Below are 72,089 nucleotides of genomic sequence, written 5' to 3'. Positions count from 1 at the left end.
AGATTATGGAAATCATGGCTTTGCAGCCCAGATTGGAAGTGACACAAAAGTAGCTGTAGGAGCAGGTAATGTTGAGGAAGCAGGGAAGCTACAGAAGTATTTAGACAGATTAGGAGAAAGGGGCAAAGAAGTGGCAGATTGAATACAGTGCTGGGAAGTCTTTGTTCAACCATTATGGTAGAAGGAATAGATGCATAGAATATTTTCTAACCAGGGAAAAAATTCAAAAATCTGAGGTGCAAAGGGACTGGGAGTCCTTGTTGAGGATTCCCTGAAGGTTAACTTGCAGACTGAGTCGGTGAACTAGAATATAAAAGTAAGGATATTATGCTGAAGATGTATAAGACACTGGGGAGGCCTCACTTGGAGTACTGTGAGCAGTTTTGGGCCCCTAATCTAACAAAGGATGTGCGGATATTGGAGAGGTTTCAGAGGAAGTTCACAAGAATGATTCCAGAAGTGAAAGGGTTATCATATGGGGAGTGTTTGATAGCTTTGGACCTTTACTGACTGGAATTCAGAAAAATGAGGGGGGATCACATTGAAATCTAACAAATACTGAAAGGCCTAGATTGAGAGGATATGGAGAGGATATTTCCTGTAGTGGGGAAGTGTAGGACCAGAGGGCATGGCCTCAGGATAGAGGGACGTCCATTTAGAATGGAGATGAAGAGGAATTTCCTCAGCTAGAAGGTGGTGAATCTATGGAACTCATTGCCACCAGCGGCTGTGGAGGTAAGGTCATTGAGTGTATTTAAGGTGGAGGTTGACAGGTTCTTGATTAGTCAGGGCGTGAAAAATTACAGGAAAGTGGGATTGAGATGAAAAATGGAGCAGCCATATTAAAATGGTGCAGCAGACTATGTGGATCAAATGGCCTAATTCTACTCCTGTGGCTTATGGACTTATGATTCTGCTGTTGTTGGAGACTGTAATCTCCATTTTGATGTTATATTTCTGGGTTGATTGAGTGATCTGGCAGTTTGCCCTCTCCAAGGGAGTTCAGTGATGTTTCAAGTGAAGTGTGTAGCCTGGAGGATAGGAAGCCTGGAGATGGGGTTCAAGTCCATGATCGACTCCATTTCTTATCAAACTGGTCAATTAAAGCACCGGGGAAGATTGGAATCAACAAGGATGAGAGTGGAAGGTGAGTGGGTATTCAGTGTTGTCTGCCTGCATTCGATCGGTCTCTCTCACTGCTGCCAGGGGAAGGTGTCTGCATTCGATCGGTCTCTCTCACTGCTTCCAGGGGAAGGTGTCTGCATTCGATCGGTCTCTCTCACTGCTGCCAGGGGAAGGTGTCTGCGTTCGATCGGTCTCTCTCACTGCTGCCAGGGGAAGGTGCCTGCGTTCGATCGGTCTCTCTCACTGCTGCCAGGGGAAGGTGTCTGCGTTCGATCGGTCTCTCTCACTGCTGCCAGGGGAAGGTGCCTGCGTTCGATCGGTCTCTCTCACTGCTGCCAGGGGAAGGTGTCTGCATTCGATCGGTCTCTCTCACTGCTGCCAGGGGAAGGTGCCTGCGTTCGATCGGTCTCTCTCACTGCTGCCAGGGGAAGGTGTCTGCGTTCGATCGGTCTCTCTCACTGCTGCCAGGGGAAGGTGCCTGCGTTCGATCGGTCTCTCTCACTGCTGCCAGGGGAAGGTGTCTGCATTCGATCGGTCTCTCTCACTGCTGCCAGGGGAAGGTGTCTGCGTTCGATCGGTCTCTCTCTCTCTCACTGCTGCCAGGGGAAGGTGCCTGCGTTCGATCGGTCTCTCACTGCAGCCAGGGGAAGGTGCCTGCGTTCGATCGGTCTCTCTCTCTGCTGCCAGGGGAAGGTGTCTGCGTTCGATCGGTCTCTCTCACTGCTGCCAGGGGAAGGTGTCTGCATTCGATCGGTCTCTCTCACTGCTGCCAGGGGAAGGTGTCTGCGTTCGATCGGTCTCTCTCTCTCTCACTGCTGCCAGGGGAAGGTGCCTGCGTTCGATCGGTCTCTCACTGCAGCCAGGGGAAGGTGCCTGCGTTCGATCGGTCTCTCTCTCTGCTGCCAGGGGAAGGTGTCTGCGTTCGATCGGTCTCTCTCACTGCTGCCAGGGGAAGGTGCCTGCGTTCGATCGGTCTCTCTCACTGCTGCCAGGGGAAGGTGTCTGCATTCGATCGGTCTCTCTCACTGCTGCCAGGGGAAGGTGCCTGCATTCGATCGGTCTCTCTCGCTGCTGCCAGGGGAAGGTGTCTGCATTCGATCGGTCTCTCTCGCTGCTGCCAGGGGAAGGTGCCTGCATTCGATCGGTCTCTCTCACTGCTGCCAGGGGAAGGTGCCTGCATTCGATCGGTCTCTCTCACTGCTGCCAGGGGAAGGTGCCTGCATTCGATCGGTCTCTCTCACTGCTGCCAGGGGAAGGTGTCTGCGTTCGATCGGTCTCTCTCACTGCTGCCAGGGGAAGGTGCCTGCGTTCGATCGGTCTCTCTCACTGCTGCCAGGGGAAGGTGCCTGCATTCGATCGGTCTCTCTCACTGCTGCCAGGGGAAGGTGCCTGCATTCGATCGGTCTCTCTCACTGCTGCCAGGGGAAGGTGCCTGCATTCGATCGGCCTCTCTCACTGCTGCCAGGGGAAGGTGCCTGCATTCGATCGGTCTCTCTCACTGCTGCCAGGGGAAGGTGCCTGCATTCGATCAGTCTCTCTCACTGCTGCCAGGGGAAGGTGCCTGCATTCGATCGGTCTCTCTCTCTCTCACTGCTCCTGGCGGAACAACACAGATTGAACTGAACTGAGCTGAAACTGTTTTCCTGGACTGTTTTGATGACTTTGTGGTTTGATGTTTTATATTCTGTGTTTTTCTTTCCTTTTCCTTTTATTTCAACTTGGGTTTTGATGTTTTAGTTTGAACAAGTTCCATGGTTTTCTTTGTTTCATGCCTGTCTCTGGGAGGATGAATCTCAGAGTTGTACACTACACACATACTTTTATATTAATTGTACATTGAACCTTTGAATCTCATGGTCTTATTTCTTTCTTTTCTTTTCAAATCTTTTTATTGTATATATAGGAAAAATAACATGAGTACATCGAAGTAACAACACAATGCCTCAAAAAAAAACCTTCATCTTAAAGATTGAAAAGCAAATTTTGTGATAACAAAAAAAAAACCTACTGAGCAGAAAAGTGAGAAAAAAAAAGAGAACCCATTAGGTGTACAACCCCGGAGCCATGCGTCATACAAAAAGCTTCTAAAAATAAACATCAAACCGCCAGCAAGAGAAGAAAATATACTAAAAAAATTTACAATTAGATCGTGGAAAAATTGTATCAATTAACTCAAATGATAATAATGAGCAACTGAGCCCCATCTTTTCTCAAAATCAAATAAAGGTTCAAAGGTGTGACTTCTAATTTTCTCCAAACTAAGACATAGCATCACTTGAGAGAACCATTGTGACAAAGTGGGAGCTGATGTATCCTTCCACTTAAACATAATGGCCCTCCTAGCTATCAATGTAACAAATGCAATAACATGTTGGTCAGACACAGAAATACCATGAATATTTTGAGGAATTATTACAAAAAGCACAGTTAATTTATTAGGTTGTAAATTAATTTTAAGTGCTTTAGAAATTGTTGAGAAAACCAACTTCCAGAACTGTTCCAATATAGAACAAGACCAAAACATATGTGTCAGTGTAGCTATCTCAGTTTTACATCTATCACAATGACTATCAACATTAGGAAAGATTTTAGAAAGTCTCTCCATTGTCAAATGATAACAATGTACAATTTTAAATTGAATTAATGAATGGCTAGCATAAATTGAAGAAGAATTAACCAACTTCAATATCCGCATCCAATCCTCCGTCATAAAAGTCAAATTAAGTTCCTTTTCCCAATCCTGTTTAATCTTAGATAAAGGACGCTTATCCCATTGTAATAGTAAATTATAAATTCTTCCAATAGAACCCTTAATCAAAGGATTCATACTCATTATAGTATCTAACAGGTCAGCCTCCAATATGTGAGGGAAATTACTTAAATATTTTTGTAAAAGATATCTAACTTGAAGGTATTGCAGAAAGTGTGAGTATGAAAGAGAAAATTAATTGTTCAAAGGACATCAATCTATCTTCTTTAAATAAATCCAAAAAAAAATTAATACCTTTACTTTTCCAAAGTAAAAAAATTGGATCACTCAAAGAAGGCTTAAAAAAGTTATTTCCGTAAATTAAACTACAAAGTTTAAATTTTTTAAGATTAAAAAAATTGCAGAACTGGAGACAAATTCGTAAAGAATACTTAATCACAGGATATAGGTTTAAATTAACAACTTTACCTAATTGCATAGGTAAAGGTGTTCCCAATAACGAGGTTAAATAAAACTGTTTTACAACTTTTAGTTCCAGGTCTACCCAAATTGGCCGATCACTCTTATCAACCCAGTATAATCAAAAAGACATATATCGCAGATTACAGCCCAATAATATATTCTAAAATTAGGCAAACCAAGACCTCCATCCTTTGTCAATTTTTGTAAATGACATTTACTAATTCTTGGTCTTCTATTATTCCAAATAAAAGATAAAATAATAGAATCAAGCCGATCAAAAAACTTCCTAGTCAAAAAAACAAGAATATTCTGAAATAAATATAAAAATTTTGGTAAAATCATCATTTTAACTATATGAATACCACCAACAAGTGAAAATGTAAGTGGACTCCATCTACTAAATAAATACTTCATAGAGTCTACTAAGGGAACAAAATTAGCTTTATAAAGATCCTTTTTTTTTTAGTAATTATAATACCTAAATATCTAAAAGAGTCTGAAACTTTAAAAGGAGTATTATCATATATAGAGACAGAATCATTTAAAGGAAACAATTCACTTTTACTAAAATTAATTTTATATCCTGTAAAACCTCCGAATTCATTAAATAATTTTAGCAGGGCAGGAATGGATTTGTCAGGGTTAGATATATAAACCAATAAATCATCAGCATAAAGAGAGACCTTATGCATGGTCTCATTCACAAAGATCCCATGGATATTTTTAGCCTCACGAAGAGCAATAGCAAGGGGTTCTAATAATAAATTAAACAACAAAGGACTTAATGGACAGCCTTGCCTTGTCCCCCGTGAAAGCTGAAAAAAAGGAGACCTACGATTGTTAGTGACAACAGTAGCAATAGGGCCTTTATATATCATTTTAATCCAATTATTAAAATTAGCACCAAAGCCAAATTTCCCTAAAGCATTGAATAAATATTTCCATTCGACTCGGTCGAATGCTTTTTCAGCATCCAAAGATACAACATATTGTGGAGTTTTAAAAGAGGATGAATATATAATGTTAAATAGTCTCCGAACATTTGAAAAAGAATAGCAACCCTTTATAAAGCCTGTTTGATCTTTACAAATAATTTTACTCAAAATATTCTCCAAACAATTGGCCATTATCTTTGACAAAATCTTAGCGTCGACATTCAGTAATGAAATAGGTCTATATGAAGCACAGTCAGTAGGATCTTTATCTTTTTTAAGAATTAAAGAAATAGAGGCCTCATAAAAAGTAGGGGGTAAGTCACCTTTCACAAAAGAATCCTGAAACATTTCCAACATATATGGAGAGAGCAACTTTCCAAATTTTTTATGAAATTCTACAGGATAGCCATCAAGTCCTGGGGACTTACCAGATTGTATTGAAAAAATAGCTTTATGAATTTATGATCTCCAGCTTTCTGATCTTATTTCTAAAGAAGAACTTGATCTCCAGTAAGATAGGACATTTGTCAAGCGGGCAGTCTGAGGTTATTGAAAATAAGTCACAGTGGATTACTAAGCTGTTACAATGGGATGTATGCTGGGGTGACAGGGTATGGAGCGACACACGATAATAGTGAGGATGATTGGGGAAATAATTCTCCTCCCTCTGGAACTTTTCAGAAGAAAATGGAGCCTATATCAACCACTGCCCCAGTGGTGCCCATGGTAATGCAGAGACATCAGGAGATACAAGAGCCAGAGGGACCAGATGTGACAAAATCCCTTTTGACGTTGCCCAGTTGAGTGTGTTACATGCTCAAGGAGATCTGTTTTTTGCGTGAGAATGCTGTAATGGTCTTTTGGAGGTCACCTGATGTGATTTTCCCGCCGATGTCAGGTCACGTGATGATGTTTTCCCCGTGACTATATAAGGGTCGACCCAGGTGATGCAGTGGGATTTTGAGTTTGTAGATTTCCAGGTAGAATGTGTTGTGCCTCCGTTTCTGTTGCGTTTGTTTTTGTGACGCAGTTTCATTTTTAAAAAGGTTGTACGTTCTGTTGAAAGATTACATATTACTTGGACTGGAAATTTGTGGCTGGAAGTGCCAATTTACTCAATTCCGACAGTTTTGGAGGGAGAGTGAAGAATTCATCGAAGCGAAGGATCGAGAGAAGTCGGCATCGTTTGGCAGTTTAATAAAGGATCGACCTTATTGCGTCTTCGTTGAAGAGAACCTGCATCGAGATAACTCTTGCAATAGTGCAATGAGTTCATCTACAAAAAGCTCTCTCTAAAAGAAATTTAAGGTCAGTTGATTTAAACTGTTTATTTTCGGCATCGGGAATCCTGTGGACAGAACCGGCAGTAAAGGTGCGTTGGTGAAGAAATCCTTCTCCAGAGAAGTCTCTCCCGATTGAATGTGTAAAACTGTTGGACTTTTGAAGTTATCGCTTTAAGAACTATATCTGACTGTATCGCTTTAAGAACTGGTTTCACATTTAACGCTTTAAGAACCAGACCGAGTGGAGTTGATGAACGGCTGCGTACCTGTTTAATCAGTCTTCTGGTTCTATGAAACAATTTATTGCTAGTCGTGAGGTTGTTTTGTCTCCTCCATTTAAAGAAGCTGATGTGGACGTATATTTCCAACATTCCGAAATAGTTGCTCTGAGTTCAAAGTGGCCGAAGGACCAATGGCCAGTGATGTTACAAAGTGTAATTGAAGGCAAGGCACAACAAGTTTATACAGCTTTAAATGCTGAACAAGCACTGGATTATGATATTGTTAAAGAGAATATATTAAAAGCATACGAGATGTTTCCGGAAGCTTATAGAGAAAGATTTAGAAGTTTAAAGAAATTGGTGGAAAAAACTTATGTGGAATTTGCTTATGAGAAATCTGTGTGTTTTGAGAGATGGGTTTCCTCTAAAAATGTGAATGGGGAGTATAATAAATTAAAAGAGCTGATTTTGCAGGAGGAATTTAAAAGAAGCATTCCTGTTCAAGTAAGAACATACTTAAATGAACGGGACACTGCTACATTGCCGGAGATGGCTAAATTGGCTGATGAGTATGTTTTAATTCACAAGAATAAATTTTCTCCAGGTAAATTTTTTACAAGGAAAACTAGCACAGAGGGTCAAGGTAAATCAGACATTAAATTTGAAGTTAGTGAGAAAGGTAAGGATGAAGGGAGACATGTGAAAGAAAGACATTTTGATGTTATTTGTAATTATTGTAAGAAACCTGGACCTGTAGTGGCTAACTGCTTCCGATTGAAACGGAAAGAGAAAGAAGTGGCCCCAGATGCTTGTGTGCAGCATTTTGGAAAACCTGTAAAACCATAGGGTTTAGAAAATATTAATGATGATGTGTCAGAGTCTGACCAAGTTAAGAAGGAATATGACGCTTTTATAACAGAAGGATTTGTATCCTTGAAAGAAGGATCCAATGCAGTACCGATAAGGATACTTAGAGATACTGAAGCTTCACAATCACTAATATTAGATAGTGTGTTAAGGTTTAGTGATGAGTCTGACATTGGTGAGGTAAATTATATAAGAGGATTGGGCAGTGCGCTTAGGCCAGTATATTTACATAGAGTAAATTTAAGGTCAGGGTTAGTTACAGGGGTTGTTAAAGTAGGACTACAATCCAGTTTACCTGTGAATGATGTTTCTCTTTTGTTAGGGAATGATTTAGCAGGTGGACAAGTTTTTCCTGAAGTGCATTTGACAATAAGTTCAAATTCTGAGGAACCACAGAGGGATTCTAACACAGATTCTTCCTGTGTTGTAACAAGAGCTATGGCTAAAATGACTGACGCAAAGGATGAGGTTGTTACCCATGACAGTTCAAATTAAGATTCGAATTTTGAGGATGTATCAGAAACTTTCTTACCTACCTTATTTGATCAGGATTTTGGTGGTAAGTCTGATCAGGAAGATTTGTCTTTATCTCAGAAGGAGATAGCAGAGCAGGGTGGGGATCCTGAGATAGTTAAATTAAAAGAACAAGCTCTTCCAGATAGTGAAATTGGAAAAGTACCAGTTGGATATTATTTTGAAAAGGAGGTATTAATGAGAAAGTGGAGATCGCCTGCAATTCCCGCTAGTGAGGAATGGGAAGTTAATCATCAGGTTGTTGTTCCTAAAATTTACCGAAATGAGATTCTGACTATGGCTCATAGTAATCCTTTGGGTGGTCATTTAGGGGTAAAGAAAACTATGAACAAAGTTTCTAAACATTTTTATTGGCCTGGTTTTAGACAAGATGTGGCAACATTTTGTAGAACGTGTCATACATGTCAGATTATTGGTAAACCTAATCAGGTCACTCCAGTGGCTCCACTGCAACCAATTCCTGTATTTGGTGAGCCGTATTATGAGAGAGAGGTTGCTACTGTGACTATTAAGGAAAAGGGTTAAGAAAATTAAACTCCTATTTAAAAATCCAGTTTAATATTACGGGAGTACAATATTTTGATCACTCATATCAAGGGTAAAGATAATGCGATCACCAACTGTTTGTCTAGATGTTAAATGTACAATGAAAATTTGTTTTTTTTGAAGTAATATTTTATTTGTAACACTCCTACTGTACATTAGTTTGTAAAGGGCTGAAAGATAAGATTGTATATATTGCAACACATCAAAGTTCCTGGTGAACGCAGCAGGCCAGGCAGAGGTACAGTCGACATTTCAGGCCGAGACCCTTCGTCAGGACTAACTAAAGGAAGAGTTAGTAAGAGATTTGAAAGTGGGAGGGTTGAAAGTTTGTTGTTTGTTGTTGTTTGTTGATTGTATATATTGTGTATTTTGTAAATTTTATACCTTTGTTTTTTTTTGTATAAATTGTTTAATTTTTGTTCTTCAAGAGACCAAAATTTTTTTTTTTGGAGGGAGGTGTTACATGCTCAAGGAGATCTGTTTTTTTTGGGAGAATGATGTAATGGTCTTTTGGAGGTCACCTGATGTGATTTTCCCACCAATGTCAGGTCACATGATGACGTTTTCCCTGTGACTATATAAGGGTTGACTCAGGTGATGCAGTGGGATTTTGAGTTTGTAGATTTCCAGGTAGAACGTGTTGTGCCTCCATTTCTGTTGCGTTTGTTTTTGTGACGCAGTTTCATTTTTAAAATGGTTGTACGTTCTGTTGAAAGATTACATATTACTTGGACTGGAAATTTGTGGCTGGAAGTGCCAATTTACTGAATTCCGACAGTTTTGGAGGGAGAGTGAAGAATTCATCGAAGCGAAGGATCGAGAGAAGTCGGCATCGTTTGGCAGTTTAATAAAGGATCGACCTTATTGAGTCTTCGTTGAAGAGAACCTGCATTGAGATAACTCTTGCAATAGTGCAATGAGTTCATGCACAAAAGGCTCGCTCTCTGAAAGGAATTTAAAGTCAGTTGATTTAAACTGTTTATTTTCGGCATCGGGAATCCTGTGGACAGAACCGGCAGTAAAGGTGCGTCGGTGAAGAAATCGTTCTCCAGAGAAGTCTCTCCCGATTGAATGTGTAAAACTGTTGGACTTTTTGAAGTTATCGCTTTAAGAACTGTTTTCGCATTTACGCTTTAAGAACCAGAGCCGAGTGAAGTTGATGAACGGCTGCGTACCTGTTTAACCTCCGGTCAAAGTTTTCCTTTTTTTTTCCCTTGTCGTTTATATGTGTTTAATAAATGTTGGTTGTTTTTATAAAACCTGTCTCGATTAATATTCATTGTTGCCGGTTATGTAACAAGTGCTATGACTGAATATACTAAAGTACGGGCTGGGAGATGATCCTCAAACTTTTTCAGCTCACTCAGCAGCACAAGATAATTCACAGTTTAGATGGAGCAAAGGAGTGGAAGTTAACCCTTCGGTGTCTAACTAGTGTTTCACTCAGCCCTGCCAGAGGAACAGGCACAAGGCCACAAGGGACACTGTGTGATTTACTGGATGCTCTATTAAAAGCTGCAGGAACTAATCAAAGTTCAGTGGAGGTTCTACATAAGTGCAGACCGTGAAAAGGAGAGCACCCCACTGCATTTGTGATAAGGTTATGGTCGGTTTTCTCAAGTGTTTACATTCCCATTTTGGACAGGTGAGATTTGACTCAACAACAGAGTATTAACTGGCTGAAGACTCTGGTATCACACAGTACTGAGGAGAGCAGAAGAGTGATCTCTCAGTGCATCATGAAGACCATCACTGAACTGACAATGCTCAGACAACTTCTTCAATTCAGCCAGGTATGCTGAAATGGACTCATCTTCCTTTAGATTCCTCCTATGACACCTAAAGAGTTCTGCAATCAGCGATCGTTTCAGTTTTAAATGTTTCTTCATTACCTTCACAATATAAGGGTGTCAAAGGAGTGTGTAGCCTTGAGATTTATGATCTGAAAACTAGCAATAGACAAGTAATATGGATTATATCAGAAGTAAACGGTAAATTAATTAAAATGGAATTGGACATTGATTCAGCTGTTTCAGTCATTCCACAAAATGAGTATGACAGGCATTTCAAACATACTAAAGTGAAGACTGCAGATACCCAATGAAGAACTTGTACTGGAGAAAAGATAACTCCTATGGGAATGGCATTTGTAACAATGAAATACAGCAACCAACAAGCCACATTGAGTTTGTATGTGGTAAAAACAGGAGGACCAGCATTGTGGGATTGTTTTTGGCCAAGAGAACTACAACTTGATTGGAGATCTAGCCACCATTTCCAGCCACATCTCCTGCAATGAAGCCAACAGAAAGTGAATAAAGAAAGGTGCTGGATGACAGCACAACTGTCTCCGTGCTGAACATGATGAACCATTGCCCAGCGGAGGATAAACTGGTGTTGGTGTCAACCTCTGTGCCTCTGGCTGGAAAGCATATTGGATCAAGGAAGGACCATGGTGCTCAGAGGAATTGTGAAATAGACGAATGCAGTGATCAGATTACAACAGTTTTTGTAGGCAACATGTCTGAGAAAACTTCTGATATGTGAATCAGAATCAGTTCCATTAACATGGTCATATGTCATGAAATATGTGCCAGCAGTACATTGCAATACATGGAAATAAAGGTGTGAATTATGTAAGTGTATATATCTTTTTTCTAAAGTTAAATTAACTAATTAGTGCAAAAGTAGCGAGTTAGTGTTCATGGATTCAATTTCCATTCAGAAATCTGATGGCAGAGGGGAAGAAGCTGTTCCTGAGTCACTGACTGTGGGTCTTCAGCCTCCTGTACCTTCTCCCCGATGGTAGCAATGAGAAGAGGGCATGTCCTGGGTGATGGGGGTCCTTATTGATGGGTGCTGCCTTTCTCAGGCATCGCTCCGAGAAGGTGTCCTGGATGCTGGGGAGGCGAGTGCCCATGATGGAGCAGAGTTAGCAAGTTTCTGCAGTTTACATTGATCCTGTGTAGTGCACCCCGACCACCTTCCCCCCCACCCCCGCCCCCAGAATGATCTCCATGGTACATCTGTAGAAATTTGCGAGTGTCTTTTGTGACATATCAAATCTCCTGAACCTCTTTTAGTATAGCTACTGTCATGCCTTCTTCGTAGCTGTATCAATATGTTGAGCCCAGGATAGATCCTCAGAGATGCTGACACCCAGGAATTTGAAATTGCTCACTCATTCCACTTCTGATCCCTCTATGAGGACTGGTGTGTGTTCCCACGTCTTACCCTTTCTGAAGTCTGCAATCAGTTCTTTGGTTCAGGCAGTCACTTGTGAAATGTGGTTTGGTTTTCAGCAGGAGGAGTTTTCAAGGAGCTGCAGGAAAGTTGCAATCATACAGCATTTGTGAGAATAAAGAACCAGAATCTACTCTGCGTGCATTGAGGATATCGCATGAACTTCAAGTGGGAGACAGAAAGCTGCTTGTAAAAGTAGATACAAAGATCAAAGCCCAGCTGGATGAACGGAAGTCTAAAAGGAAAGGAGTCAATGAAGATAAGAATTTAGAGTATTTGTCAGATGATGCTGTCAGTGCTGTAACCAAGAAGAGAGACCAGACATAAAGGGAGTAATAGAAGGATTAGTAAGAGAATACTGAAGTGAACTAAATGCACCTTCCCAAGATCAGGATGAACAAACTAAAAGAAGAAGAAGGAAGAGGAAATATAGAAACCTATAAAATAGGTGCAGGAGTAGGCTATTCGGCCCTTCGAGCCTGCACCGCCATTCAGTATGATCATGGCTGATCATCCAACTCAGAACACTGCACCAGCCTTCCCTCCATACCCCCTGATCCCTTTAGCCACAAGGGCCATATCTAACTCCCTCTTAAATATAGCCATTGAACTGGCCTCAACTGTTTCCTGTGGCAGAGAATTCCACAGATTCATTACTCTCTGTGTGAAGAAGTTTTTCCTCATCTCAGTCCTAAAAGGCTTCCCCTTTATCCTCAAACTGTGACCCCTCGTTCTGGACTTCCCCAACATCGGGAGCAATCTTCCTGCATCTAGCCTGTCCAATCCTTTTAGGATTTTATAGGTTTCAATCAGATCCCCCCTCAATCTTCTAAATTCCAACGAGTATAAGCCCAGTTCATCCAGTCTTTCTTCATATGAAAGTCCTGCCAACCCAGGAATCAATCTGGTGAACCTTCTTTGTACTCCCTCTATGGCAAGGATGTCTTTCCTCAGATTAGGGGACCAAAACTGCACACAATACTCCAGGTGTGGTCTCACCAAGGCCTTGTACAACTGTAGTAGTACCTCCCTGCTCCTGTACTAGAATCCTCTTGCTATAAATACCAGCATACCATTCGCCTTTTTCACCGCCTGCTGTACCTGCATGCCCACTTTCAATGACTGGTGTATAATAACACCCAAGTCTCGTTGCACCTCCCCTTTTCCTAATCGGCCACCATTCAGATAATAATCTGTTCTCCTGTTTTTGCCACCAAAGTGGATAACTTCACATTTATCCACATTAAATTGCATCTGCCATGAATTTGCCCACTCACCTAACCTATCCAAGTCACTCTGCATCCTCTTAGCATCCTCCTCACAGCTAACACTGCCACCCAGCTTCGTGTCATCCGCAAACTTGGAGATGATGCATTTAATTCCCTCATCCAAGTCATTAATATATATTGTAAACAACTGGGGTCCCAGCACTGCGCCTTGAGGTACCCCACTAGTCACTGCCTGCCATTCTGAAAAGGTCCCGTTTATTCCCACTCTTTGCTTCCTGTCTGCCAACCAATTCTCTATCCACATCAATACCTTACCCCCAATACCGTGTGCTTTAAGTTTGCACACTAATCTCCTGTGTGGGACCTTGTCAAAAGCCTTTTGAAAATCCAAATATACCACATCCACTGGTTCTCCCCTATCCACTCTACTAGTTACATCCTCAAAAAATTCTGAGATTCGTCAGACATGATTTTCCTTTCACAAATCCATGCTGACTTTGTCCGATGATTTCACCGCTTTCCAAATGTGCTGTTATCACATCTTTGATAACTGACTCTAGCAGTTTCCCCACCCTGGTTTCTCTCTTCCTCCTTTTTTAAAAAGTGGGGTTATATTAGCCAACCTCCAATCCTCAGGAACTAGTCCAGAGTTTTGAAAAATTATCACTAATGCATCCACTATTTCTTGGGCTACTTCCTTAAGCACTCTGGGATGCAGACCATCTGGCCCAGGGGATTTATCTGCCTTTAATCCCTTCAATTTACCTAACAACATTTCCCTACTAACATGTATTTCCCTCAGTTCCTCCATCTCACTAGACCCTCTGTCCCCTACTATTTCTGGAAGATTATTTATGTCCTCCTTAGTGAAGACAGAACCAAAGTAATTATTCAATTGGTCTGCCATGTCCTTGCTCCCCATAATCAATTCACCTGTTTCTATCTGTAGGGGACCTACATTTGCCTTAACCAATCTTTTTCTTTTTGCATATCTATAAAAGCTTTTACAGTCAGTTTTTATGTTCCCTGCCAGTTTTCTTTCATAATCTTTTTTCCCCTTCTTAATTAAGCCCTTTGTCCTCCTCTACTGAACTCTGAATTTCTCCCAGTCCTCAGGTGAGCCACTTTTTCTGGCTAATTTGTATACTACTTCTTTGGAATTGATACTATCCCTAATTTCCCTTGTCAGCCATGGGTGCACTACCTTCCTTGATTTATTCTTTTGCCAAACTGGGATGAACAATTGTTGTAGTTCATCCATGCGATCTTTAAATGCTTGCCATTGCATATCCACCATCAATCCTTTAAGTGTCATTTGCCAGTCTATCTTAGCTAATTCACGTCTCATACCTTCAAAGTTACCCTTCTTTAAGTTTAAGGAAATGTTTCTACCACTGTCAGAACCATTTCTTCAAGTCTCAGAATCAACTCCCACAACAACAATGTAGAAGACCCCAGAACCTGAGATTTTTTCAGAGCCACAAGATTCATCAACCAAGCAGAGTGATCCTCCTTGTCAGGAAAGACATTACCCCAGAAGAGTAAGAAACCCTCCACTGTGATTAAAACTTTAGGCCTGAATGGGGCAATTTAAAATTTATGACACTGTGGATGTATGTGTGTGGTCGTTGTTTGTTTGTTTATTTATTGTGATACAGCACAGAATGGGCCATTTCGGACCTTCAAGCCGCACCACCTGAATCCCCGATTTAACCCTTGCCTAATCACGGAGCAACTTACAAGAACCAATTAACCTACCAATTGGCACATATTATATAGTATGCTGTGTATACAGTTGAGACATATTCTCTTTTGAGTTGGAGTTTAGTAATAGTTGAGTAATCTTGTTTATATATATATAGGTTGACAAAGTGTTCTTGTCCATTTACATAATTCATTGAGTTGTATGTATAAATATATGAATTTCGTAGGTCACCACGTTACCACGTGATATATGCACACCTCACTTAAACTAAAACACGAAGTTAGACCCACATTTCCAGATTCCCGTGTCTCCCTTTGAATTAGTTGAACGTTTTGAAATTACAAACCATAACAGTTTGAATGTCTCATTGCAGTTCAGCAGGTTGATAACCGTCTCATGTTTGTTTCAAAAATACCTCGTCACAAGTGCTATGTTTTATAACTTCAAAATCTTAAACTAATTCAAAGGAAGATACAGGAGTCTGAAATGTGCATCTGACTTCATGCTGACTTTAAGCAATGCATGCACGTATCACATGGCAGTGTGATGATTTATGTAATTCATGTATTTTTGCATATAACCCATAATGGATTATTTAAACAAACAAGAATGTTTAATCAATCAATATGTATATATACGAGATTACTCAAAAATATTGAATTGAATTGAGTATAACTGAAATATTAAATACATAGCGAAGACATGTGCAGCTGAGGAAATGTGAGTGAAGGCAGAAGATATGACAGAACACTCACCTGACAGACGTGTTCTTTTAGATTAAACAACAGGACACAGGAGCAGAATGAGTTCATTTGGCCCATCGAATCTGCTCTGCCATTCCATCGGCCAATTCACGATCCCTCACAACCCCATTCTCCTACCTTCTTCACATAACCATTTTCACCCAACTAATCAAGAATCTGTCAAGTTCCATTTTGAATGTACCCAATGACTTGGTCTTCACACCATCTGTAGCAAAGAATTACACAGATTCACCACCTTTTGGCTCAACAAATTCCTCCTCATCTCTGTTCTGTTATGAGGCTGTGTGCTCTGGTCGTAGACTCGTTCACAGCAAGAAACATCCTTTCCACATCCATCTATCTAGGCCTTTGAATATTCCATTGGTAGAAATGAGACCCTTCTTCATTCATCTAAACTCCAGTGGGTACAGGCCCAGAGCCATTAAATACTCCTCATTCATTAACACTTTTATATTTGACCTACTAAAATGAACCACCTCACACTTATCTGGGTTGCAACTCCATCTGCCACTTCTCAGCCCAGTTTTGTATCCTATCAATTTCCCGTTGTAACCTCTGACAGCCCTCCACACTATCCTCAACACCCCCAACCTTTGTGTCATCAGCAAATTTACTAACATCCCTCCACTTCTTCATCCAGGTCATTTATAATAAACAGGAAAAGAAGGGGTGCCAGAACAGATCCCTGAGGCACACCACTGGTCACCGACTTCCATGTAGAATTTGACCTGTCTACAACCACTCTTTGCCTTCTGTGAGCAAGCCAGTTCTGGATCCACAAAGCAATGTCCCCTTGGATCACATGCCTCCTTACTTTCTCAATAAGCCTTGCAAGGGGTACCTTATCAAATGCCTTGCTGAAATGCATATACACTACACCTACTGCTCTACCTTCTTCAATGTGTTTAGTCACATCCTCAAAAAATTCTATCAGGCTCGTAAGGCATGACTTGCCTTTGACAAAGCCATGCTGACTATTCCTAATCATATTATGCCTCTCCAAATGTTCATAAATCCTGCCTGTCAGGGTCTTCTCCATCAATTTACCAACCTCTGAAGTAAAACTCACTGGTCTATAATTTCCTGGGCTATCTCTACTCCCTTTATTGAATAAGGGAACAACATCTTCACCCCTCCAATCTTCTGGAAAATCTCCAGTTCCCATTGATGATGAAGCATCATTGCTGGAGGCTCAGCAATCTTCTCCCTCACCTTCCACAGTAGCCTGGGGTACATCTTGTCCGATCCCAGTGACTTATCCAACTTGATGCTTTCTGAAAGCTCCAGCACATCCTCTTTCTTAACGTCTATATGCTCAAGCTTTTCAGTCTGCTGTAAGTCATCCCTACAATTGCCAAGGTCCTTTTCCGTAGTGAATACTGAAGCAAAATATTCACTGAGTACCTCTGCTATCTCCTCCGATTCCATATACAGTTTTCCACTGTCACACTTGATTGGTCCTATTCTCTTGCATTTTATACTCTTGCTCTTCACATACTTGTAGAATGCCTTGGGGTTTTCCTTAATCCTGCTCGCCAAGGCCTTCTCATGGCCCCTTCTAGCTCTCCTAATTTCATTCTTGAGCTCTTTCCTGCTAGCCTTATGATTATCTGGATTTTTATCATTACCTAGTTTTCGAACCTTTTGTAAGCTTTTCTTCTTGACTAGATTTTCAACAGTCTTTGTACATCATGATTCCTGTACCCTACCTTCCTTTCCCTCTCCCATTGGAACGTACCTATGCAGAATGCTACGCAAATATCCCCTGACCATTTGCCACATTTCTGCCATACATTTCCCTGAGAACATCTGTTCCCAATTTCTGCTTCCAAGTTCTGAACTGATAGCCTCATATTTCCCCTTAATCCAATTAAATTCTTCCCTAACTGGTCTGTTCCTATCCCTCTCCAATGCTATGGTAAAGAAGATAGAATTGTGATCACTGTCTCCAAAATGCTCTCCCTCTGAGAGACCTGACCCCTGACCAGGTTCATTTCCCAATACCAAAACAAATACAGCCTCTCCTCTTGTAGGCTTATCTACATATTGTGTCAAGAAACCTTCCTGAACACACCTAACAAACTCCACCCCATCTAAACCCCTTGCTCTAGGGAGATGCCAATCAATATTTGGGAAATTAAAATCTCCCACCACGACAACCCTGTTAATATTACACCTTTCCAGAATCCATCTCCCTATCTGCTCCTCGATGTCCCTGTTACCATTGCGTGGTCTATAAAAAACACCCAGTAGAGTTATTGCCCCATCCTGCTCCTAACTTCCACCCACAAAGATTCAGTAGACAATCCCTCCATGTCTTCCTCCTTTTCTGCAACCATATCACTGTCTCTGATCAGCAGTCCCAGGCCCCCACTTCTTTTGCCTCCCTCTCTGTCCTTTCTGAAACATCTAAAACCTGGCACTCTAAGTAACCATTCCTGACCCTGAGCCATCCAAGTTTCTGTAATGGACACAACATAATAGCTCCAAGTACTGATCCATGATATAAGCTCATCAAGTTCATGATGTTTCTTGCATTAAAATAGACGCATCTCAAACCATAGGTCTGAGTGCGTCCTTTCTCTGTCACCAGCCTATCCTCCCTCTCACACTGTCCACAAGCTTGCTTGATGTGTGAGCCAACAATCCCTTCTTCCATCACTTCAGTTTGGTTCCCTCACACCCGCCAGCAATTCTAGTTTAAACACTCCCTAAAAGCCTTAGCAGACCTCCCTGCCAGGGTATTGGTCCCCCTTGGATTCAAGTGCAACCCATCCTTTTTGTACAGGCCATGCCTGCCCCAAAAGAGTTCCCAATGATGCTGAAATTAGTATCCCTGCCCCCCTGCTCCAATCCCACAGCCACGCATTTGTCCTCCACCTCATTCTATTCCTATACTCACTGTTATGTGGCACAGGCAATAATCCTGAGATTACTACCTTTGAGGTCCTGCTTCTCAACCTCCTTCCTAACTCTCATTCGTCTGTTTTCAGGACCTCGTCCCTTTTCCTATTTATGTCATTGGTACCAATATGTACCATGACCTCTGGCTGTTCATCTTCTCAGTTCAGGATATCACAAGATCACAAGACAAAGGAGCAGAAGTAGGCCATTCGGCCCATCGAGTCTGCTCCGCAGCTCCCCCATGAGCTAAACTATACACCCATCTAGTTCCAGTTTCTGGCTTTTTCCCCACATCCCTTGATACCCTGACTAATTAGATACCTGTCAATCTCCTCCTTAAACACCCTCAATGATCAGGCCTCCACAGCTGTATGTGGCAACGAATTCCACAAATCCACGACCCTCTGGCTAAAAAAATTTCTCCTCATCTCTGTTTTAACTGGGTACCCTCTAATTCTAAGACTATGGCCTCTTGTCCTGGACTCACCCACCAAGGGAAACAACCTTTCCATATCTACTCTGTCCAACCCTTTCAACATTCAAAATGTTTCTATGAGATCCCCTCTCATTCTTCTATACTCTAATGAATACAATCCAAGAGCCGACAAACACTCCTCATATGTTAGCCCCTGCATTCCAGGAATCATCCTCGTAAATCTTCTCTGAACTCTCTCCAACATCAGTACATCCTTTCTAAGATAGGGGGCCCAAAACTGCACACAGTATTCCAAATGAGGTCTCACTAATGCCTCATAGAGCCTCATCAACACCACCTTACTCTTATACACTATTCCTCTTGAAATGAGTGCCAACATAGCATTCGCTTTCCTTACTGCCGATCCAACCTGGTGGTTAACCTTTAGGGTATCCTGCACGAGAACCCCCAAGTCCCTTTGCACTTCCGATTTTTGAATTTTCTCCCTACCTAAATAATAATCTGCCCGATTATTTCTTCTTCCGAAATGTACAACCGTACATTTGTCAACGTTGTATCTCATTTGCCTTTTCTTTGCCCACTCTCCTAAAATGACTAAGTCTCTCCGCAACCTTTCCGTTTCTTCAACATTTCCTGCTCCTCCACCTATCTTGGTGTCATCCGCAAACTTAGCCACAAAACCATTTAATTCATAATCCAAATCATCGATATACATCGTAAAAAGAAGCGGCCCCAACACCGACCCCTGGGGAACACCACTAGTAACCGGCAACCAATCAGAATAGGATCCCTTTATTCCCACCCTTTGCTTTCTGCCCATCAGCCAATGCTCCACCCATTTCAATATCTTTCATATAATTCCATGGGCTCTCATCTTATTAAGCAGCCTCATATGTGACACCTTATCGAAGGCCTTTTGAAAATCCAAATACTCAACATCCACAGCCTCTCCCTTGTCAACCTTATTCGTGATTACCTCAAAAAGTTCCAATAGGTTGGTGAGACAGGATCTTCCCTTCATGAAACCATGCTGCCTTTGTCATGCACCTCGAGGTATTTCATAACCTCGTCCTTGAGGATTGACTCCAATATCTTTACAACTACCGATGTCAGACCAATACGTCTGTAATTTTCTTTTTGCTGCCTCCTTCCTTTCTTAAATAACGGAACTACATTTGCGACCGTCCAGTCCTCCGGAACCATGTCAGAGTCTATTGATTCCTGGAAGATCATTTCCAATGCTTCCACAATCTCCAAAGCAACCTCCTTCAGAACCCTTGGGTGCACCTCATCCGGACCAGGAGACTTATCTATTCTTAGTCCACTTAGCTTCCCAAGCACTTTCTCTCTAGTTATCTTGACTGTACCTAATTCTATTCCCTGATACCTCTGGCTATCAGGTATATTGCTCATGTCTTCCACTGTGAAGACTGATGCAAAATACTCATTCAGTTCCTCCGCCATCTCTTTGTATATTATAATTTCTCCATCATAATTTCTCCAGCATTATTTTCAATCGGTCCCGTATCTACCCTTGTCACTCTTTTATTCTTCATATATTTAAAAAAAAACTCTTAGTATCCTTTTTTTATGTTAATTGCCAACTTCCTTTCATAATTCATCTTTTCTTTCCTAATGACTTTATTAGTTTCCTTCTGTAAGTTTTTAAAAGTCTTCCAGTCCTCATTTTTCTCACTAATTTTTGCTTCCTTGTACTCCGTTTCTTTTGCTTTTATTTTTGCCTTAACCTCTCTCGTTAGCCACATTTGTGCCATTTTTCCATTCATGATTTTCTTTTTTCTTGGAATATATTTTTCCTGCATTTTCCTTATTTCTTGTGGGAATTTCATCCAATTCTGCTCTGCTGTCCCTCCATTTAGCTTACTTTTCCAATCGACTTGGGCCAGTTCCTCTCTCATGCCACTGTAATTTCCCCTGTTCCACTGAAATATTGATACACCTGATACCAGCTTCTCCTTTTCAAATTTGAAACTGAACTCAATCATATTATGATCACTACTTCCAAGGGGTTCCTTTACCTCCAGCTCCCTAATCGCCTCAGGTTCATTACACAGCACCCAATCCAAAACAGCCAGTCCCCTGGTGGGATTATGGACAAGCTGCTCCAAAAAGCCATCCTGTAGGCATTCTACAAACTCTCTCTCCTGAGATCCGTTACCTTCCCGACTTTCCCAATCCACTTTCATATTAAAATCCCCCATAATTATCTTGACATTTTCCTTCTGACACACTTTTTCTATTTCCAGCTGCAATTTGTAGTCCACATCCTGGCTGCTGTTTGGAGGCCTGTATATAACTGCTATTAGTGTCATTTTACCCTTGCCATTTCTTAATTCTACCCATAAGGATTCTACCTCTTCTGATCCTATGTCCCTTCTTTCTATTGATTTGATATCGTTACTTACCATCAGGGGCCACGCCACCCCCTTTACCTACCTTCCTATCTTTCCTGTACACTGTGTATCCTTGGATATTCAGCTCCCAATCACATCCATCATTTAGCCATGACTCGGTGATGGTCACAATGTCATATCTTTTAACCTGTAGCTGTGCAACAACGTCATCCACTTTATTTCTAATGCTGCGTGCATTTAAGTACAGTACATTTAGATCAGTATCTGTTGTCGAGTTTGCTATATTTCTATTTTACAGCAAATTATCCTGTATATTCACCGGCCTGTCCTTCTTGCGATCTTTGCTGCACAGTATTTTTGACTTATTTCTATTTTCCTCTTCCTCGATCCTGACACCTTGGTTTCCTTCCCCTTGCCAACTTAGTTTAAACCCTCCCTAACAGGAGAGGGTTAAACAATCCTGCCAGGATATTAGTACCTTTTGGGTTCAGGTGTAATCTATCTTTTTTGTATAAGTCATACCTTCTCCAAAATAGATCCCAATGATTCAAGAATTTGAAGCCCTGCCCCCTGCATCAGTTACTTAGCCACACATTCATCTGCTTAATTCTGCTATTCTTACCATCATTAGTGTGCAGCTCAGGCAGCAATCCTGATATTATGACTCTGGAGGTCCGGCTTTTCAATTTTCTTCCTAGCTCCTAGTAATCTTTCTTCAGGACCTCCTCTCTTTTTCTGTCTATGTCATTGGTACCAACATGTACCAAGACTTCCGGCTGCTCGCCCTCTCTCCTCAGAATACTCTGGACTTGATCTGAGACATCCCGTACCTGGGCACCAGGGAGACAACACACCATCTGGGTATCCTTATCCGGCTAGCAGAATCTCTTGTCCATCCCCCTTACGATGGAATCCCCTATAACGACCGCATTTCTTCTTGCTCTATTGATTTCTGCACTGGGCAGAATGCCAGAGTCTCGTTCACTGTGGTCCTCCTCTGTTAGGTCTGCCTCTTCAACAGTATCCAAAACGATATATCGATTTCTGAGGGTGACTGTCACAGGGGTGTTATCCACTACCTCTCTATGGGTAGTATCTATCACCTCCTCACTTTCCCTAATTAGCTGAAGGTCATCAATTTCCATCTCAAACTCCTTAACACGGACCTTCAGGAGCCTCATCTCAGTGCACCTGGTGCAGATGTAATTTTTGGGGAGGCTTGGAGTCTCCCAGGGTCCCCACATCTGGTACTCCAAGGACAACACTAATCCTAGATGCATACCTCTAATGCTACTATTTGTACTAAATACCAAAAAACTGTAACTTACTCCGTTACTATGAGACTCAACGGTCGCAGGAAGCCTCTTCCCATCTCCGCCGAAGCCCGTTGAGCCAAAGCCCTTTCACTCTGCACACTCTCACTCTGCAGCTCACTTCGACGTTGCCCACTGGATATGGTGGTTTTCTTTTTAAACTGTTCGCGCTCAACTGGCTGACGTCACGTGCCTGCGCAGTCTGGCCTCTCTCCTACTCCGAGAAATAAAATGTCTTCTCGATATCGTGGATGTGAGCAGAAACATCCCGGACCCTGGCACCTGGGAGGCAAACTACCATCTGCATTTCTTTCCTATGTTCACAGGGCCTGTTTGACCCCCTAACTATAGAGTCCCCAAATTTAGGTGCTTTATGAAATAAGCATCCACAAGAAGTCAATTTATTAAGGTCAGCATCCCATAGCTGTAACTCTGAACTGGAAAAGAATCCAAGCTTTAATGAATGGGAAAGAAGCAGAGAGATGTTTCTTTGGAGATCTGGAGAACAGCAATCTTAAGCATTGGTATTAACATGAAATGCGGTATTGAATGTGCCAGTAGAGTAGTCAAGTTGAGAAAGGCAGGTTTCAATGGAATGAGACCAGTTCTGGTTCTGCACTCTGTGCCTGACCACTGGGAGTGTGTAATGGAGCTTAGTCTGTCAAAGAAGAATAGTCTTGATACACCACCAAGACAGAGTTATGCAGGGAAGTTGAAGCCAGCACTCCCTCACATTCTTGTCATCCCCTTTTCCAGGCACAAGGTTCAGCATGCAGTGGCTGAGCTGACTTCAATCATTGTCAAACATGAAATGCCAGAGAAATGGTCACAACTACTTCAGTTTATAACTCAGTGGACTAAGCAGCGTTCCAGCAGAGAGGAAGGTATGTGAGTGGCTGTGGGAGGTGTGGGTGAGGGGTGGCATCGTAAGAGTACATGTCAATGGTACAGATTTTGTCAGCGTGGTGTACTGCAGGGAAAGCTACGTTTAAAACGCTCCTTGGCAGCCCATAGAATAATGTCCGGCAGCTTGTTCCATATACATACTGTGTGAAGTGGTTTCTTTCTGAGATGAGAAAATGCAGATGGAATAAGGAGCCTGCCCTATCAGGGAGAATGAAGTCAATGAGGGAGATGTAGGTAGATGTACTACGGCTACAGTAACCTAGATAAATAATACATGTCTCCATGTATGCAATAAAGGAACAGCAGTTATAATGGGTGACTTCAATCTACATGTAGATTGGGTGAACCAAATTGGTAAAGGTGCTGAGGAAGAGGATTTCTTGGAATGTATGCGGGATGGTTTTTTGAACCAACGTGTCGAGGAACCAACTAGAGAGCAGGCTATTCTGGCCTGGGTTTTGAGCAATGAGGAAGGGTTAATTAGCAATCTTGTCGTGAGAGGCCCCTTGGGTAAGAGTGACCATAATATGGTGGAATTCTTCGTTAAGCTGGAGAGTGACATAATTAATTCAGAAACAAAGGTTCTGAACTTAAAGAGGGGTAACTTTGAAGGTATGAGACGTGAATTAGCTAAGATAGACTGGCAAATGACACTTAAAGGATTGACGGTGGATATGCAATGGCAAGCATTTAAAGATTGCATGGATGAACTACAACAACTGTTCATCCCAGTTTGGCAAAAGAATAAATCAAGGAAGGTAGTGCACCCGTGGCTGACAAGAAAAATTAGGGATAGTATCAATTCCAAAGAAGAAGCACACAAATTAGCCAGAAAAAGTGGCTCACCTGAGGACTGGGAGAAATTCAGAGTTCAGCAGAGGAGGACAAAGGGCTTAATTAGGAAGGGGAAAAAAGATTATGAGAGAAAACTGACAGGGAACATAAAAACTGACTGGAAAAGCTTTTATAGATATGTAAAAAGGAAAAGACTGGTAAAGACAAATGCAGGTCCCCTACAGACAGAAACAGGTGAATTGATTATGGGGAGCAAGGACATGGCAGACCAATTGAATAATTACTTTGGTTCTGTCTTCACTAAGGAGGACATAAATAATATTCCAGAAATAGTAGGGGACAGAGGGTCCAGTGAGATGGAGGAACTGAGCGAAATACATGTTAGTAGGGAAGTGGTGTTAGGTAAATTGAAGGGATTGAAGGCAGATAAATCCCCAGGGCCAGATGGTCTGCATCCCAGAGTGCTTAAGGAAGTAGCCCAAGAAATAGTGGATGCATTAGTGATAATTTTTCAAAACTCGTTAGATTCTGGACTAGTTCCTGAGGATTGGAGGGTGGCTAATGTAACCCCACTTTTTAAAAAAGGAGGGAGAGAGAAACCGGGGAATTATAGACCGGTTAGCCTAACGTCAGTGGTGGGGAAACTGCTGGAGTCAGTTATCAAAGATGTGATAACAGCACATTTGGAAAGCGGTGAAATCATCGGACAAAGTCAGCATGGATTTGTGAAAGGAAAATCATGTCTGACGAATCTCATAGAATTTTTTGAGGATGTAACTAGTAGAGTGGATAGGGGAGAGCCAGTGGATGTGGTATATTTGGATTTTCAAAAGGCTTTTGACAAGGTCCCACACAGGAGATTAGTGTGCAAACTTAAAGCACACGGTATTGGGGGTAAGGTATTGATGTGGATAGAGAATTGGTTAGCAGACAGGAAGCAAAGAGTGGGAATAAACGGGACCTTTTCAGAATGGCAGGCGGTGACTAGTGGGGTACCGCAAGGCTCAATGCTGGGACCCCAGTTGTTTACAATATATATTAATGACTTGGATGAGGGAATTAAATGCAGCATCTCCAAGTTTGTGGATGACACGAAGCTGGGTGGCAGTGTTAGCTGTGAGGAGGATGCTAAGAGGATGCAGAGTGACTTGGATAGGTTGGGTGAGTGGGCAAATTCATGGCAGATGCAATTTAATGTGGATAAATGTGAAGTTATCCACTTTGGTGGCAAAAATAGGAAAACAGATTATTATCTGAATGGTGGCCGATTAGGAAAAGGGGAGGTGCAACAAGACCTGGGTGTCATTATACACCAGTCATTGAAAGTGGGCATGCAGGTACAGCAGGCGGTGAAAAAGGCGAATCGTATACTGGCATTTATAGCGAGAGGATTCGAGTACAGGAGCAGGGAAGTGCTACTGCAGTTGTACAAGGCCTTGGTGAGACCACACCTGGAGTATTGTGTGTAGTTTTGGTCCCCTAATCTGAGGAAAGACATCCTTGCCATAGAGGGAGTACAAAGAAGGTTCACCAGATTGATTCCTGGGATAGCAGGACTTTCATATGAAGAAAGACTGGATGAACTGGGCTTGTACTCGTTAGAATTTAGAAGATTGAAGGGGGATCTGATTGAAACGTATAAAATCCTAAAGGGATTGGACAGGCTAGTTGCAGGAAGATTGTTCCCGATTTTGGGGAAGTCCAGAACGAGGGGTCACAGTTTGAGGATAAAGGGGAAGCCTTTTAGGACTGAGATTAGGAAAAACTTCTTCACACAGAGAGTGGTGAATCTGTGGAATTCTCCGCCACAGGAAACAGTTGAGGCCAGTTCATTGGCTATATTTAAGAGGGAGTTAGATATGGCCCTTGTGGCTAAAGGGATCGGGGGTATGGAGGGAAGGCTGGGGCAGGGTTCTGAGTTGGATGATCAGCCATGATCATAATAAATGGCGGTGCAGGCTCGAAAGGCTGAATGGCCTACTCCTGCACCTATTTTCTATGTTTCTATGTTTCTATGTATTAGTTATCTAGGTTACTGTAGCCATAGTGGGTACAGTACTAGACTAGCTGGCTGATGATACCAGTGTCATTAGATGATTTGAAGGTGGTGACGAGTCAGCTTATAGGAGAGTGATTGAAAATCTGGCTGAGTGGTGCTACAACAACAACCTCTCAATGTCAGCAAGACCAGGGACCTGATTACTGACTGCAGGAGAAGGAAAACAGATATTCACAAGACAGACTTGATCAGGGGAATCAGAGGTGGAGAGGGTCAGCAACTTTAAATTCCTTGATGTTATCATTTCAGAGGACTTCCCCTCGGTCCAGCACATTAGTGCAATTATAAAAAAAGTACAGCAGTGCCTCCGCTTCCTTAGAAGTTTGCAAAGATTTGGCATGACATCTAAAACATTGACAAACTTGTGTCGATGTGTAGTGGAGAGTATATTGACTGGCTGCATCACAGCCTGGCAAGGAAACTCCAATGTCCTTGAAAGGAAAATTCTACAAAAGTAAGTGGTTACAGCCCAATCCTTCACAGGTAAATCACTCCCTACCACTGAGTACATCTACATGGAGCATTGTCGCAGGAAAACAGCATCCACCATCAGGACACCCCACCTCCCAGGTGATGTTCGCTTCTCACTGTTGCCATCCAGAAGAAGATACAGGAATCTCAGGACTCACAGCACCAGGGTCAGCAACAGTCATTACCTCTCAACCATCAGGCTCGTAAACGAGTGGATCAACTTCACTTGCCCCATCACTGAACTGTTACCACAGCCTGTTGCAAACAAGAGAAAATCTGCAGGTGCTGGAAATCAAAGCTACGCACACAAGGGTCTCGGCCCGAAATGTCAACTATACTCTCGTCCATAGATGCTGCCTGGCCTGCTGAGTTCGTCCAGCATTTTGTGTGTATTCCACAATCTATGGACTCACTTTCAAGGACTTTTCATCTCATGTTCTTGGTATTTGTTGCTTATGTATCTATTATTATTGTTATTTCTTTCTTTCTTTTGTATTGGCACAGATTGTTGTTTTTGCACATTGTGACAAGAGACCAACAGGAAGAAGATTTGGACCCAAGTGCTGGAGTATCCGAGACTGGAACAGAGACATGATACGAGACTGAAATGAAGACAGGATTTTCAGCTAGGCTACTGGATCCAAAATTGAGCTGATTATTGCACTCCAAACCTCAGTTCAATTGTTCCTTAAATATTAAATCCTTGCACGAAAACATGGCCGCCAGTCAGCGGGGTGGTCTGAATCTTTAAAGGGGCTGTGCCAACTATCCATACTCTGGAGAGTTAGAGCGTCTAAACCCCAGAAGCTGGCACAGTTGGGTGTGTGTGGTAATGCACACTGGTTGTCCACTCTGTTGGGTGTGGTATTTCATTGATTACATTATGGTTATGGAACTTACCTGTAACAAGGGGGCGTTGGGAGTGGATCCAATTGCAGGACACAGACAACAGAGGTAGTATAAACAGAACAGTGTTTATTGATGGTTACTGGGAAGGCCAGCGAGCAAGGACAAAAATGTCAACATGGACATAAACGTTGGATAACAAACTGGACTAGGACTTGGACTCAGACTCGACTCGGAATTTGGATCTTGACTTAGACTCGACTCAGAACGTAGATCTTGACTTGGACTCAACTCGGACTTGACTTGGATTCGACTCAGACTTGGACTTGGACTCGACTCGGAATTGACTTGGATTCGACTTGGACTTGGACTTGGATTTGACTCGGACTTGGACTTGGACTTGGAACTTGGCTTGAACTCAGAGCCTGGAACTGGCATATGACTTGGAGCCTGGAACTGGAACTAAAACCACGAGCCTGGACTTAGATGAGGACTTGGGCAAAGAAGTGACAGAAACCCAATTTGGAGTAGTGGCAAACGGCCGGGCCTACTCAGCTGGGAGGACTTGGACGACGAAGAGACAGAATCACACAACGACAGTCCATACGTATCTAGGCTCGGAATGGCGGAAAAACAGCCTGCAACACACAGCTGGACGGCAGGCTCTCGACTTGACCCCAGGAACTTGACTCAGGCTCGGAACTTGACTCGACCCCAGAACTTGACTCGACTCCGGCTCAGAACTTGACAAGACTCAGGCTCGGAACTTGACTCAGGCTCGGAAGACAGTACCTTATTCCCAGCAGCTCGGAACATGCATACAGCGCTGGCTACGGTGAGCAATTCTCAGCCAGACATGAAAATGACAGGATTCGTATCCCGACTCAGAGTTGCAGCAAGATGACCGGCAACTCAGCTGGGTACGAAAATGACTGAATTCACTGAGCAGCCCCAGGCACCGAAGCAACTTAGAGTCCATGATTCTCAGCAGCTCCAGTGATGGTACAGACTTCTCTGCAGCCCGGAGTGTGAATGGCCGGACTGGCTTCCGGTGACTGGTCTCCGGTGATGAACTTCTGGTAACAGTCCATCCCTGAATAGCTGTCCCTGGATCATTTTAAGCTCCCCGGTTTGAAATGCAGATCAGGTGCCTGAATCAAGGTGCCCAACGGAACACAGGGAAAAGGAAATAACTGGAATGAGGAGTCCACAGACCGGACCGTGACATTACCGAGTATGCCCACAACAAATTGAATCTCAGGGTTGCATATGGTGAATAAATTAACTTTGAACTTAATAGCAAAGCCACTCGTGAAGTCCAGGAGCTGGACTTGTGTGTTTGAGATGCACCCCATTAGCAGCATTTAATAGGTAGTGGGAGCTTATCCACACTATGACTCCCAGCTATAGTGACCTTATCAAACCTGTGTAGCACTGGAATCAATAATGGTACATTTATCATGCAAGAATATCTCACACTTCACTGCAGTGTCGAGCAGAGAAGCGGAAAATCCCCTTCAGTGTGTGTGTGCGTGTGATAACAGGAAATCTGAAACTTGTTCCACATTGCTGATAAACTTAACCCTTCAGGTTATGAATATAGCTGAAATTGGTAAACATCTCAAATGTCCTTTCTTATATGGAAATCATTGGGTATTATTCATATCCATGGTTAACGCTAAGTTAGGACTGTATTCTGAAAACAAAATTGTAATTTTATTTATTTACAGCACAGACTCAGTTCTTCCGGCGCTTCAAACCACAACGCCTAGCAATCCCTAACCTACCACAATTTATCTCTAACCTAATCACGCGACAACGTACAATGTCCAATTTATCCACCAAAAACATACATTATAGGAGCACAGTTAAGCAATTTGGTCGATCATATCACCCCTCAGACTCAAGACCCTATCAACCTCCACCTTAAACATACTCAGTGACTTGTCCTGCAGAGCCGTCTGTTGCAATGACACCGGTACGTCATTAGACTGTGGGAGGAAACCGGAGGATGCAGACAAAACCCACACATTCTATGGGGAAAGTGCACAGAGACTCCTTATAGATGATGCCAGGATTGAACTCTGAACTCCTGCACCCTGAACTGTAATATTGTCACGCGAAACACAACAACACAGTGACTCCCCAAGTTATTTAATGATTCAAGAATACACAGCTTCTGAGGAGGCAATTTCTGCACTGAACCAGTTCAATAACTTCAGATCATAACACCACTCCAGTTATTCCAGACAACAAGCAGAGAGACCACCCACTCTTTGTTACCCTCAACTCCATGACCACTCCCTAATGCCTTGTACTGTCATCCCTTTTGTTCATTACTCTCTCCTGCCTTCCATCTAATCATATCTTCCCCCATCCTGCTTTTCATCAAGGGTATGGAATCTCTCTGAAAATCTCATTTGTCCTGGGTGTCCTTTTGTTGTCCATCCAGTAGCTCATTTGAGTAAGGCTGTGACATTGATGGGGAGGCAGTGTGTATGGAGATGGTCAGTTAGACCAGTCTGGGCCCTCATCACTTCCCACAGCTTGAGCAACAGTGGTTCATCTTTTTTCCAGCTTAAGTAATTATCTTATCTATTTATTTATTTATTCACTTCTTCATTTATTTATCCATTGAGACAAAGCACAGATTAAACCCTTGCAGTCACACTGCTCAGCAATCCCCGATTTAATCACAGGACAATTTACAAAGACTAATTAACCTACAAACCTACCTCTTTGGACCGTGGGAGGAAACCAGAAGACCCGAAGGAAACCCACGCGGTCGCGGGGAGAAAGTACAAACTCCTAACAGACAGTGGCGGGAATTGAACCCAGTTCACTGGTACTGTAAAGCGTTGATCCACAAGGATCTGTTCTGCGACCACTACTTTTAGTGATTTTTATTAACAACCTAGATGTGGGGGTAGGAGGGTGGGTTAGCAAGTGTGCAGATGACACAAAGGTTGGTGGTGTTGTACATAGTGTAGAGGATTGTCGAAGATTGCAGAGAGACATTGGTAGGATGCAGAAGTGGGCTGAGAAGTGCCAGATGGAGTTCAACCCGGAGAAGTGTGAGGTGGTACACTTTGGAAGGACAAACTCCAAGGCAGACTACAAATTAAATGGCAGGATACTTGGTAGTGTGGAGGAGCAGAGGGATCTTGGGGTACATGTCCACAGATCTCTGAAAGTTGCCTCACAGGTAGATAGGGTAGTTAAGAAAGCTTATAGGGTGTTAGCTTTCATAAGTCGAGGGATAGAGTTTTTTTAGATTAGATTATGAAGACACGTAGTCCTCTTTTATTGTCATTTAGTAATGCATGCATTAAGAAATGATACATTATTTCCTCCAGTGTGATATCACAAAACACAGGGCAAACCAAGACTGAAAAAACCGACAAAACCACATAATTATAACATATAGTTACAACAGTGCAACAATACCATAACTTGATGAAGAAGTCCATGAGCACAGTAAAATTCAAAGTTTCTCAAATGTCCCACATCTCACGCAGACGGGAGAAGGAAAAAAAACTCTGCCTGCCATGCCGACCACAGTCCGACTCTGAGTCATCCGAAAACTTCGAGCTCTGATCAGCTCTCCGACACCAAGTACTGAGCGCCATCTCTGTCCGAACGATTTGACCTCCTTCTCGGTTGCCAAAAGCAGGCAAGGCTGGGGATTTTGAGGCCTACCCTCCGAAAGATTCCCGACCACACAGTAACGACAGCAGCGAACGGGTGTTTCAGAAATTTCTCCAGATGTTCCTCTGTGCTTTCACGTCCATTCTCCATCAAATCAGAATTGTCCACGGCCCCTATTTAACAGATATGATATCAATTTTCATCGGAGGGCTGCGCACACGCAGGTGCGCCTCCATCTTCTCCTCCCTTCTTTAAGAGTCTAAGAGTCGCGATGTAATGATGCAGCTCTATAAAACTCTGGTTAGGCCATACTTGGAGTACTGTGTCCAGTTCTGGTCACCTCACTATAGGAAGGATGTGGAAGCATTGGAAAAGGTACAGAGGAGAATTACCAGGATGCTGCCTGGTTTAGAGAGTATGCATTATGATCAGAGATTAAGGGAGCTAGGGCTTTACTCTTTGGAGAAAAGGAGGATGAGAGGAGATATGATAGAGGTGTACAAAGTAATAAGAGGAATAGATAGAGTGGATAGCCAGCGCCTCTTCCCCAGGGCACCACTGCTCAATACAAGAGGACATGGCTTTAAGGTAAGGGGTGGGAATATTAAGGGGAATATCAAGGGGGATATTAGAGAAAGGTTTTTTACTCAGAGAGTGGTTGGTGCGTGGAATGCACTGCCTGACTCAGTGGTGGAGGCAGATACATTCGTGAAGTTTAAGAGACTACTAGACAGGTATATGGAGGAATTTAAGGTGGGGGGTTATATGAGAGGCAGGGTTTGAGGGTCAGCACAACATTGTGGACCGAAGGGCCTGTAATATGCTGTACTATTCTATGTTCTATGTTGTGCTAACCACTACACGACCGTGCAGCCCCAGTCTCATTGCTGATACGAGTGAGCACTGCTTTCTCCGTGGGGATGTCAGACAGGATGACACAGAGCTCGTTGTTCCCAGTGGAATGTGTCAATGCTGTAGCTCCTCAGCTGTGTTCTCGGTGAGACCTGGAACCCCTTTCTCCATCCACCATTGATCATTTGCTCAGTCTGCTCTCCATAAAGTCACTGTTCTGAAATAATAAATGTATTTATCACATGTACATTGAAACATACAGTGAAATCATCATTTAGCATGCAATCAAATCAGCGAGGAACGTGCTGGGCAGCCGACAAGTGTTGTCCACAACTCACTCACCTGTCTGTCTTTGGAAGGTGAGAGGAAACCGCAGCACCCGGAGGAAATCCAAGTGTTCACGGGGAGAAAGTACAGATTCCTCACAGGCAGTGATGGGAATTGAACCCAGATCGGTGATCACTGGTGCTGTAACATGGGCCCTTCAACCCAGCACACCCATGCTGACATTTTATGACCATCTACACTGATCCCAGCTTCAGCAATAGGTCCATGTCTTCTCTAGTCGCTCCAGTCTTTCAACATGTGACAGTCCCGCCATCCCAGGAATTAACTTCGTGAACCTACGCTGCGCTCCCTCATTAGCAAGAATGTCCTTCCTCAGATTTGGAGACCAAAACTGTACACAATACTCCAGGTGTGGTCTCACCAAGGCCCTGTACAACTGCAGATGGACCTCTTTGCTGCTATACTCAATTCCCCTTGTTATGAAGGCCAACATGCCATTAGCTTTCTTCGCTGCCTGCTGTACCTGCATGCTTACTTTCAGTGACTGATGAACAAGGACACCTAGATCTTGTTGTACTTCCCTTTTTCCTAACTTGACACCATTCAAATAGTAATCTGCCTTCCTGTTCTTGTCACCAAAGTGGATAACCTCACATTTATCCACATTAAACTGCATCTGCCATGCATCTGCCCACTCACCCAACCTGTCCAAGTCATCCTGCATTATCACGACATCCTCCGCACATTTCACACTGCCATTCAGCTTTGTGTCATCTGCAGTTTGCTAATGTTACTTTTAATCCCTTCATCAAAATCATAAATATATATTGTAAATAGCTGTGGTCCCAGCACCAAGCCTTGTGGTACCCCACTAGTCACCGCCTGTCATTCTGAAAGACACCTGTTAATCCCTACTCTTCGTTTCATGTCTGCCAACCAATTTTTTATCCATGTCAGTACCCTACTCCCAATACAATGTGCTCTAATTTTGCCCACTAATCTCCTATGTGGGAACTTATCAAAGGCTTTCTGAAAGTCCAGGTACATTACATCCACTGGCTCTCCCTTATCCAATTTCATAGTTACATCCTCAAAAAGTTCCAGAAGATTAGGCAAGCATGATTTCCCCTTTGTAATTCCATGCTGACTCGGACCGATCCTGTTACTGCTATCCAAACGTGCTGTTATTTCATCCTTTATAATTGTCTCCAGCATCGTCCCCACCACTGATGTCAGGCTAACTGGTCTATAATTTCTTGTTTTCTCTCTCTCTCCTTTATTAAAAAGTGGGATAACATTAGCTACCCTCCAGTCCTCAGAATCTGATCCTGAATCTATAGATCATTTTCTCCATATCAGAGACTATAGAAATTTGCATCCTATATTGAAAACTGAATCGATAGAAATTTTCTCGATATCAGTGACTATTTGTATAAAGAAAAACTCTTTCTTCCCATTTGAACCCCCTTTACCTTACACACAATTGCTGTTGAGAGTGCTCATGGTAAAGAGAAACAAAACTGAATTTTTACCCTATCTGTCCATCTTATATCCTGTACAAGACCATAAGACATAGGAGCAGAATTAGGCCATTCAGCCCATTGAGTCCCCCCTCAGATTCCTTCACCCCAGGGAAAACAAACCCAGCTATAAGCTCTGCCTGAACTAAAGTTCTCCACTGCAGGCAACATCCTGATGAATCTCCTCTGCACTCTGTCCAGTGGAACTGGGTCCTTGCTACAGGATGGAGACCAGAACTGCACAAAGCTCTCAAAGAGCAGGATAGCCAGTAGTTTATAATGTTACAACATAACATCCCAATATTGCTCTTCTATGTACAGACCGACGACAATTGTTCTCAAAGTGCTGTCCCACTGACATTTCCATCAGCTGCCCAGTTTCTCTCCCAAACATAAGGTTGAGTACCGCCCCATCTGAAATAGACAATCTATATTTTGTCTCAAAAATTCTCTTGGACACACTAACTAATTCCACACAGACTGTGCTCTTTGCAGTAAGGCAACCCCAGGAAATGGTGGGAGAGTTGAAATTTCCCACAGCTCTAACCCTATTTCCATGGCACCTCTGTTCAATTTGTTCATATATTGATCTGTTACTCTACTATTTCAAGCCTGTGGTACAACACTAGCAAAGTAATCTTCCATCTTGTATTTCTAGATTCTACATACAGTATTTGTTTCATTGGATGATCCCTGCAGGATCCTCTCTCCAGGTATCACTGTCCATTATCTCTGAAGTCTCTTCCTGAAAACACTCAGCATGAGGCATTGGGTCCTGACTACTTGTCTCCCATTAGCCCTGTGGTTTTTATAGGTTCTTCCTTGTTATTTCAATTTAGTGTGCATTTTCAGTGGGAAAACTTGTGGTCTACAAAATGAAGACTGATGGAAATTTTTCATTTAATGTAGCACATATAGAATTCTGGAGGAAATCAGCAGGTCTGGCTGCATCTATGGAAATGAATAGATAGTTAAAGTTTTGGGCCATTACCCTTCTTCAGGGGAGGAGGGATTATGCCAGAATTTTTAAAAATGGGGTCGGGGGAGGGGTCAGTTTGGTTTGTCCAATCAATATGTGGATTCAGATCTCCCAGGGAAGTTGCAGTCCTTTCAAACACACTTGTCACATTTTCCTCATTGGCAATGGAGAGGACTCAGCCTGAAGTCTACAGACCAACCTCACCTTTGTCTTCCTCCCCCGCTCCCCGTGTTCATTATTTCCTCTCCAACAGATGTCCCACTAGTGACTGCTGCATACCTCCTTTACTGCTGCCACTGCCCCGTGAAACAGAAGCCAGCAGAGTTGATAGTTTCATTAATATCTCTTTTCTTCCTTCCTCTCAGTTTAAGAAATTGTCTGTGTTTGCTGGGATAGACAAGCACTCACGTTTGTGGTTTTGAATCAATGGACAGGCGAATGGATGGAGATGATAAAATGCATCCTCACCCTTCATGTTCTGGTTAATATGGTCAGAAACATCTACAATAATCTCAGAGTGACTTTGTAATCTCCACATCTGACCTTCTACAGAGTGTGGAACTGACCCAGTCTCAGAACCCCAATCACTACTGTTGGATTGTTATTTTAATTGTAGTTGTAGCATTCTTTACACTCATTTACATATTTGTATAATCATCCGTTGTCAATAAACTTTCTGTAACTTGAACTATATTTGGTATTTCTATCTTTTCTTTCCCCGCAAAGTTGAAGGATCAATCAATCAGTCTGTGCTGAACATGTTTCTTATCCAAAATGGCCTGGACTGGCTGAAGGTATGAAAACAAACCACGTGCTTATGTTTCCTAGTTACAGCCGGTCACTATTTGTTCCTTCTCTGCCTTGCTTGTCAGTGTAACTGACCCTGTCTTTCCTGTATCATACATTCATTTAATGAAACAGTTGGAATTGTAATAGGTGCCTCATTCTTGACTTCTAAAAATCTTTCTGTGCAACATCATCTCCAGGTGGACAAAAGCACAGTTAATCTTTCTGGAGTCACGGCAGGAGCATGAGTGTTTCATGTTTTCCTGTTCAGTGGGGCAGGGTGGGACATGCAGCAGTTAAATTAACCTTCTGAAGGGACCGAATCAGAACTGTGTGGTACAAACTACAACAAAAGAAAATAAAGGCATGTAAAAAGGGCAATTCTACAACAGTCATGTGGGATTTCAATATGCAGATAGATTGGGAAATCAAGTTGATCCTGGATCCCAATAGATGCTATTTGTAAATGGCTTTTTTAGAGCAGCTTGTAGTTGCAATCCAGATTTGATTAGGGAGCTTAAGGTAAAGGAACACTTAGGATGCAGTGATCACAATATGCAAGATTTCATCCTGCAGTTTGAGAGGGAGAAGATAAAGTCAGATGTATCAGTGTTGCAGTGGAGTAAAGGGAATTACAGAGGCATGAGAGAATTGCTGGCCAAAGTTGGCTGGAAGGGACAGTCACAAGGAGGACCGTAGGACAGCAATGGCTGGAGTTCCTGGGACAATTTGGAAGGCACACGATTGATTCATCCTAAAGATGAACAACTTAAGGAAGGATTTTGCAAGCATGACTGTTAATGGATGTCAAAGACAACAACAAAGCAAAAGAAAGGTTATATAATATACAACAATGAGTGGAAAGTTAGAGGATTGAAAAGATGTTAAATACAAACAGAAGGCAACTAAAAATCCATATGGAGAGAAGAGATGAAATACAAAGGTAATAATATAAAAGAGGACAACAAAAGCTTTGTTTCAGACATATGAAGAGTAAAAGAGAGGTGAGAGCTCCACTGCCTCAGTTGAGCCTGTACTTGCCACACTGCAACTACCCTGCAGCTTCTAGACTTCAGCTCACACCAGAAATAACAGATTGTACAGGCTAGGCATAACTCTGACAGAGAAATTACAAGCTATAGATTACAGTGATCATTTTCAATAAAATATGTGATTAATAAAGTAGTAAATAGTTGTATATGTTGCCAACAAGTCAGCACTGTGCTTCACCAAAACCGTATTAATCTGGAAGATTTGCTGGCATTGGAAAGGATCCAGAGGAGATTCATGAGAATGATTCAGGGAATGAAAGGGTTAATGTATGAGGAGCTGGGAAATCAGGTACATAGCTCTGGGCCTGTATTCCCTGGAAGTTAAAAGAATGAAGTGGGGTATCTCATTGAGACCTATCAAATATTTTAAGGGATAGATAGAGTGGATGTGGAAAGATTGTAGAGAGCATGTGGAGTTTAGGATCAGAGTGCACAGCCTCGGAATAGAGGAGCATCCCTTTAGAACAGAGATGATCAGGAATTTCTTAAGCTGGAGGGTGGAGAATCTGTGGAATTCATTGCCATAGACAACTTTGGATTCCAAGTCATGGAATATATTTAAGTGGAAGTTGATGGGTTCTTGATTAGTCAGGACATTAAAGGCTACAGGAGACAGCAGATGAATGGGGTTGAGAAGGATCATAATCAGCTATGATGGAATAGTGAAGGAGACTCAATGAGCCAAATGACCTAATTCTGCTCCTATGTCTTATGGTCTTAACACACTTGGGAAGCTGCACATGTTCCAGGTCTCTGTGGTTCTTAGTATTATATTCAATGGGACCATTTAATTTGAGGACAAATTATGATGAATTACAGTACAGTAAGGAGTTATAGAGCTTAATTTCTTGGTGTCATGACAACTACCTTTCCTCAGTGTCAGCTTAACAGAAGATCACTGCAGGAAAGGGAAGGGTGCAGAGCATATGTCCCTGCCTACATGAAAATTTTTAAGGTTCATAGCGTTGATAATTTCAAGTTCCTAGGAGTGAGCATCTTCAAAAGCCTCTTGAGGTCTGACCATGCAGACATCACAGGGACGAAAGTTCACCAGTGCTTCAACTTCCTCAGGAAGTAAAACAAATTTAGTACATCCCCCTCGACGCTAACCAATTTTATCAATGCACAGCAGAAAGCAACCGTGTGCTTGCAACACTGTGTGTCCGACAGAGTGATCAGCAGCACTGGGGCTCCACGGGGGACTGTCTTGTCTCCCTTTCTCTTCACCATTTACACCTCGGACTTCAACTACTGCACAGAGTCTTGTCATCTTCAGAAGTTTTCTGATGACTCTGCCATAGTTGGATGCATCAGCAAGGGAGATGAGGCTGAGTACAGGGCTACGGTAGGAAACTTTGTCACATGGTGTGAGCAGAATTATCTGCAGCTTAATGTGAAAAAGACTAAGGAGCTGGTGGTGGACCTGAGGAGAGCTAAGGTACCGGCGACCCCTGTTTCCATCCAGGGGGTCAGTGTGGACATGGTGGAGGATTACAAATACCTGGGGATACAAATTGACAATAAACTGGACTGGTCAAAGAACACTGAGGCTGTCTACTATTTCCTGAGGAGACTGAGGTCCTTTAACATCTGTCGGACGATGCTGAGGATGTTCTACGAGTCTGTGGTGGCCAGTGCTATCATGTTTGCTGTTGTGTTCTGGGGCAGCAGGCTGAGGGTAGCAGACACCAACAGAGCCAACAAACTCATTGGTAAGGCCAGTGATGTTGTGGGGATGGAACTGGACTTTCTCACGGTGGTGTCCGAAAAGAGATGCTGTCCAAGTTGCATGCCATCTTGGACAATGTCTCCCGTCCACTACATAACATACTGGTCGGCCAGAGACTCATTCCACCGAGATGCAACACAGAGCATCATAGGAAGTCATTCCTGCCTGTGGCCATCAAACTTTACAACTCCTCCCTTGGAGGGTCAGAAACCCTGAGCCAATAGGCTGGTCCTGGACCTATTTCCTGGCATCATTTTACATATACTATTTAACTATTTATGGTTTTATTACTATTTAATTATTTATGGTGCAACTGTAACGAAAACCAATTTCCCCGGGGATCAATATAGTATGACTATGATTATGACTATGACTATCCACAAGCATCATGGTTTGGTGTCTCTGTCCATGACTGAAACAAACTGCAAAGGGTTGTGGACACAGCTCAGCACATCACAGAAATCGATTTCCATCCATTTACTCTGTCTCCCCTTATTGCTGCCTTTGGAAAAAAGCCAGCATTTTCAAAGGCCCAGCTAACCTGGACATTTTATCTTCTCCGCGCCTCCGTATCAACCTGAAGATAGAAAGCCTAAACTCGCATGCCTCCAGGCCCAAGGGCAGTTTCTACCTCGCATTTATGAAGATATTAAACAGTCCCCTAGTGCAAAAGGTTGGACTACTGACTTCACAACCTAACTCGGTTTGACCTTGCATCTTACTGTCTAACTGCATGACACTCTGCTTCTGTTGCTGCCACACTTCACTCTGCATTCTGTTATTGTTTTGCCTTGAACTACCTCAGTGCTCTGTGTAATGAATCTGATCTGTAAGAACAATATGCAAAATAAGCTTTGCTCTGTATCTTGGTACATGTGACAACAACAAACCAATTCCAATTTATACACACCTTGCCCCATTAGTGATGACCAGATCCAAGATCCCAGGTTGGTTCCATGTAGCACTGCTCCAGGAAACCATTCAGGAACTGACTTCATAGCTCCCTTCGCCGATTGTGGATTGCTAATTCCATTGAAGTGGCTCATCATAAGAGGATTTTTCTCATGTCACTTCTAACTCTGTTCCCTTTTATATTTGTGACCTCTGTCCTTGACCCCTCCACTGAAAAAGACCATCAGCCCAATATTCACTACCCAGAGCCCTGTCATTTTCTATTCAACTTCCCTTTGATATTCCCTGTGTCATAGGATGGGCGCTGGGAATGGACCCAAGTGCAAGACACAGACACTGAAGTATTAGGGACAGGACTAAGATACAGGGTGAGGGCCAGGACATGGACATGAAAACCAGGAACCCGGAACAGGACTGGACCAGAGAGCTAGGAGACCGGGCTTGGACTCCAAGCCAGAGACTGGACAAGGACCCAGTGCCTGGGTCTTGCCACTGGCTCGGACCCCAGAACTAGGCAAGGATGTAACTTGGCTGGCTGGCAGGGGATGAGGCTGGAGTCTTCAGGCTTGAGGCCAGGCCTGGCTACAGATCTGAGGCCAGGCCTGGCTAGAGACTAGAGGCTTGGGGTCATGAGGTGAGGCTGGAGGCTTGGGGTCTTGAGGCGCTTCCTGGGCAGGGCGCGGTACTCCTTCATGGAGGCAAGGGACAGGAAGGGACAGAACCAACCTCAGGGTAATGGCTAGACGGCCTTACTTACCCAACAAAGGCAAGGGACAGAAAGGAAGCTAGGTACAGGGTGACTCCAAGACAGGACTACAGGCAAGGTGAGGCGAGAGATCCCGGCAAAACAAGGCAGGGCTTCAGGTGAGGCGAGATTTACTGGCAAGACAAGGCAGGGCTTCAGGCAAGGAAGCAGAAGGCAGGGGAAGGGATACAAGGAGTAAGGAAAATAACAATCCAGCAACCACACCCTGGTCTCTGGAGGTATTTATGCAGCCAGCCCGAATGAGAATCAGCTGCCTCAATTAGTGCTCAACAGGAACAGAAACAGGGTAGACAGGAAAACCTGATTCAAGGGTCGATGGACTGGACTGTGAACTGGAATGCGGACTTCACGGACCGGACCATGACAGTACTCCCCGCCCCCCCCACGGGAGCCTCCTAGCAACCAAACAGGCTATCCAGACTATGGATGACCCTGGCAAGTTGGAGGGTATTTAGCAGAAGAGAATCCCGGGTGGCAGGAGGAAAACGACAGTGTCTGTGTCACTGGGTCCATGGTTGGCTGGATCATTCTGTCATAATGGGGTGCTGGGAACAGGCCCAAGTACAATACACAGACACTGAAGTACTAGGGACAGAAATAGGATACAGAGTGAGGGCTAGGACATGGACATGAAAACCGGGAACCTGGAACAGGACTGGACAAGAGAGCTAGGATCCCGGGCTTGGAATCCAAGCCAGAGAGTGGACAAGGACCCAGAACCTGGGTCTTGTCTCTGGCTCGTACCCCAGAACTAGGCAAGGATGTTACTTGTCTGGCAGGCAGAACAAGGCTGGAGTCTTCAGGCTTGAGGCCAGGCTTGGCTAGAGACTTGAGGCCAGGCTTGGCTAGAGACATGAGGTCAGGCCTGGCTAGTGACTTGAGGCCAGGCTTGGCTAGAGATTAGAGGCCAGGCTTGGCTGGAGACTAGAGGCTTGGGGTCTTGAGGCGAGGTTGGAGGCTTGGGCTCTTGGGGAACTTCCTGGGCAGGGCGCGGTACTCCTTCACGGAGTCAAGGGACAGGACCAACCACAGGGTAACGGCAAGATGGCCTGACTTACCCAACCGAGGCAAGGGACAGGAAAGGACAGAACCAACCACAGGGTAACGGCAAGATGGCCTGACTTACCCGGCGAAGGCAAGGGACAGGAAGGGAGCTAGGTACAGGGTGGTTCCAAGATAAGACTACAGGCGAAGTGAAGTGAGAGTTACCAGCAAAACAAGGCAGGGCTGTAGACTAGGAAGCATAAGGCAGGGGAATGGATACAAGGAGTAAGGACAAGAACAATCCAGCAGCCACACCCTGGTCTCTGGAGGTATTTATGCAGCCAGCTCCAACGAGAATCAGCTGCCTCAATTAGTGCTCAACAGGAACAGAAACAGGGTAGACAGGAAAACCTGGAGCAAGGGTCGATGGACCGGACCGTGAACCAGAATGTGGACTTCACGGACCGGACCATGACCATACCCCACCCCTCACGGGAGCCTCCTGGCGACCAAACAGGCTATCCAGACTATGGACGACCCGGGCGGGTGGGACGGTATTTAACAGAAGGGAACTGCGGGTGGCAAGAGGAAAACAACAATGTCTGTGTCACTGGGTCCATGGTTGGCTGGATCATTCTGTCATAATGGGGTGCTGGGAATGGGCCCCAGGTGTAAGACACAGACACTGAAATACTATGGACAGGACTAGGATACAGGGTGAGGGCTAGGATATGGACACAAAAACCGGGAACCCGGAACAGGACTGGACAAGAGAGCTAGGAGCCCGGGCATGGACTCCGAGCCAGAGACTGGACAAGAACCCAAAACCTGGGTCTTTCCTCTGGCTCGGACCCCAGAACTAGACAAGGACATGACTTGGCTGGCAGGCAGGACGAGGCTGGATTCTTCAGGCTTGAGACCAGGCTTGGCTTGAGACTTGAGGCCAGGCTTGGCTAAAGACCAAATGCTTGGGGTCCTGAGGTGAGGCTGGGGGCTTGGGGTCTTGAGGCGCCTCCTGGACAGGGCACAGATCACCTGGGCAGGGCACAGATCTCCACCCGACGGAGGCAAGGGACAGGAAGGGACAGAACCAACCATAGGGTAACGGCAAGACAGCCTGGCTTACCCGATGGAGGTTAGGGACAGGAAAGGGCAGAACCAACTTTAGGTTAACAGCAAGACGGCCTGGGTTACCCAGTGGAGGCAAGGGACAGGAAGGGAGCTAGGTACAGGGTGGCTCCAAGACGAGACTTCAGGCAAGACGAGGCGAGAGTTACCGGCAAGACAAGGCAGGGCTTCAGGCGAGGATGCATAAGGCAGGGGAAGGGATACAAGGAGTAAGGACAAGAACAATCCAGCAGCCACGCCCTGGTCTCTGGAGGTATTTATGCAGCCAGCTCCAACGAGAATCAGCTGCCTTAATTAGTGCTCAACAGGAACAGAAACAGGGTAGACAGGAAAATCTGGAGCAAGGGTCAATGGACTGGCCCGTGAACCGGAATGCAGACTTCACGGACCGGACCATGGCACCCTGAAGAAAATCCCCCTCTTTAATCTTTCCTAGAATAATGAGGGCTTTTCTCAGAAAGGATAACCAGCATTTAGGTTTCCAAATTCTATCTGACAACTTGCCACATAAGAGGAATTGTGTTGGCATAAATGGAAAATTGACTCCTTCATGGAAACTAGAGATGGAATAAATGGATCTGTTTCATAAACACAAGAGATTCTGCAGATGGTGGAAATCCACAGCAATAAGCTCAAAATGTTGAAGGCACACAGCAGGTCAGTCAGCATGGATGAAAATGAATAAACAATTGATTTTTGGGCCATTCAGCAAGACTGGAAAGGAAAGGAAAGGAAGATGCCAGAATAAAACTGTGCGAGGGTGGGGGAAAGAGGACTAGTTTTAAGGTGACAGGTGAAGCCAGGTGAGTTGAAAAGGTGAAGGGCTGGAGAAAAAGGAATCTGATAGGAGAGGAGAATGGACCATGAGGGAAAGGGAAGAATGGGGCACCAGGTGGAGGTGCTAGGCAGATGAGAGCAGGTGAGAATCCAGAGTGGGGAATAGAAGAAGGGGTAAGGGGAGGGAAAAAGATAAAAATATATTGGAAGGAGATATTGTGCATTCCATCAGAGGTTACCCAGATAGAATATGAGGTCAACACGAGGAAATCTGCAGATGCTGGAATTTCAAGCACCACATATAAAAGTTGCTGGTGAATGTAGCAGGCCAGGCAGCACCTATAGGAAGAGGTACAGTCGACGTTTTGGGCCGAGACCCTTCGTCAGGACAAACTGAAAGAAGAGCTAGTAAGAGATTTGAAAGTGGGAGGGGGAGGGGGAGATCCGAAATTATAGGAGAAGACAGGAGGGGGAGGGATGGAGCCAAGAGTTGGACAGTTGATTGGCAAAAGGGATATGAGAGGATCATGGGACAGGAGGCCGAGGGAGAAAAAAAAAGTGGGGAGGAACCCAGAGGATGGGCAAGGGGTATAGTGAGGGGTACAGAGGGAGAAAAAGGAGAGAGAGAGAAAGAATGTGTGTATATAGATAAATAACGGATGCAGTACAAGGGGGTGGTGGGGCATTAACGGAAGTTAGAGAAGTCAATGTTCATGCGATCTCCCAGTCTGCAGGGGCTTCCCTTCCTCCACCATCAACTCTGCTCTCAAACGCATCTCCCCCATTTCACGCACACCTGCTCTCACTCCACCCTCCCGCCACCCCAGGAGGAATAGGATTCCCATTGTCCTCACCTACCACCCCACTAGCCTCCGGGTCCAACATATAATTCTCCGTAACTTCTGCCACCTCCAATTGGGTCCCACCACTGAGCACATTTTCCCTCCCCCCCTCTGCTTTCCACAGGGATCGCTCCCTACGCGACTCCATTGTCCATTCGTCCCCCCATACCACCCCACCGATCTCCCTCCTGGCACATACCCTTGTAAGCAGAACAAGTGCTACACATGCCCTTACACTTCCTCCCTCACCACCATTCAGGGCCCCAGACAGTCCTTCCAGGTGAGGTGACACTTCACCTGTGATTCAGCTGGGGTGATATACTGCGTCCGGTGCTCCCGATGTGGCCTTCTATACATTGGTGAGACCCGACACAGACTGGACGATCGTTTCGCTGAACACCTACGCTCTGTCCGCCAGAGAAAGCAGGATCTCCCAGTGGCCATGCATTTTAATTCCACATCCCATTCCCATTCTGATATGTCTATCCATGGCCCCCTCTACTGTTAAGATGAAGCCACACTCAGATTGGAGGAAGAACACCTTATATTCCATCTGGGTAGCCTCCAACCTGATGGCATGAACATTGACTTCTCTAACTTCAGTTAATGCCCCACCTCCCCCTCATACCCCATCCGTTATTTATTTATATACACACATTCTTTTTCTGTCTCTCCTTTTTCTCCCTCTGTACCCCTCACTATACCTCTTGCCCATCCTCTGGGCGTCCCCCCTCCCCCTTGGCCTCCTGTCCCATGATCCTCTCATATCCCTTTTGCCAATCAACTGTCCAGCTCTTGGCTCCATCCTTCCCCCGCCTGTCTTCTCCTATCATTTTGGATCTCCCCCTCCCCCTCCCACTTTCAAATCTCTTACCAGCTCTTCTTCCAGTTAGTCCTGATGAGGCGTCTCGGCCCCGAAACATCAACTGTACCCCTTCCTAGAGATACTACCTAGCTTGCTGCATTCACCAGCAACTTGTATGTGTGTTGCTAGAATATGAGGTGTTGCTCTTCCAGACTGAGAGTAGCCTCATTGTGGTAGAAGCGGAGGCCGCCGACAACCATGTCGGAACAGGACTGGGGATGGAAATTAAAATGGTTGGCCACTGGGAAGTTCTGGGTGGATAGAGTGGGGAGGGTCTTTTTTAAACTGAGTGGAGGTGAATAGTGGCCTGAAATTGTTACGATTTACATTAATGCAGCACATAAAACAATTGTTTTGCTTGACAACTGTACTTTATTAATCGAGTTTTGTTTAAACAACTCAGATATTCTCTATCTTGTTTCGAAACAGACTCATTCACAAAGCTCCATCATGGACACAACGTTCTCCAGCTTCGAGGACGTTCTGAAAAGGCCATGTCTCAAGCATCCGTCATTAAGGACCCTCACCACACAGGATACTCTCGCTGCTCGGTACTGCCATCAGGGAGAAGGTACAGGAACTTGAAGACCCACACTCAGCTATTCAGTAACAGCTTCTCCTCATCGGAACTCTGAATTGTCCATGAACACATGAACACTGCCTACTATTCCTTTTTTGCACGATGTATTTATTGAGTGCGATTTACAGTAATGTTGTGTCTTGCACTGTACTGCTGCCACAAAACAACAAATTTCACAATATATGTCATTAATAATAAACCCAATTCTGATTAACCCTTTAGTTTCACAAGTATTTTCATTACGTAACTCCTTAGTTTGGTCTCGTAATTCACGATCTGTATTGAGACTCTTTATGAACCCAGCCAGGAATTGTTGCATCAAGATCTTTTCCTGAATCACTGACTCGGGGTCTTCTTCAGTAGTTGCTCTCTGGAGTCTCTGCCATTGGTAACCTTGTAAGGCACCTTTTTAAAGAGGAGAGCGATAGCAATGGGGCAATTAATCAGTTAAGGAAACAGACAGAAGGTTCTGCAGACACGAAAGAGACTTGCAAATGGTATGTTGCCACCCAGGTGTCAGCCCTCATATTTAGTACAAATTATTCTTGAGTGGAACACTACGAAGAGGGAGGACACCTTCAAGCGGGGGATACCCGTGGTACATGTCTTCCCAGTGACGGTTATAGAAAATAGGTGCAGGAGTAGGCCATTCGGCCCTTCGAGCCTGCACCGCCATTTATTATGATCATGGCTGATCATCCAACTCAGAACCCAGCCTTCCCTCCATACCCCCTGACCCCTGTAGCCACAAGGGCCATATCTAACTTCCTTTTAAACACAGCTAATGAACTGGCCTCAACAGTTTGCTGTGGCAGAGAATTCCACAGATTCACCACTCTCTGTGTGAAGAAGTTTTTCCTAACCTCGGTCCTAAAAGGCTTCCCCTCTATCCTCAAACTGTGACCCCTCGTTCTAGACCTCCCCAACATCGGGAACAATCTTCCCGCATCTAGCCTGTCCAATCCCTTTAGGATCTTATACGTTTCAATCAGATCCCCCCTCAATCTTCTAAATTCCAACGAGTACAAGCCCAGTTCATCCAGTCTTTCTTCATATGAAAGACCTGCCATCCCAGGAATCAATCTGGTGAACCTTCTTTGTACTCCCTCTATGGCAAAGATGTCTTTCCTCAGATTAGGGGACCAAAACTGCACACAATACTCCAGGTGTGGTCTCACCAAGGCCTTGTACAACTGCAGTAGTACCTCCCTGCTCCTGTACTCGAATCCTCTCGCTATAAATGCCAGCATACCGTTCGCCTTTTTCACCGCCTGCTGTACCTGCATGCCCACTTTCAATGACTGGTGTATAATGACACCCAGGTCTCGTTGCACCTCCCCTTTTCCTAATCGGCCACCATTCAGATAATAATCTGTTTTCCTATTTTTGCCACCAAAGTGGATAACTTCACATTTATCCACATTAAATTGCATCTGCCATGAGTTTGCCCACTCACCCAACCTATCCAAGTCACCCTGCCTATGTCTAGTGTCCCTGTGAGACAAGCCAGGAAGAAACTCTCACAGAAAAAGGGAAAGTTGACTGCTGAGTTATTCAACTTTGGGGATTCCCTGGTGTGGGAAGGTTGGAAGAGGAGGTTGATAGAGAAAATATTGAAGCAGGAAGGTGTCTTTTCTACTGACAAGTTTGATGTGGGTTGTTCCAAGAGCACTCACCACACTATCTGGGTGACTGAGGACATCCCGTTCAGAGAAAGGTTGGGCGATTGGCCCCTGCAGAGGTGGAAGATGGTTGGCAGCATTTGTGGATCAGAGATGCGCTGCCCTGTCTGAAAGGTGCAAAGTGTTTCAGTGTGCTGGACTTGAGGGGTGGGTATTACCAAATCCCTATGAATGAGGTTGACAAAGAGAAGACAGCATTTCTATGTCCACTGGCATTCTTCCAGTTCGTAAGGATGCCCCATGGCTAATCGGGAGCCCCTACGAATTTCCAGTGTGTCATCGAGAAAGCGGTGGGGGAAGTGAAATTGCTTGAGGTATTGGTGTATCTGGATGACCTCATAGTGTTCAGGTCCACCTTGCAAAAACATGAAGTGAGGCTACTGAAGGTGCTGGGCCGCCTGAAAGCTGAAGGGTTAAAACTTTCCCTGGACAACTGCCAGTTCTGCAAGACGTCTGTCAGCTATGTTGGGCACATAGTCTCAGGAGATGGAGTAGCTACAATCTAAGATAGAGGTGGTGCCAACTTGGCCAAAGTCTCAGATTGTGAGTGCTTTGCTCTCGTTCCTTGGTTTCTGTGGGTATTACTGGAGGTCCGTGAAGGACTACCCTAAACTGAGTCACCCTGTAAATTAGCTGATGGGGAAGAAAAGAAGGAGAAAAAAAGGAGAGAAAGGTGAAGATTATCTTGGTCCTTCGGAGCCTTTTGGAGTGAGATGGGATACAAAATATGAAGGGGCCTTTCAGTCGCTGAAGAAGCTGCTGACACAATCGTTAACTGTGACCGGCTCTAACTATGACCACTCTAACTGTGACTGGCTCCAACTGTTACCGGCTCTAACTGTGACCGGCTCGAACTGTGACTGGCTCTAACTGTGACTGGCTCTAACTGTGACCGGCTCTAACTGTGACCGGCTCTAACTGTGACTGGCTCTAACTGTGACCAGCTCTAACTGTGACCGGCTCTAACTGTGACTGGTTCTAACTGTGATCGGCTCTAACTGTGACTGGTTCCAACTGTGACTGGTTCTAACTGTGACCGGCTCTAACTGTGACTGGCTCTAACTGTGACTGGTTCTAACTGTAACCATCTCTAATTGTGACTGGTTCTAACTGTGACCGGCTCTAACTGTGACCACTCTAACTTTCACCAGCTCTAACTGTGACCGACAGTAACAAAGGAACATGAGCACATTTTATGCTTTTATTCTGCCAAGTGCTCCGGGCCAGTTTATTTGCGACAGCCTTTCAGCAGATACCAACTGATTTACCCTTCAACTTTGCAGGAAAAGAAATTACAGAAGAATGGAACATGTTACAACAAGTTACTAAAAGTCTATAGACAAGCAAGTGATTGTACAAATATATATACAAGCATAAAGAATGCTAAAACTACAGGGAAAGCAATAAAAACATCAATCCCACAGCAGTGTCTGTGCTCCTGAAACTGGATCGGATTCACAGCACTGGACAAGGTCAGCTGTGATCATTCCACTGTTTTGAGAAATCGGTCAATGTTTCTGACCATATTATCCAGAACATACAGGGCCAGGATGCATTTTTTCATCTCGATCTGACCACCTCTCCACTGATTCGAAACAACAAACATGGAACGCCTGTCCATCCCAGTACGTTCTGCCAACTGCTCAAACTGAGGGAAAGGAAGGAGAGAGAGGGTATTAATGGAATTATAAACTCCACAGGCTTCAGATTCACGGGCAATGGTAGCAGTAACGGAGACGGAGAGAGTTGTTCCATTGGGATGGGCTTCAGCTGAACTGTGTTGTGGCCAGTGTCCTGGGGAATCACGTGAATACTGTGTAGACCAGGCTTCAGACTAGACAGAAAGGGGAGGGTTCCAAGGGCAGAATGCTTAATAACTGAAGAGGAAGTGAGAGACCAGTGGCACAGAGGAGTGAGGGGGGATTTGACAAACAAAGTGTGGCAGGAGGGGGCAGAAAATATCAGTAAAATGAGGCAGCACAAAGTAAAGCCTGAGTAATAGAGTTTAAAACGTGGCTAAGGAGATGGTGCAGGAGGAGGAGGGCTTCCGATTATTGGATCATTGGGATCTCTTCCAGGGAAGGTGGGACCTGTACAGATGGGATGGTTTGCACCTGAACTGGAAGGGAATGAATCCTAGCAGGAAGGTTTGCTCGTGCTGCAAGGGGGGTGGGGATGGTGGGGGTGGTGTTTAAACTAGAACTACACAGGATGGGAACCAGAGCACCTAAACAGATAGTGGAGTGGTTGTGGGGAAAGATGTTGCTGAGCCTACACACAGGTCAGGAATCAAAAGGTTGACCATGGTGGGACTAATGTTCTGAGTTTTGTAAATTTCAATGCAGAGAGTATTGTAGGAAAGGCGGACGAGCTCAGGGCATTCAAAGCATTCAAAGCACATTTATTGTCAAGGTATGCATAAATTATACAACCCTGAGATTCATCTGTTTGCAGCCACAAAGCACAAACCCACAAAACCAATTAAAAAGAGACCAACTCCCAATGTGCAGAGACAATAAAACAATAAAAACAAGCAACAGTATTCCGAACCAAATTGAGTCCATAGACCCGAATCCTGGATAACCTGGAGTCAGCCCACATCCTCGGTCTCAGTTCGTCAGACAGCGGGACAAATCTCCGTGAAGCTCACAGACACGAAACGCGAAGCAGCCGGAGCAGTCTCACAGGTTCAGGGTGAAAGGTAAAAAGTTTAAGGGGAACATGAGGGGAAACGTCTTCACTCAGAGGGTCGTGAGAGTGTGTGATGAGCTGTCAGCACAAGTGGTGCGTGGAAGCTCGATTTCAACATTGAAGAGAAGATTGGATCGGTACATGCATGGTGGGGGTATGGAGGGCCATGGTCCAGGTGCAGGTCAATGGGAGTAGGCAGTTTAAATGGTTCAGCACAGATCAGATGGGCTGAAGGGTCTGTTTCTGTGCTGTATTTCTCTACGACTCTCTGACTCGAAGCATAATTTGGAGTATTGTCTGCAGTTTTGGTCACCTACCCACTGGATAAGTGTTTGGGAGGTTGGGGGTCAAGAGTGCAGGGAACTGGGACAGAAGGAGATGAGGTCCCAGACAGATCAGCTGAATCATAGTGAGTTTGGCAGGATGGAGAGGCCCAGTGACCTCCTACTGCCTCCCGTGTTTACCTCCTCTGTTTACCTCTCTGCTGTCAGTGGGATCATGCTATGCACAGATGGGTGCTTTGTTTCTCACATCAATGTCAGCAACAGCAAGGAACTGAGTATTAACTTCAAAAGGAGGAGACCAGAGGACCATGAGCCAGTCCTCTTCGGGGTTCAGAGGTGGAGAGCTTCAGCAACTTTAAATTCCTCAGTGTTACTATTTCAGAGGACCTGTTCTGGACCCAAAAATTAAGTTCATTTACAAACAAAGCACAGCAGCACCTCTGCTTGCTTAGAAGTTTGTGAAGATTTGGTATGACATCTAAAACTTGGACAAACTTCTATGGTTGTGTAGTGGAAAGTATACTGACTGGCTGCATCAGAGCCTGGTGTGGAGACACCAATGCCCTTGAATGGAAAGTCCTACAAAACTAGCAAATATAGCCCAGTCCATCACGGGTAAAGCCCTCTCCACCATTGAGCACATCGATATGGAGCGTTGTTGCATCATCTGGGACACATGCCTCCCAGGACATGCTCTCTTTCTGCTGCTGCTCTCAGGAAGAATGTACAGGAGCCCCAAGACTCATTCCACTGGGTTCAGGAAGTTATTACCCCTCAGTCATCAGGCTCTTAAACCAAAGTGGATAACATTACTCAACTTCTTTTTGTTTTTCTTTACCAATCATTTAATTAAGATTCATTAATATAATTCCTTGAATTGTTTGGAGTGTACTGTCTGTTATTTCATGGCACTAATTTGTAACAGGGTAGCAAATTACACAGCATCCGCACAAACCAGGATTTCGTGCAGGAAAGCCGTCTCCGTCTCGCGAGTTTCGCAGGACGGGAGAGTGTCTTCTCTCGATTTATGCAGCCAAGGAAACCACGGGGTTTCGTTGTGGGGTATCATCCGGGATCGATTTTGTTGAATGCTGTGTGATTGCCGGAGTATTGATCCAGTGGGTTGTGTGTTTAAGCCCGTGCTAACCTATTGTCCGGTAAAGTGATTACAGTACGTGGTTACTAACGCTGCAGGGGTTGAGCGGTGGTGAGAATCCACGGGGTTACCGGTAACGAATGCGTGTGTATTGAGTGGGGTAGACATTTGTAGCGCCAATGAATTGTTAATTCGGACTCTGTGTACCGGTAAAGCATTAGGAACAGTTACGATCATGGAGCAGTGGTTTGACAAAATGGCAGGCAAAAAGACTTTGTTTCAGTTCAGACACTCGCTGAGGTAACGACGGTGGATCTGCCCGGTTCTATCGGGGCCCAGGAAGAGGGAGGGGGCCGTGGGCCATCCATACTTTCCGGGAGGAGGGGAGTGTAGACGAGGGTGCCGAATTGGAAACTCGGTTTCCCGGAGCTGGGGCAGAGAATTTAAAGACAAGTTGCTCTCGTTTCTGCGGATCGAGGGGAAGGAATGGTCTGATGTGGAGGGTCTAATGACCCTCCAGCTAGGGAGGAGCATCCTGAGTTGGTATCGGCCCTTACGCCCCTGGCAAATAAATGGCAAAGTGCCCAGGTGCAAAGTGCCGGTTGTCGTCGGCTGAGGATGTTCTCGGGAATAACGCCCACCCGTCGGGGAAGGGGAATATGAGACTTGGGCAGAGCAGATCTCTCAGATGCTGGATGAGTGCCAGAGCTCGGATGATGTAAAAAGACAGAAACTAGTAGAGAGCCTGAGGGGGCCGGCTGATGACGTGAGAGATCCTTAAAGAACCCCTTTGTTACTTCTGCGGGATACATGCAAGGGCTAGAAAATGTTTTTGGCGCAACGGGAAGCCCAGTGGAGTTTATGACTGGGGTTTGGACAATGGAGATGGGGGAGAAACTTTCCGCTTACATTTCTCGGCTGGAGGGGCCGCTGAGTTGCTTGCAGCGTCGGGAGTCCATTCAAGGTGAATCAGTTAAGAATGGACTAAGTGGCAAAAGACGCACAGTCACAGAACGTGATCACTTGGGGTCTCTGAATGTCTCGTAAGATGCGCCCCACCCTCGTTTGTCAAGCTGAACAGAGAAGTAAGAGAGGAGGAGGATGCGACGGAGGTGTGGGAGCTCTCTGCCAGGGTACAGTTCTCAGTAGTACCCCCCTTGGCTGCAGTGACCACTGATAGCCGCCCCAGGGGTGGTAAAGGAGCTCGTGGTAGAGTATTGAACCGAGATGTCCCAGTTGTTATTGGAGGGTTACAGCCACCCCGCACGACAAAGCTGACGAGGAATCGGACCCCTGAGGGGACGGACTGAGGAGAGGAAACGGCAGAAGCCCTCAGTTGTACAGGTGAACAGTGTGACAGTGATTGTCAGGAATACCTTGGAGAGGGAGGTCACTGTCAGGCGGGTCATGCCAATGGCTCAACTCTTTCTGATGAGGGTAATGTCCAGTGTCCCTGTGAGACAAGCCGGGAATAAACTCTGTCTGAAAAAGTTAAAGGTAACTACTTAGTCATTCAACTTTGTGCACTTCTCACTACCTTGAGGTTGGAAGAAGAGGTTGATAGAGAAGACGTTGAAGCTGGAAGATGTCTTTCCTACTGACGAGTTTGATGTGGGTTGTTCTAAGAGCACTCACCACACCATCTGAGTGAAAGAGGACACCCCCTTCAGAGAAAGGATACAGTGACTGGTGCCTGCAGGGGTGGAAGATGTTTGGTAGCATCTGTAGAAGTTGAAGGGAGAGTCCAGAAGCCCCTATGCATCTTCAATAGTGGTGGCCAGGAAGAAGAATGGGAAGGTATGGATGTGTGTGGACTACCAGACTCTGAACAGGCATACCGTCCCCAAACAGTATTCAGTCCCAAGAACTGGGGACACGCTGGCCTGCTTGAATGGTGCGAATTGGTTCAGTGTGCTGGACTTGGGGAGTGGCGATTATCAGATCCCCATGGGTGAGGCTGACAAAGAGAAGATGGCATTTATATGTCCCCTGGGATTCTTCCAGTTTGAAAGGATGCCTCAGGGCATATCGAGAGCCCTGGCAATTTACCAGCGTGTCATAGAGAAAACAGTGGGGGATATGAACTTGCTTGAGGTGTTGCTGTACCTGGATGATCTCAGAGTGCTCAGGTCCACCTTGCAAGAACCTGAAGTGAAGCTACTGAAGGTGTTGGGTGTTGGGCCACCTGAAAGCTGAAGGGTTAAAACTTTCCTGGATAAGTGCAAGTTCTGCAAGACATCTGTTAGCTATGTTGAGTATATCGTCTCATAGGATGGAGTAGTTATGGATCAGACTAAGATCGAGGTGGTGACTACATGGCCAAGGCCCCAGACTGTGAGTGCCCTGTGCTCATTGCTTGGGTTCTGTGGGTACTATCGGAGGTTTGTGAAGAACTAATCTAAAGTGAGTCGCCCTTTAAATCAACTTCTGTGTGGTTACCCTCCCTTGGGGAAGGAAAGGAGGAGGACAAAAGGAAATAGTAAAGACTATCTTAGCATTTCAGACCCTTTTGGAGCAAGGTGGGATGCAAGATGTGAAGAGCCCTCTGAGTCGGTGAAGGAGCTGCTGAGTGGCTTTTACAGACCCCGGATTGCCATACGTTCTGCATATAGATGCCAACGCAGAGGGCTTAGGGGTATTCTGTATCAGGATCAGGGCCCAGGGTTGATACCTGTCACATTTCTCAGCCGGAGCCTGTCACCCTTTGAGCAAATGTACCCACACACAACTTGAAGTGGGCTGTGGTGGACAAGCTAGTGACTATCTCTATGGTGCCAAGTTTGGGGTGAGGACGGACAAGAACCCATTAACTTATATCCTGACCTCAGCAAAATTGTACGCCACAGGCAATCGGTGGTTGGTTGTGTTATCTGCCCATGACTTCAGCCTGAAATACCTGCCAGGAAGTAGGAACAGTGATGCCGATGTGTTGTCCCAACGTGTACATGAAGGGCTGGACAGGGACAGAGAGACAGAGAGACAGAGAGAGAGAGAGAGAGAGAGAGAGAGAGAGAGAGAGAGAGAGAGAGGGAGAGGGAGAGAGAGAGAGAGGGGGGGAGAGGGGGAGGGGGGGAGGGGGGAGAGGGGGAGAGAGAGAGGGGGGGAGAGAGAGAGAGAGAGTGAGAGAGAGAGAGGGGGGAGAGGGGGAGAGGGGGAGAGGGGGAGAGAGAGGGGGAGAGAGGGGGAGAGAGAGGGGGAGAGAGGGGGGAAGAGCGAGAGAGAGAGAGAGAGAGAGAGAGAGAGAGAGCAAGCATTCCTGCCCCTGGAGCGAAAGCACTGTGCCAGTTTTCCAGAACAGGGGAAGGCAAGGGCAGAATCAAGCGGTAGATCATTTGGGATTTAATGATGGTGCCATTCCACAAGCTCACTACAACCTGACTGCTCTGAAGACAAAGCAGTTGCCAGAATTGAGTCCCTGGGAAGTGGCAGCCGCTCAGGGAAATGACCCGGACATAGGCACCGTTTGGTCAGAGGTCACGGGAGGGGGACGTGGCACAAGAGGACAAGATGAAACACTCTGCAGTGTCTTTACTACTGAAAGAATGGCCCAGATTAGAGTTGATGAACCAGATCCTCCACTGGGTCACGTCACCTCTGGACTGGCCATGGCGTTCCTAGCTGGTTCTGCCTGAGAAGTATCAGAGGATTGAGTTTCTGGCCATTTGAGGGTTCACGAGATTGCTCAGAGGTCGGTACTACTGACCCCGAATGGAGCTGGAGGTCGAAGAGTACTGCAAGTACCGCAGGGTGACCCCAGCATGAGAGGTTTAATCGTTCTTTGCTAGACATGCTCAGAATCTTGGAGATCAGCAAAAAGAACAACTGGAGTCAACAAGTTGGACATTTGGTCCACTGCTACAACTGTACACGAAATGAAGCTACCGGATACTGGCCATATTACCTGATGTTTGGGCGGGAGACGAGGTTGCCCATCGACATTTGTTTTGGGACTGGTGAGGAAGATATACCACAGAAGTCTTATCTGAAGTATGTGTCTGATATAAGAAGGGAGCTGAGGAAAGCTTATGAGTTAGCTGAGGTCTTGGCTACCAAACAGAATGAAGAGATAAGAGAAGGTACGATCAAAAGCTTAGGTTCTCCCAACTGATGCCTGGCGACCAAGTCCTTATAAAGAATTTGGGCTAAAGAATCTGGGAAGCATAAGTTGGCTGACCGCTGGGCGTCTATGCCCTATGTAGTGGAGAGTCAGATGCCAAACGTTCCAGTTTTCTGGGTGAAACCAGAGGATGGCAATGGGCCTGTCAAGAGTGTCCATCGGAACCACCTTCTACCTCTTGGGCATGAGGTAGGTGTTGACCCAGAGCTTGACCTGGACCATACATCAAGAAGTGGACTCTGCGGAGACGAGGGTGAACGGAAGCGGAAAGGACTAGACCAGACCATCCCCCCTGAATGTGATACGGACTCAGAGGATGAGGAAGTAGGGGTGTGGTATATGCTGCCCTGCGAAGGCAATAACTCCCCAATAATTGATGAAGAGATTCCCAACCCTTCTCACGCTGAAATGGGGGGAACTAGCAGAGGACAGGAGGGTTTGCAGTTAGAAAATAATGTGAGGCTGGACCCTAACTCAACTGGACATGAAGCCGAGCTCAGCCAAGTGACGAGGGGACCTGAGTTGTCGGGAGGCATGAGTAAGGGACAGGGAGGGGGCTCCCCAGGTAGACAGGAAAGAGCCCAGGGAGTGTCTGAAGCTGAAGAAGTAGATGATGGGGTAAGGAGATTTTGAAGAATCAGAAGACCTCCAGACAGACTGGCCTATATCGCACCTGGGGAAGAGAGCGTGGCACCTATCCCCTTGGTGAGATATGTCACTGCCATGTACACCTGGGTTGGATGTTGTGCTTTGTATTACGGGGTGACAAATCTCAACACCATGAGGACATGACTAATTATATTGGAGGGAGAGTGCAACACCCTGGGAAAGGTTTCACTGCTAACGTAATGGTCGTTCTGTAGAAGCCGTGTTTGGGTTATGGTTAGAGATAACGGGTGCTTTGGAATAAGGGGAGTGGGTTTTTGTGTTGTGTGCCTGACACCGGTGTGATCTGGGTCCTTTATTCAGTGGGAGCTGAAGAGAACCAGTGATAGGATTTGACCCGGTGGGTCAACCGTGATTCGATGGAGCAAGGTGCCGAGATCAACTGACGATCAGTAAATGTGGATTTTGGGAAGAGTTAATCTCCAACTCATGCACATTTGACTGTTTCATTATTATGGGCCCTTTTTGTTTCTTTCTTTCTTTTCATTACTAACCCTTCAGGTAAGTGAAGATTCATAAATATAATTCCTTTAATCATATGCAGTGTGCTGTCTGTTATTTCTTGGAACTGAGTTGTAACAGGGCAGCAAATTACACAGCCAGAGAGTAGTGAATCTGTGGACAGAGAGAGGTGGAGGCCACGTCCATGGGTGTATTGAAGGCAAAAGTTGATCGTTTCCTGATTGTTCAGAGCATCAAAGGTTCTGGCAAGAAGGCAGATGTACGGGGTTGAGTGGGATCCAGGATCAGCCATGATAGAATAGCGGGGCAGACTCAATGGGCTGAATGGCCTAATTCTGCTTCTATGTCCAATGGTCTTACGGTCTTATGTTCTTGATATTTATTGTTTAGTTGTTTATTTTATTATTATTTCTTTCTTTTTGTATTTGCAGTTTGCTGGCTTTTACACACTGGTTGAAGACTCAGGTTGGTGCTGTCAATCACTGATCCTGTATGGTTAATATTCTGTGGATTATTGAATATGCCCACAGGAAAATGAATCTCAGTGTTGTATATGGTGACATTTATAATCTTTGATCATAATTTACTTTGAACTGAGGTTTCTCCTGTGGTTATAAATACAATGGCATGGAAATGATGGTTCACTGTTACCTGTCCGAGTCTGATCAAGGATGGACAATAAATGGTGGATGTGTCTGCACACTCACAAAGTGGGACCGTTACACTGTAAAAATACCATATTGATATCACTTCTCCGTCTCTACAGATTATTACCTTCCGCTGCAGTGGCTTGTATTCATAAATCCATTCATTGTGTTTCTCTGGTATCCCTAATAATTCAAACTTGGTCCCAATCACAACCCTGTGAATATCTGGGAAAGAGAGATGATCCAGATATCAATATGAAGCTGCAATGCTGAGGTGACAATAGTTACACAGACCAAAAGAAAACACTTACATTTCTGTGCCACGATCGTCTGTAACTCCTGAAACGCTTTCATTTTATCGTCACTGATCAAGTCTGTGGTGTCGATGTTAAATATGAATATGACTCCGTGAATTTCATTTTCTGGAATAACGGGATAGTTGGCAACATCCAGGTCAGGAATGAAACTATGTAACTAAGTGAGACAAAGAAGAACTGGTTACAGAGGAAACAGCAAGAACACTGATGTCGGGTGTGATAACAAAGTTTTCAGATGATTCAGAAACTGTTTGGTCCTTCACACTGCAGGATGATACAGATGGTTGGTCAGTGTGTAAACTGATGGGAAATTTAATCCTGAGGAGTGTGAGTTGTTCAGTCTCCATCAGTAATGTGGGGGAGACAATCGTGTGTATTGTATCCAGGACCAGCAGGTGGCACGGCAGCAGCGGCCTTTCGGATCCGGTGTTACTTCAATTTAATTTTTTAGTTTAATTTTAAGGCACAATTTTTGATTAGGGCACAGGAATAACAGCGACTATCTACCATCGCCAGATACCGTTACCATACAGAGATCGACTAAAAACAAACCTTCATGAAGGTCTGCTGGTTAAATTATGCGACCTCGGCTTGCTGAGGGGATCGGGCCTACAGTACTCGGAGTCACCTGCTGCCGGTGGCTGGAGGTGGGACGAGGTAAGCCGTGTGCGAGGAAGCGGAAGCAAGGCAAGCGGGCAGGAGTCCGCGCCAGGCAAAAAGCAAACCCTAGCCGGCCGGCTCTCCCGTCCATTCCGCTCTCCAAGTTCGCTCCCTGGACAATAAATTGGACTACATCCGACTCCAACAAAATACTCGGCGGGAGTACAGAGTCTGCTGTGAATATGTTTCCACAGAAACGTGGCTCTCCGATGGAATCGCGGACGCCAACATTCAGCTTGACGGGCTCGTCATGTTTTGAGCGGACAGAGGTGCAGCTCTTTCTGGTAAGACTCGCGGTGGTGACTTGTGTGTTTACATCAATACGGAATGGTGCAAGAACTCTGTGCTGGTTTCAAGATACTGCTCATCGCTAGTGGAGTTTGTGACTGTTAGATGCAGACCATTTTATTTGTCACGGGAATTCACCACTGTCCTTATAGTCGGTGTGTACATTCCCCCCAGAGCTCTGTGAACTGTGTGGGGCTATTAGCGAACTGCAGAACGCACACCTTAATGGACTGTTTATTGTCACCGGAGATTTTTAACCACGTGAACCTTAAATCAGTGCTCCCCAGATTCCATCAGTATGTGGACTTTGCAAGGACGGGGGAGCTTGTGTGCACAAACATTCCCGACGCGTACCGGGCGGAATCCCGCCCCCACCTCGGTTACTCAGACCACATCTCTGTTATGCTAATCCCAGCATACAGACCCCTCGTCAGGCGCTCCAAACCAGTTCAGAAGCAGGTGAAAACCTGGCCAGCAGGAGCCATCTCTGCTCTTCAAGACTGATTTGAGCACACTGACTGGCACTTGTTCAGGGAGGCTGCAACCGATGGCGACTCTACCGACTTAGCGGAGTACACGGCATCAGTGACCAGCTACATCAGCAAGTGCATCGATGACGTCACTGTGGCCAAGACCATCACTACACACGCCAACCAGAAGCCATGAATGACCGTGAAGGCGTGTGCGCTGCTGTGGACCTGTGACTTCACCTTCAGAGCAGACGACAAGGCAGCCCTAACAACAGCGAGGGCCAAGCTGTCCCGGGCCATCAGAGAGGCAAAGCATGCATACGTCCAGTGAATCCACAGCCACTTCCAGGACAGCGGTGACACGCGGCGCATGTGGAAGGGCATTCGGGACATCACCAACTACTAGACAACACCACCGGCCTGTGCTGGTGATGCCTCCCCCCCAGATGCGTTGAATCACGTCTACCCTCATTTTAAGGCGGAAAATGACGTGGCGGCGAGGAAGACCACCCCTCCTCCAAACGACCACGTGCTGTGTCTTACCGTGGTCGATGTGAGGAAAACCCAGTGCAGAGTCAACCCACGGAAGGCTGCTGGACCAGACAATATTCCTGGCAGAGTGCTTAGAGCATGTGCTGACCAGCTAGCTGAGATTCTCACTGACATCTTCAACATCTCGTTGAGCAGCGCTGTCGTTCCTACGTGCTTCAAGGCCATCACCATCGTCCCTGTGCCGAAGAAGTCTTCAGTGTCCTACCTCATCGACTACCGTCCCGTCGCACTCGCATCCATCATCATGAAGTGTTTCGAGAGCCTTGTCATGAGGCACATCAAGACCCTGCTGCCCCCCTCACTGGACCCCCTGCAATTTACGTACCGTCCCAACCGTTCAACAGATGAGGCCATTGCCATCACCCTCCACCTGGCCCTAACCCACCTGGACAGAAAAGACACGTACGTTCAAATGTTCTTCATAGAATTCAGTTCAGCATTCAACACCATCATTCCTCAGAAACTGATTGGAAAGCTGAGTCTACTGGGCCTGAACACCTCCCTCTGCATCTGGATCCTGTACTTCCTGACTAGGAGACCTCAGTCAGTCTGGATTGGAAGCAGCATCTCCAACACCATCACACTGAGCATGCCGCCGCCCCCCCCCCCCCCAAGAGCTATGTGCTCAGTCCACTGCTGTTCACTCTGCTGACCCACGACTGTGCTGCAACACACAACTTGAACCACATCATCAAGTTTGCCAATGACACGACCATGGTGGGTCTCATCAGCAAGAACGGTGAGTCAGTATACAGAGAGGAGGTGCAGCAGCTAATGGACTGGTGTAGAGCCAGCAACCTGTCTCTGAATGTGAACAAGGCAAAAGAGGTGGTTGTTGACTTCAGGAGACAATGGAGCGACCACTCTCCGCTGAACATCCACGACTCCTCCGTAGAGATCGTTAAGAGCACCAAATTTCTTGGTGTTCACCTGGCAGAGAATCTCGCCTGGTCCCTCAACACCAGCTCCATAGCAAAGAAAACCCAGCAGCATCTCTACCTTCTGCAAAGGCTGAGAAAAATCCATCTCCCACCCCCTATCCACACCACAGTCTACAGAGGTTGTATTGAGAGCCTCCTGAGCAGCTGCATCATTGCCTAGTTCAGAAATTGCACTGTCTCGGATCACAAGACCCTGCAGCGGATAGTGAGGTCAGCTGAGAAGATCATCGGGGTCTCTCTTCCTGCCATTACAGACACTTACACCACACGCTGCATCTGTAAAGCAAACAGCATTATGAAGGACCCCACGCACCGCTCATACAAACTCTTCTCCCTGCTGCCATCTGGCAAAAGGCACCAAAGTACCAAAGTATTCAGGCTCTCATGACCAGACTATGTAACAGTTTCTTCCCCCAAGCCATCAGACTCCTCAATACCCAGAGCCTGGACTGACACCAACCTACTGCGCTCTACTGTGCCTATTGTCTTGTTTATTATTTATTGTAATGCCTGCACTGTTTTGTGCACTTTATGCAGTCCTGGGTAGGTCTGTAGTCTAGAGTAGTTTTGTGTTGCTTTACGTAGCTCAGTGTAGTTTTTGTATTGTTTATGTAGCACCATGGTCCTGAAAAACATTGTCTCATTTTTACAGTGTACTGTACCAGCAGTTATGGTCAAAATGACATTAAAAAGTGACTTGACTTGACTTGACTTGAGGTTAGTAGGTTATAGGAAGGTAAATGATAACTTCGGCAGCTTTTGTTCATGTTATTTTCCTTTAGCCATTCTGCCAGTCCAGTCTATGCTAACCCTTGGTCAGTTCTCCCTGCTCTCTCATCTCCCTATCAACTCCCCACCATTCTGACAACCCACTGGAAATGACAGCGGCAGACTGACCCAGTGACCTGCACGTCATTGGGATGTGGGAGCCGGAAACCAGGATCATCGGGGGGAAACCCACATCATCACGGGAAGAACGTGCAAACACCACACAGACAGCTCCAGAGGCTGGGATGGAATCGGAAACACTGGATCTGTGAGGCAGCACTACTAACTGCTCCATCACTGTGTCACACAGTAGTACAGATGACTCGCTCCAATTCTATCGGGTCCTGGTGAGGCTTGTGCACAGTTCAGGATTCCTTACCAAGGAAGGATTGCAGCAATGGCTGACCAGACTGATCCGGGGATGGTGGGTTTGACGAATGAAGAGAGATAAGAACAGGAACAGGAACAGAGTGTAGGGGAATGTAATGGGTGACAGAAGGCACATATGTTCATCATAGAAACTGTTCTACATCATTCACAAACACCGACATTGAATTGTTGTGTTCACTTTAAGAAATGGTGTCTGATATAATGACATCAGTGTAAGGTGACTGCTTTTGGTTTTTCTGTAATGGAAGTAAAAGACTGCAAATCTTATTAAACACATAAAATGACTTACAAATGTTTTACTCACAAAATCTTGCAAGGGCAAACACAGCCCACCACACCCCCCATCCTTTCACTACCCCCAGCCTTCTCTCCCAGTTCAGTAAGCAGCACTGAGCTAGTCTGGACTTTGACACCCTTCTTCAGTTGCCTCCTCCATCAAACCCCACACGGTGGAGAGGTTGCCCCACAATGGATGCCAGCAGAAGGCAACTGGTGGGAGACAAGGAGGAGCTGCTCCAGGTGAGTTGGAGCAGGGGTCGGACCATCATCGGGGCAGGTGACCCTGTGACCTTCACTAGCAGTGGAGCGGATGCTGGGGTCATGTGTTGCTGGGATTGATCCATTTCCCCATCACTGCTCCGTCTCCTGACCTGTACCATGTGGAGGATATCAGCACAACAGTCAGTCCTCCCTCACGTGGACAAGAACTCAACTTGTCCCAACAATGTGCAGAGGGCAGGTGAGGTGGGAACTGCTGGCGGAGAGACACCAAGTAGCGAGATATGGAACTCCCTAACCAATCTCAGTCACTGTGTGTAACTCCAGGACTAATCACTATCACTGTGTTCTCAAGTGCTATTCTTTGTTTGGTGTTTCTGAATAGCTTCCTTTACAGAGTGCCACCCTCTCTCAATCTACATTGCAGCTTCATCCCGATCAGAATGTGGACCCAGTCTTCTGAACCATGTCTGTTGCATCAGAAACTGGTACTGGAGCCATTTCTCCCCTCTCTCTCTGAGGTTGTTCAGTGTTTAATGGGTTGTGTTAATCAGGAGTATGAAGTAAAGGAGGAAACTCACGTTTGTTCCATTGGGAACTCTCCCTTCCAGGATCATCTGTAACACTTGGTTTGTTTGATCAGGGTTCTCCAAAGCATTCCATCCAGATGAATCCCAAAACTTTAAACTACCTGCTTTGTAGGACCTGAGCTGTAAATTTTCAAAAAGATGAACATTTCTATGACATCTTTCATCGAAAGTGAAGTTCTGTGTAATGTAGAACACAGGACAGACAGTGTTTACACAGCAAGATCCTATAAACAATCGAATGAGATCAACTGAAGAGATGCTTTGTATCATTGGCTAATGGCTAAAAATGCGCATCAGGACACAGGAGAACTCCCTGCTTTTCCCTCAGTGATGGGACATTCCAATCTGCGGGAGAAATCCTTGTTCTTCCCTCAGTGACAAGACATCTCAGTCTGTGGGAGAACACCCTGATCTTCTCTCGGCCACATGATGTCTCATGACACAAGGAAACTCCACTTCCCTTGCTGCCCTGGGACTGTTTACATTCCCCTGAGAGGGCAGATAAATCCCTGGTATACAGACCCAGAGACTCTCTGACTGCAGCAGTGTTATCCTGAATTATTGTGTTTAAATCTCTGGATTCCCCTTCCAAACTGCAGCATTCAATTTCACCATGAAAACCAAATTAATTAGGACAGTCTTGGGGTGAGAGAGCAAAAATATGGAGAATTCTCACCATATCAGGCAGCATCTGTGGAGAAAGGAACAGGAATGTCCTCAAAAGAGGGGATTTGTGGTTAAACCAACTCAAGTACAGGTCATTCTGGATTAGGTGTTGTGAAATAAACTGGATTTGATTTGGGAGCTTAAGATAAAGGAACCCTTTGGAGGCAGGGTTCATAAGATGATTGAACTCTCCTTGAGGCTTGGGAGGGAAAAACAAAAAATGATGTATCAATATTACAGTAGAATAAAGGGAAACACAGAGGCATGAGAGAGGAGCTGGCCAAAGTTGACTGGAAGGGGACACTAGCAGAAATGGCAGCAGAACAGCAATGGCTGGAGTTTCTGGGAGCAATTCAAAAAGTGCAGGATAGATTCATCCCATAGTGGGAGAAGCACTCTAAAGGGGGCGAAATCATAATGAAGTAACCATGACAAACAAGGATCCTCAAAGACAGCACTAAAACAAAAGAGAGAAAAGAGAGGGCGTATAATGTAGCAAAGGTAGTGAGAAGTTAGAGTATTTGGTTTATTTTAAAAACCAGCAGAAGGCAACTGAAAAATCCAGAAGCAGAGAAAAGGTGAAATTTGAGGATAAGCTATCCAAGAATATAAAAATAATACCTAAAGATTTATCAGGTATATAGAGTCAAAGAGAAACAAGAGTGGATATCAGCCCATTAGAAAATAATACAGGAGAGGAAGTAATGGGGTACACAGAAATGGCAGATGAATCCCATAAGTAGTCTGTCAGTCTTCATGTCATGATCCGGTCTGTGAAGTCCACATTCCGGTTCAAGGTCTGGTCCATCGATCCTTATTTCAGGTTTTCTGGTTTTCCCTTGTTCTGTTGGGTGCCTTAATTGAGGCACATGATTCTCATTTTGGACTGGCTACATAAACAACTCCTGGGTTCAGTGTCGGTTGCTGGACTGTTCCCTTCCCTTCCTCTTCTTTCTGAAGCCCTCCCCTAAACCCTCGACTACAACCCTCGCCCGAACCTTGCCTGCTACCTTTGTCAGAGTCCTCATCAAGTATCCTCAGCAGGGACCTCGTCAAGTGACCTCGGCAGGTATTCTCGGCAGTTACCTCAGCAAGTTACCTTGGCAGCCAACCCGGACCTGCGTCCTAAAGAGGGTCCAGCCCTGCGTCCTGGAAAGCATCTCGGCCCTGTGTCCTAGAAGGGTCCCGGTGGCTCCGAGCCCAAGAAGGAGTCCCGGCTCTGTACCCTAGAGCCTAACCCAGCCAAGTCCAACAGCTGAGCCAAATCCAGTTCAAGAGCCACGTCCTGCCCAGGAGTACCTCGCCCAGCCCTATGCTGGAGATTCCTCGTCCTGTGTTGGAGTTCCCCTGTCCTGTCCTGGCCACATCCAAGAACCTTGTCCTGTCTAGTCAAGACTTTGTGTTCTTGTCCTCTAGTCACGTCCAGTTCTGTAGCCACGCCATGCCTTGTCCTCGCCTAGATCCGGGGTCCGAGCCCGAGTCAAGACCCAGGTTCCGGGTCGCTGTCCAGTCTCTGGCTTGGAGTCCTAGCCCAGTCTCCAAGTTCCAAGATTCTTGTCCTGGTCCCACTTTCCTAGTCCAAGTCCCAGCCCAGGCCCCAAATCCTAGCCTCACCCAGGGCCTGTGTCAATATCCAGCATCGTTTCTTCATTTCTTCCCCTCTTCCCTGTTTGCTTGACACACCCAGTCCTGTTCCTAGTACTTCAGTGTCTGTGTCTTGCATTTGGGTCTGCTACCAGCGCCCCCCATATGACACTTCAACGTGGAACACACTAGCAGTATGCCAGTAAGTCAAGAGCATCAGGGACTAGGAGTGAGTGTAGTTGCTGCTGGTAAGGAGAAGGTGATGGGAAGTGGGAAGGTCTAAATGTAGATAAATCACCTGGACCAGATGAACTGCAGCCCAGATTCTGAAAGGGATTTTATAAGAGATTGTGGAAGCATCAGTACTGATTTTCAAATAAACACTAGGTTCTAGTTTGGTTCTGAAGGACTGGAAAATTGCAAATGCCATTTCATACACTCATTCTCCCATCTGTCTGTGCTTCTGCAAAATCCCTGCTTCCAAGACTACCTTCCCCTCTACCTATTTTCATATCATCCACAAAACTGGCCACAAAGCAATCAATTCCATCTTCCAAATCTTTGGCATATAATATGAATAGAAGCATTCCCAATCTCGATTGTAACACCACAAGCCACCAGCAGACAGCTAGGCAAAGCACCAACTATTTCTACTCTTTACCTCCTGCCAGTCAGCCAAACTTCTGTCCATGCCAGTAACTTTGCTGTAATACCATGGACTCTTAACTTGTTTAGCAATTTCACGTGTGGCTCCTTGTAAAAGGCCTTTTGAAGATCCAGGTAAACAACATCCACTGTCTCTGCTTTGTCTTTCCTGCCTGCTATTTCCTCAAAGAATTCCAACAGATTTTTCAGGCAAAGTTTCCCCTTCAGAAAATCATGTTGACTTTGGCCTGTTTCGTCATGTGCCTCCAAGTGTATCGAAACCTTATCCTAATCAGTTGAGTCGCATTTTCCAGCCACTGACCTCTGGCCTATAATTGCTTTTGCCTCCCGCCTTTCTTAATTCTCCAGCAAATTGTTCACTGATATCAGAGAGTTGGATTTAAATGCACCTTTCCCAGCCTCGGGACCTCCCGATGTGCTTTCCAGCCAATAGATTTGGATTGAAGTGACCTCTGACGACCTCTGATGTGGACATCAGGGAGACAGAGAAAGGGCAGTGAAATCACAATGAATAGAGCAAACTACAGTGCCTGTGTATTTACAAACGTTTGTATATCAAATTAAAGGTAGTGTATGTACCTCTGATGTGAGAGACCGGGGATTCATCCCCGTCGGGACACAGGTTATGGTCGTTCCTTGTGGATCCAGAGCCGAGAGAAAGGTGTTGATACTGGATGATTTCCCAGCCCCCACCATGCCGAAGAGCAGGATGTTTATACAGTCTCCACAGCACACAGGAGTGTTGTAGCTACACAAGCAGTTCCTCAGAGTGTCCAGATTCCTGACAAAGACCAGGGAGACAGAGCATCAGCTGTCTGGGTGAAATGGGTTAATGAATTCACACCCTAATTATGGGAACTTACCGCTTGTCCATAGTTGGGAAGTGAAAACAGCCGTCCTTTGAAAGCTCTGAAATGCAATGTGAAAGTATTAATTTATTTGTTTTTATCTCGAGAACTGGGGGCGGGGTGGTCTCCGTAACGGACTGAAGATATAAACTCACTGCTTCCCATGTTTGTCGTTGTATAAACCCAGTGATCTGCACCGGTGTGCTGACTGTGCTTTAGCCCGCAGGGATCCAAGTCTGTTTCTTGCTTGCACTTTCACTTCCGCTTGCAGCTGATCAGTGTGCGAACTTGGGTCGGGTGATCAAGTGAAGCAGGAACCAATAAAGAATTTGACAGTGAGACTACATTCATTCTGCCTTTCCTGTCATCCGGATTCAGCAACTCCACCCAGGGCGTACACATTAACACACAAAAACAGCCCTTCCTGTTTACAGTACAATCACCCACGAACAGGAAACATGACGGGACTTTCCACCAGGAAAATTCTGTCGCATTGTTCCACCAGGGAATGTTGCTGACCTCCAGAACCTACAGTACCACCGGGTGAATTCCGATTCCTTCACCTTCCTTCTGAGTCTGGGGACATTGTGCTCAGTCTCCTCGCGTCCCCTCCCCTGTCCAACGTGACGGCTTCATCTTTGCTCCTTCATCAGATGATGTTGTCACAGTTTCCAATATCACTCAATCCCAGATGGAGGTCCTGCCTTTCCGTGGGAGCAGTGGGTTCTCAGAATCATGTGCACCTTGCCTGCGAATGGCTTCAGGAAATGGAGGAGTCACTTCAAATAAGAAGCGGGTGAGGACTGTGGAAATGGACAACTCCAAGGGCTTTGCTCTTGCCTTTTACTGGAAAGAATGTGAGACTGTTTTCCAACGTACATTTTGTGAACCATCTCGTGACCAGCTTTTTCTCAGGAATACATGGATTCATCAAGAGATGCAGCACAGAAATAGGCCCTTCAGCCCATCTAGTCCATACTGTAACTACTTAAACTGCCTACTCCCATTGACCTGTAGCTGGACCATAGCCTTTCAAATCTTTGCTATCCATGTACCTGTCCAAACTCCTTTTAAACATTGAAATCGAGTTTGCATGCACTATTTGTGCTGGTAGCTCAGTCAACACTCTGACAACACTCTGAGTGAAGAGGTTTCCCCTCATGTTCCCCTTAAACTTCTCATCTTTCACTTTTAACCCATGACCTCTGGTTGTAGTCCCACCCAACCTCAGTGGAAGAAGCCTGCTTTCACTTACCCTGTATATACCCCTCATAATTCTGTATACCTCTATCAATCTCCTCTCAATCTTCTCTGTTCTAAAGAATTCTGTCCCAACCAATTCCATTTTTCTTATGACACAGGTCCTTCAGAACCGGCAACACCAATTTAGTCTGCACAAATTCAGCCCTGTTTACATCATTCCCTGAAGATAGGTGACCAATGCAACAAACAGTACTCCAAATTAATCCTCACTAACACCTTACACAACTTCAACATAACATCCCATCTCCTGTACTCAGTACATTGATTTATGAAGGCCAATGTGCCATAAGCTTTCTTTATGACCCTACCTACCTGTGATACCACTTTCAATGAATTATGGACCTGTATTCCCAGATCCCTTTGTTCTACCACACTCCTCTGTGCCCTACCGTTCACTGTGTAGGACCTACCCTCATTTGTCCTACCAAGATGGAAAAACTCATACTTGTCTGCATTAAATTCTATCTGCCATTTTTCATGAAAGCCTTCCTCACTGTCTACTAGACCTTTCGTGTCTTGGTGTCCTCTGCAAATTTGCTGATCCAGTTAATCGTATTATCATCTAGATCATTGATATAGATGACAAGCAACAAAGGACCCAACACCAATCCCTGCAGCGCATCACCAGTCACAGGCTTCCAGAAAGTCAACCCTCTACCACCACTCTCTGGTTTCTCCCACAAGGACAATGTCCAATCCAATTTACTACCTCATCATGAATGCCGAGCAACTAAACCTTCTTAACCAGCTTCCCAAATGGGACATTATCAAATGCCTTATTGAGGTCCATGTAGACAACATCCACCACTCTAGCCTTCATCAACTTTCCTGCTAACTTCCTCAAACAAACTCTATAAGATTGGCTGGACATGACCTGCCGAGCACAAAGCCAAGCTGATTATCCTTAATTAACCCATGTCTATCCAAATAGCTGTACATCCAGTCCCTTAGAATAGCTTCCAATAACTTTCCCACAACTGATGTGAGACTCACTGGCCTATAATTTCCTGGATTATGTTTAGAGCCTTTTCTTAAACAGTGGAACAACACTGGCTATCCTCCAATCCTCTGTTACCTCTCCTGTCACTAAGGACTGTCACGTGACCGGCAACAATGAATATCAAAGTCATGGTCTGGATCGGGGACCCTTTAAATTTACCTTGTTTATGTTACGATCCAGACCATTGATTCCCTGTTTTCCTGTGTCCCTTGACTTTGGTGATTAGAGGCAATTAACGCTCGGCTGAACCGGTAGTTTATAGTCTCCAGCTTTCAGCCGTTCGGTGCGGGAGCCTCTGCAAAGTCATCAAAGGTATGGTGTGCCGATGTCATCTGGCCGGAGCAAGCCGAGTCTCTGCCGAAGCGTGTGCTGGTAATTCGCCCTTCCTCACCGGATCAACCCTGTCCAGTTACCTCGCCAAAGCGAGCCTGCGAAGATTCCTCACTGAGGTGGGTCCGTCAGTTAACCTACCGGAGGGAATCAAGAACCGCTGTTCACTGCTCCCAGGCTGAATCGAGAGCTCGCCACTACCCGGAGGCTCCAAATCAAGTCCTGGCTCCAGCGGAATTCGAGCTCCAAGTCAAGTCCTGTCCCTGGCGACTTCCCGGTTCTGAGTCAAGTCCTGGCCCTCGCGGTCTATGATTCCTGTCCTACCCCCTTATCTGAATCCCTTCTCTGCCCCTCTCGCCTCTAGCCCTCGTCTGCAGCTCCCGCCTGCACTTCAGTCTAGTTCCATCATCGGAGCTAGATAGGTACTGTCTGGTGTTCATTCGTGTTGGTCTTGTCTTGTCTTGTCCTTGCCTCCATGGGGTAAGTCAGGCTGTCTTGCCGTTGCTCCCCAGGGGGGTCATGTCTTGTCTTGTCTTGTCCTCGCCTCTGTGGAGTAAGTCAGGCCGTAATTGCCCCGTGGAGGGTCATGAGTCCCGGCCCTATGTCCTGTACCCAAGGAGGGGTCCCGGCTCTCTGTTCTGTGTGCGAGTCCCGGTCCTATGTCCTGTATCCAAGGAGGGGTCCTGACTCTGTGTTCTGTGTATGTGTCCATGGTTCCAAGTACCTGCTCTCCCTGAGACCGAGGCACTGTGTTCCCATGTTCCTCCTCTCCCTAGCCCATGTCATGTCCATGCCTGGTTCTGGGGTCCGAGCCCGAGGCAAGACCCAGGTACTGGGTCCTTGCCCAGTCTCAGGTTCGGTGTCCATACCCTAGGCTCTTCATGTCTCCTCTAGTTCTGGGAGCCGATTCCGAGTCCAAACCCAGACCCTTAATCCCAGCCTAGTAGTTGTCCTGATTCCTTGTCCAGTTCGATATTTCCTGCTCCTGTCTAGCTCTCCTGGTATCGAACAATAAACTAAATCTAAGTAACCTCACAAGATGTGTCTTGAATTTGGGTCCACCCTCCTCCCCATGCCCCGCCTTTGTGCCAGAATGCTCCCACCAAACATGGACCCAGCAGACACAAACTGTTTTTCCCAAACTCTTTCAGCCTGCAAGTCAAGGTGTTGTTGTTCTGTTTTGTCCGCCAGCCATATCCCCCCCACCCACCCGGGTCATCGATAATACAGGCAAATCTGTTGGTCGCCTGGAGGCTCCCATTGGGAGGGGGATACTGTCATGGTCCGGATCGTGGCCCCTCTAAATTTACCTTGTTTATGTTACGATCCAGACCGTTGATTCCCTGTTTTCCGGTGTCCCTCGACTTTGGTGATTAGAGGCAATTAACACTCAGCTAAACTGGTAGTTCATAGTCTCCGGCTTTCAGCCGCTCGGTGCTGGAGCGTCTGCAAAGTCATCCGAGGTATGGTGTGCCAATGTCATCTGGCCAGAGCGAGCCTAGTCTCTGCCGAAGCGTGTGCCGGTAATTCGCCTTTCCTCACCAGAGCAACCCTGTCCAGTTACCTTGCCAAAGCGAGCCTGCAAAGTGTCCTCACCGAGGTGGGTCCGTCAGTTAACCCGCCGGACGGAATCAAGAACGGCTGTCTACTGTTCCCAGGCTGAATCGAGAGCTCGCCACTACCCGGAGGCTCCAAATCAAGTCCTGGCTCCAGTGGCATTCAAGCACCAAGTCAAGTCCTGGCCCTGGCGGCATTCAAGCACCAAGTCAAGTCCTGGCCCTGGCGGTATTCAAGCACCAAGTCAAGTCCTGGCCCTGGCGGTCTGTGATTCCTGTCCTACCCCCTTGTCTGAATCCTTTCTCTGTCCCTCTCGCCTCTAGCCCTCATCTGCAGCACCCACCTGCACTTCAGTCTAGTTCCATCACCGGAGTTAGATAGGTACTGTCTGGCGTTCATTTGTGTTGGTCTTGTCTTGTCTTGGCCTCACCTCTGTGAGGTAAGTCTGGCCGTCTTGCCGTTGCCCCATGGGGAGTCATGTCTTGTCTTGTCTTGTCCTCGCCTCCATGGGGTAAGTCAGGGCGTCTTGTCATTGCCCCGTGGAGGGTCATGAGTCCCGGCCCTATGTCCTGTACCCAAGGAAGGGTCCCGGCTCTCTGTTCTGTGTGCGAGTCCCAGTCCTATGTCCTGTACCCAAGGAGGGGTCCCGACTCTATGTTCTGTGTATGTGTCCATGGTTCTGTGTACCTGCTCCCCGAGACTGAGGCTCTGTTTTTCCATGTTCCTCCTCTCCTAGCCCATGTCATGTCCATGCCTGGTTCTGGGGTCCGAGCCCGAGGCAAGACCCAGGTACTGGGTCCTTGCCCAGTCTCTGGCTCAGAGTCCATATCCTAGCCTCTTCATGTCTCCTCTAGTTCTGGGAGCCGATTCCGAGTCCAAGCCCAGACCCTTGGTCCCAGCCTAGTAGTTGTCCTGATTCCTTGTCCTGCTCCTGCCTAGCTCTCCTGGTATCGAACAATAAACTAAATCTAAGTAACCTCACAAGATGTGTCTTTCATTTGAGTCCACCCTTGCTCCCAATGCCCTGCCATTGTGACAATCAATTGAGTCAGATTTTATAAAAACAAACAAACGTTTATTAAACTCTGCTCAAAAATAGCAAAATATATTCAAACGACTAATTTAACCGAAAGTTAACTGCTATATAGCAACTCTGGAACAGTTCTTAAAAAGGTAAATGCAAAAACAGTTTTTAAAGTGGTAAAGTCGAACCCAGTTCTTAGAATGGTAATTTCGAAAGTCCAAGAGATTTATACGGTTAATTAGGAGAGACTTTCCTGAAATAAAGATTTTCTCAAAGATGGGTCGTTACTGCTGATCCCAGCCGGAACCTACATTGTCTGCAGGATTCACAACGGTGGAAAAAAACCGGTTAAAGGAACTCACCTTTTCCTCTGGAGAATAGACACTGCACAATATTTCCTACTTAAGCAGGGGATATCTCAGTTGCAGGTCACTTTTTCTTGAACGAAGATTCAATAAAGGTTGATCCTCTCTAAAACCGCCAAACGGTATCAGCTTTACTTGACTTGGTGAATTCCTGCACTTTGGTAAGGTCTTCACTCCCCAATACTACTTACAATAGAAAGTAGAACTCCACTTTAAAACAAAACTGCGTC

General features: G+C 45.4%; 1 protein-coding gene across 1 annotated transcript; it reads right to left on the bottom strand.

The window, feature by feature from the left end:
- Positions 1-45,196: 45,196 nt before the first annotated feature.
- LOC134341213 (uncharacterized) lies at positions 45,197-66,673 on the bottom strand. The gene is made up of 7 exons (XM_063039043.1): positions 66,476-66,673; positions 66,336-66,381; positions 66,052-66,253; positions 62,548-62,676; positions 57,394-57,556; positions 57,210-57,307; positions 45,197-48,767 (listed from the first exon to the last, which is right to left on the bottom strand). The coding sequence occupies exons 1-7, from the start codon at positions 66,483-66,485 to the stop codon at positions 48,603-48,605; spliced, it is 813 nt and encodes a 270-aa protein (XP_062895113.1). The 5' UTR covers positions 66,486-66,673; the 3' UTR covers positions 45,197-48,602.
- Between the last annotated feature and the right edge of the window lie 5,416 nt (positions 66,674-72,089).

The sequence above is a fragment of the Mobula hypostoma genome, assembly GCF_963921235.1.
Source record: "Mobula hypostoma chromosome 8 unlocalized genomic scaffold, sMobHyp1.1 SUPER_8_unloc_6, whole genome shotgun sequence".
NCBI classification, from domain to species: Eukaryota; Metazoa; Chordata; class Chondrichthyes; order Myliobatiformes; family Myliobatidae; genus Mobula; species Mobula hypostoma.
Note: the sequence above shows the minus strand (reverse complement) of the source record. Positions and strands in the feature narration are given on the sequence as shown.

Bases quoted from the DNA above. Each gene is read 5' to 3' on its own strand.
- LOC134341213 (XM_063039043.1), bottom strand. The intron at 57,557-62,547 runs GTGAGTTTCCTC...TGTCTCACTTAG, and splicing joins GAGTTCCCAATGGAACAAAC to TTACATAGTTTCATTCCTGA. The intron at 48,768-57,209 runs GTAATAATCTGT...CCTTTCCCTCAG, and splicing joins ACAAGCCACTGCAGCGGAAG to TTTGAGCAGTTGGCAGAACG.